Source organism: Balaenoptera borealis, assembly GCF_965194805.1.
Source record: "Balaenoptera borealis genome assembly, chromosome: 3".
NCBI classification, from domain to species: domain Eukaryota; kingdom Metazoa; phylum Chordata; class Mammalia; order Artiodactyla; family Balaenopteridae; genus Balaenoptera; species Balaenoptera borealis.
The window spans coordinates 99,817,575-99,889,663 of record NC_138866.1 but is presented as its reverse complement, the minus strand read 5'-3'; the positions used below and the strand labels follow the sequence as shown (position 1 = coordinate 99,889,663).

Genomic DNA, 72,089 nt, shown 5'->3' with positions numbered 1-72,089 from the left:
GTCAGACATTCATTTGGGGGAGATTCTCAGTCATTTTAAAAAAATATTTTCTGTTCTTTCTTATCTTTATTCTCCTCCTGCTATACCCATTACGTATAGGTCACAGCATTTTTCATTGTTCCACAATTATTGATTACTCTGTTCTGTTGATTTCTTTCCTGCCCATTTTCTCTTTTCTTTTGAGATTTAAAGGTTTCTCTTGATATGTCTTCAAACTCACAGATATTTCTCCTCAGCCACCTCTTTGACTGCTAAAACAAAATACGAGACTCGGTAATTTATAAACAACAGAATATTATTTTTCTCATAATTGCTGAGGTGGAAAAGTTCAAGAACAAGTTACCAGGGGCTTCCCTGGTGGCGCAGTGGTTAAGAATCCACCTACCAATGCAGGGAACACGGGTTCGAGCCCTGGTCTGGGAAGATCCCACATGCCATGGAACAACTAACCCTGTGCACCACAAATACTGAGCCTGTGCTCTATAGCCCACAGGCCCCAACTACTGAGCCCGTATGCCAAAACTACTGAAACCCGCACGCCTAGAGCCCATGCTCCACAACAAGAGAAGCCACCCAATGAGAAGCCCGCTCACCACAACAAAGACCCAACGGAGCCAAAAAATTAATTAATTAATTAATTAATTAATTAATTAATTAAAAAAAGAACAAGTTGCCAGCTGATTTAGTGTCTGGTGAGGGACCAATTTCTGGTTCATAATGTGGGTCTTCTCGCTCGGCAATGAAATCATGTAATGGGCATAAGATTTTCTGTGTGCTACATTCATTAGGTCACTAATCCCATGTTTGAGGTCTCTGGCCTCATGACCTAATCACCTCCCAAAAGCCCCACCTCCTAATACCATCAACATGGGAGCTGGGTTTCAAAATTTTAAAATTAGAGGTACAAAATGTTTTCACCATAACAGGGACCACAGAGTTAACTGATTTTTCCTTTCATGTTAAAGGTTTGCACATTTATATTTAGTATATAATCCCCAAACCCTTGTTTTTTTTTAAAGATTCTTTTCCCATATAGGCCAGTACAGACCATTGAGTAGAGTTCCCTGTGCTATAAAGCAGGTCCTTATCAATACTTATCTATTTTATATATAGTAGTGTGTATATGTCAGTCCCAATCTTCCAATTTATCCCTTCCCCACTTATCCCCTGGTAACCATGTTTGTTTTCTATATCCATGACTCTATTTCTGTTGTGTAAATAAGTTCATTTGTACCTATTTTTTTTAGATCCCTCATATAAGCAGTATCATATGATATCTGTCTTTCTGTGTTTGACTTGCTTCACTCAGGATAACAATCTCTAGGTCCATCCATGTTGCTACAAACCCCTTAACTGTTAAGGATAACTCTCAATTTTTTCCAGTATCATCAGCAATTCTTTCTGGCAGACATGTGATAACACTTTTTAAACAGGGATATTGAGACCAAGGCTCCTGACTTGCAAACAAACAAAACATCATTCATATAGTGAAAACTTTGGATATCAAAGGATGAAAGCACTTGGTCTAAATCCCTTTGCACCCACTGCTGACAGAGGGCAGAGGAGTTTGACTCACTAATCTTCCTTACGTGCACTTCTTCCTAATGGGGTATTCCATCTAAAACTTATAAGAAGTGGGAATGCATCATGGAACACACCAATCTCTACTACAGATTCTGAAGAAGCAAAAAACAAAAACAAAAACAAAAACAAAACACAAAACATGATGAATCCATCCAAAGGGTTCTGTCCACATTGTTACAGTAGTTTCCCTTGCACTGTGAACCCTTTTCAAACTCTATCACTTGAACCTATTTTTATTTTTTTCAACAAAAATAATGTTAATCTGCAGTCACATGCTCCAGTAATATTACACTATCCCTTGTGCAAGTATGTAGGGATTTGAGGAGCTATGGGAGGCTACCATGAGATGTTGCCTAGAGTAATTAGGACATTTCATTTAATGTTGGCTCTTCTCCCTAAGATGTCTGCTGCCCTCTTCTTTTTGTAGCTACTAGCATTGAGAAAGTGACCAAGATAAGGCTCTTCTCTTTTACTGCCCATGAATGCAGCTGTGATTAACCCCACAGACCTTGGTGCTTCCAGAATCCCCTGAACCTACTGACCCTCCATGCATGGCATCACATAGATAAGGATGGTGACGTGTATACTTGTATAAAGCATGCTATAAAATTTTGGACTCTTCCCTTCCTCATAATTCCAAAGAATAGATTTCTTTGGATTTCTGCTTAATGCTGCTGGAGTTGGTACATAAGTTGAGGGAGGTATCAGGGCACACCAAAAAAAGAGATGGTAACTGCACGGAAAATACAAGCAGGTACATTTCTGTGTAGTTTCAAGCAGCTTATTTGCTATATCAACCATGGTGAAATGTTGACCCTTCCTCTTTCTACTAGTAGTACAACAAACAAACATAAAGGATATTTAGGCTGCTTGTTTTCTCCTCACCTCTCACAGCTGATCGGCATTCACATATAGGAAAATGAAGGGCCCTTACTACCATCTTAACCAATACTTGAGAACTAGAGAATGTCCAGATTTTTCCAGGGATTATTTTCATATTCCCCAATCAGGCCTATGAAGGAATCTTACCTATTGTGTTTAATGAAGTCATATCTCTGATGGCATTCCATCATCAACAAAACTGGAAAAAAATTTGAAGGGTCTTCGATTTTACCATATTTGAAATAACAATATTTTAGCCTGACACGTTTTTGGATTTTAGAAAAAAATATTTTAAATGAGACAAAAAATCATTTTTATGACAAAAAAAAGAAAGCAAAAGTTTTATATTTTTATCTGTTCCACCTGCACACAAAAGTCTCATGGGGTTATGTAAAGCAGTCCTGTTGGGTGCTGTGCATGATGCAAGTATGGATTAAAGCTTAGGAATCTTAAGCTTCAGTCACCTGAAACTTTTAAATTGGGATGCATGCAATCTTGTCCAACATTTGAACAGAGCAAGACACTGTCTTTATTTTATTTGTCAGGTAATTAATCTGCCTTTTGCCCCAAGGAGAGAAACAACTGGCATCTTCCATCAATGTGTTGTACAAAAATCTTTGAACAGAGAGTGCAAGCAGAGGCTGATACAAGATGTGAAAAAAAAAAGAGAGACCCTTGTGGCATTTTCTCCTAACTTATTGCAATCTCCCATTTAAAATGTGGGAATAATCAATCTTCTGAGGAAAAAGGCCCAAGGAAGGTTTTTGCTTCTGTGGAATAATGGGATTGCTAAAGATTTCAGGAGGCAAGACGAATTAGTGAGAATGACCATGAGAAATCAGAGAAAAGTCAGATCCATGGATGAAGTGACGTTTACATCTGTGAATCAATGAGAAGTAGGAGCAAATGAAAAGAAAGCTGAATACAACATTTTCTGAATAAATGTAACCTTACAGCTGTCATAGAAAAATTAATACTCACTATGACACAACATATTTAGTTTAGAAAGTTAAATGTAAAGCTTAATAATTAGATTTATCAAAGAAACGAAAATATATTTGTGGTTTAGAATAAATAATGTGTTCTGCTACAGATAAGAAGACTACATAAATAGAAATAAGACTAAATAAATAAATAAAGAGGAAAAAACAAATTAGATGTTATTAACATTAAAAACTGACACTCATATAAAGAAAGAGAAGGAGAGACAGAAAGAGAGAAGAACTCATATCAAGCATATATAAAAAACTCCTAAATAAGAAGTCTTCAGATGTTAAAAAAAGAGAAGTCTTCAATAAGAAGATAATGGAATAGCAAAAATGGGAAAATATACCAAAAGATATTTCAAAAAAGAGAGTACAGATTGTTAAGTAAACATATCAAAAGATGCTTGGCTTCTTAGTAGTCAATTAAATGCAAAAAAGTGATACCTGGAATTTTCACTCACCAACCAGAAAGTTCAAATGAAAATGACAGGTATTATCAAGTTTGACAAGAATGTGTATAATCCTTGAATCTCATTCACTGCTGCTGAGGATGAAAAATCATACAAATGTTTTGAAAATATTTAGAAATATCTAAAAAGATAAACACATGAAAGCTATGGCTCGAAAATTTTACTAATACATGTACACTGAACAATAATTTATACACAAACCACCAAAGCTCAAGTTCTTGAATTTATATACCAGTGCTAGTCTCAATAAACACAAACTGATAATCACTCATATTGTAATACACCTTAGAATAAATTAATTAATAGTTAAATATTTACAGTATGGAATCCTATGCAACAGTGGCAATGCATGATCACAACAACAGGCAATCATAAAGGCATATTCACAAACAACATTAAATAAAAAAGCCCAATCCAAAAGTGATTTTACTGTGCCATAACATTTATATAAAATACAAAATACAGGTAAAGTGATCTTTTTGTTAGATACCAGAACAATATTAAACCTTAAGGGAAGTCACTAGAATGGGACCAGGGGGCCTCTGAGTATCTGGCAATTTTCTGTGTCTTTATTGAGAAGCTATGTATAGAGTGTATTCAGATTCTGAATTTTCTCATTTCCTTACAAACCATGCATGTTTTTTGTTGTTTTTTATATATAACAAAAAGTAAAAAAGATAGACTAGGGAAGGTAAGTATATTAGCACTTTAATATCCATGCTTTTCATTCAGATTTGACAGAGAAATTAAAACCTTTACAGACAAGCAAAAGTTAAGAGAATTCAGCACCACCAAACAAGCTTTACAACAAATGCAGAAGGAACTTCTCTAGGCAGGAAACACAAGAGAAGGAAAAGACCTACAATAAGGAACCCAAAACAATTAAGAAAATGGTAATAAGAACATACATATCAATAATTACCTTAAATGTAAATGGATTGAAGACTCCAAGCAAAAGATGTAGACTGGCTGGATGGATCCAAAAACACGACCAGTATATATGCGGTCTACAAGAGACCCACTTCAGACCTAGGGACACATACAGAATGAAAATGAGGGGATGAAATAAGATATTCTATGCAAATGGAAATCAAAAGAAAGCTAGAGTAACAATTCTCATATCAGACAAAAAAGACTTTAAAATAAAGACTATTACAGGAGACAAAGAAGGACACTACATAATGATCAAGGGATCAATCCAAGAAGAAGATGTAACAATTGTACATATTTATGCACCCAGTATAGGAGCACCTCAATACATAAGGCAAATGCTAACAGCCATAAAAGGGGAAATTGACAGTAACACAATCATAGTACGGGACTTTAGCCCCCTCTTTCACCAATGAACAGATCATCCAAAATGAAAATAAATAAGGAAACACAAGCTTTAAATTATACATTAAACGAGATGGACTTAATTGATATTTATAGGACATTCCATCCAAAAACAACAGAATACACTTTTTCTCAAGTGCTCGTGGAAGATTCTCCAGGATAGATCATACCTTGGGTCACAAATCAAGCCTTGGTAAATTTAAGAAAATTGAAATCGTATCAAGTATCTTTTCCGACCACAATGTTATGAAACTAGATATCAATTACAGGAAAAAATCTGTAAAAAAATACAAACACATGGACGCTAAACAATACACTACTGAATAACCAAGAGATCACTGAAAAAATCAAAGAGGAAATTAAAAAATACCTAGAAACAAATGACAATGAAAACATGACGACCCAAAACCTATGGGATGCAGCAAAAGCAGTTCTAAGATGGAAGTTTATAGCAATACAATCCTACCTCAAGAAACAAGAAACATCTCAAATAAACAAGCTAACCTTGCACCTAAAGCAATTAGAGAAAGAAAGAAAAAAAAACCCAAAGTCAGCAGAGGAAAGAAATCATAAAGATCAGATCAAAAATGAATGAAAACGAAATGAATGAAACAATAGCAAAGATCAAAAAAATTAAAAGCTGGTTCTTTGAGAAGATAAACAAAATTGATAAACCATTAGTCAGACTCATCAAGAAAAAAAGGGAGAAGACTCAAATCAATAGAATTAGAAATGAAAAAGGAGAAGTAACAACTGACACTGCAGAAATACAAAGGATCATGAGAGATTACTGCAAGCAATATGGCAATAAAATGGACAACTTGGAAGAAATGGAGAATTCTTAGAAAAGCACAACCTTCCAAGACTGAACCAGGAAGAAATAGAAACTATAAACAGACCAATCCCAAGCACTGAAATTGAGACTGTGATTAAAAATCTTCCAACAAACAAAAGCCCAGGACCAGATGGCTTCACAGGCAAATTCTATCAAACATTTAAAGAAGAGTTAACACCTATCCTTCTCAAACTCTTCCAAATAGAGCAGAGAGAGGAACTCTCCCAAAGTTATTCTATGAGACCACCATCTCCCTGATAGCAAAACCAAACAAAGGTGTCACAAAGAAAGAAAACTACAGGCCAATATCACTGATGAACATAGATGCAAAAATCCTCAACAACATACTAGCAAACAGAATCCAACAGCACATTAAAAGGATCATACACCATGATCAAATGGGGTTTACCCCAGGGATGCAAGGATTCTTCAATACATGCAAATCAATGTGATACACCACATTAAAAAACTAAAGGATAAAAATGATATGATCATCTCAGTAGATGCAGAAAATGCTTTCACAATATTAAACACCCATTTATGATAAAAACCCTCCAGAAAGTAGGCATAGAGGGAACTTTCCTCAACATAATAAAGGCCATATATGACAAACCCACAGCCAGCATCATCCTCAATGGTGAAAAAGTGAAACCGTTTCCACCAAGATCAGAAACAAGACAACGTTGCCCACTCTCACCACTATTATTCAACACACTTTTGGAATTTTTAGCTACAGCAATCAGAGAAGAAAAAGAAATAAAAGGAACCCAAATCGGAAAAGAAGAAGTTAAGCTGTCACTGTTTGCAGATGACATGATACTATTCATAAAGAATCCTAAAGATGCTAACAGAAACCTACTAGAGTTAATCAATAAATTTGGTAAGGTTGCAGGATACAAAATTAACGTACAGATATCTCTTTCATTCGTATACACTAAACATGAAAATTATGAAAGAGAAATTAAGGAAACACGCCCATTTACCACTGCAACAAAAAGAATAAAATACCTAGGAATAAACCTACCTAAGGAGAAAAAAGACTTTTATTTAGAAAACTATGAGACACTGATGAAAGAAATCAAAGATGACACAAACAGATACAGACATATGCCATGTTCTTGGATTGGAAGAATCAACATTGTGAAAATGACTATACTACCCAAAGCAATCTACAGATTCAATGCAATCCCTATCAAACTACCAACGGCATTTTTCAGAGAACTAGAACAAAAAATTTCACAATTTGTATGGAAACACAAAAGTCCTCAAACAGCCAAAGCAATCTTGAGAAGAAAAACAGAACTGGAGGAATCAGGCTCCCTGACTTCAGACTATACTACAAAGCTACAGTAATCAAGAGAGTATGGTACTGGCACAAAAACAGAAATATAGGTGAATGGAACAGGAGAGAAAGCCCAGAGATAAACCCATACACGTATGGTCACCTTATTTTTGATAAAGGAGGCAAGAATATACAATGGAGAAATCACAGCCACTTCAATAAGTGGTGCTGGGAAAACTGGACAGCTACATGTAAAGGAATGAAATTAGAAGACTCCCTAACACCATACACAAAAATAAACTCAAAATGGATTAAAGACCTAAATGTAAGGCCAGACACTGTAAAACTCTTAGAGGAAAACATAGACAGAATGCTCTATGACATCAATCACAGCAAGATCCTTTTTGACCCACCTCCTAGAGGAATGGAAATAAAAACAAAAATAAACAAATGAGACCTAAGGAGACTTAAAAGCTTTTGCACAGCAAAGGAAAACATAAACAAGAAGAAAAGACAAGCCTCGGAATGGGAGAAAATATTTGCCAATGAAGCAACTGACAAAGGATTAATCTCCAAAATTTACAAGCAGCTCATGCAGCTCAATATCAAAAAAACAAACAACCCAATCCATAAATGGGCAGAAGACATAAATAGACATTTCTCCAAAGAAGATAGACAGATTGCCAACAAACACATGAAAGAATGCTCAACATCACTGATCATTAGGGAAATGCAAATCAAAATTACAATGAGGTATCACGAAACACAGGTAAGAATGGCCATCATCAAAAAAATCTACAAACAGTAAATGCTGCAGAGGTGTGGAGAAAAGGGAACACTCTTGCACGGTTGGTGGGAATATAAATTGATACAACCACTATGGAGAACAGTATAGAGGTTCCTTAAAAAACTAAAAAGAGAACTACCATATGACACAGCGATCCCACTACTGGGGATATACCTGGAGAAAACCATAATTCAAAAAGACTCATGTTCCACAATGTTCATTGCAGCTCTGTTTGCAATAGCCAGGACATGGAAGAAACCTAAGTGTCCATCAACTGATGAATGGATAAAGAAGATGTTGCACATCTTCAATATAAAATGGAATATTACTCAGCCATAAAAAGAAATGAAATTGAGTTATTTGTAGTGAGGTGGATGGACCTAGAGTCTATCATACAGATTAAAGTCAGAAAGAGAAAAAGAAATACTGTATGCTAACAGATATATATGGAATCTAAAAAAAAAAAAGAAAAAAAATGGTTGGGAAGAACCTAGGGGCAGGACAGAAATAAAGACACAGATGTAGAGAATGGACTTGAGGACATGGGGAGGGGAAGGGTAAGCTGGGGCGAAGTAAGAGTGGCATGGACTTATATATACTACCAAATGTAAAATAGCTAGCTAGTAGGAAACAGCTGCATAGCACAGTGAGATCAGCTCAGTGCTTTGTGACCACTTAGAGGGGTGGGATAGGGAGGGTGGGAGGGAGACGCAAGAGGGAGGAGATATGGGGATATATGTATATGTATAGCTGATTCACTTTCTTATAAAGCAGAAACTAACACACCATTGTAAAGCAATTATAGTCCAATAAAGATGTTAAAAATAAATAAATAAATAATTTATGCCCCCCACAAATTAAATCATTTTTTTTTTAGAAATTTCATATAATGTCTGAAACTTTTATATTAACATATTTCCATACAAATAACCCAAAGAGAGTTAAGTATTAGTTGTTTTTTTGTTTCTTTGTTTGTTTATACTGCAGGTTCTTATTAGTCATCAATTTTATACACATCAGTGTATACATGTCAATCCCAATAGCCCAATGCAACACACCACCATCCCGACTCCAGCGCGGTTTTCCCCCCTTGGTGTCCATACGTTTGTTCTCTACATCTGTGTCTCAACTTCTGCCCTGCAAATCAGTTCATATGTACCATTTTTCTAGGTTCCACATACATGTGTTAATATACGATATTTGTTTTTCTCTTTCTCACTTACTTCACTCTGTATGACAGTCTCTAGATCCATCCACGTCCCAACAAATGACTCAATTTCATCCCTTTTTATGGCTGAGTAATATTCCATTGTATATATGTACCACATCTTCTTTATCCATTCGTCTATCGATTGGCATTTAGGTTGCTTCCATGACCTGGCTATTGTGAATAGTGCTGCAATGAACATTGGGGTGCATATGTCTTTTTGAATTATGGTTTTCTCTGGGTATATGCCCAGTAGTGGGATTGCTGGATCATATGGTAATTCTATTTTTAGGTTTTTAAGGAACCTCCATACTGTTCTCCATAGTGGCTGTATCAACTTAGATTCCCACCAACAGTGCAAGAGGGTTCCCTTTTCTCTGCACCCTCTCCAGCATTTGTTGTTTGTAGATTTTCTGATGATGCCCATTCTAACTGGTGTGAGGTGATACCTCATTGTAGTTTTGATTTGCATTTCTCTAATAATTAGTGATGTTGAACAGCTTTTCATGTACTTCTTGGCCATCTGTATGTCTTCTTTGGAGAAATGTCTATTTAGGTCTTCTGCCCATTTTTGGATTGGGTTGTTTGTATCTTTAATATTGAGCTGCATAAGCTGTTTATATATTTTGGAGATTAATCCTTTGTCCATTGATTCATTTGCAAATATTTTCTCCCATTCTGAGGGTTGTCTCTTCTTTTGCTTATGGTTTCCTTTGCTGTGCAAAAGCTTTGAAGTTTCATTAGGTCCCATTTGTTTATTTTTGTTTTTATTTCCATTACTCTAGGAGGCGGATCAAAAAAGATCTTGCTGTGATTGATGTCAAAGAGTGTTCTTCCTATGTTTTCCTCTAAGAGTTTTATAGTGTCAAGTCTTACATTTAGGTCTCGAATACATTTTGAGTTTATTTTTGTGTATCATGTTAGGGAGTGTTCTAATTTCATTCTTTTACATGTAGCTGTCCAGTTTTCCCAGCACCACTTATTGAAGAGACTGTCTTTTCTCCATTGTATATCTTTGCCTCCTTTGTCATAGATTAGTTGACCATAGGTGTGTGGGTTTATCTCTGGGCTTTCTATCTTGTTCCATTGATCTATGTTTCTGTTTTTGTGCCAGTACCATATTGTCTTGATTACTCTAGCTTTGTAGTATAGTCTGAAGTCAGGGAGTCTGATTCCTCCAGGTCCGTTTTTTTCCCTCAAGACTGCTTTGGCTATTCGGGGTCTTTTCTGTTTCCATACAAATTTTAAGATATTTTGTTCTAGTTCTGTAAAAAATGCCATTGTTAATTTCATAGGGATTACACTGAATCTGTAGATTGCTTTGGGTAGTACAGTCATTTTCACAATATTTATTCTTCCAGTCCAAGGACATGGTATATCTCTCCACCTGTTGGTATCATTTTTAATTTCTTTCATCAGTGTCTTATAGTTTTCTGCATAGAGGTCTTTTGTCTCCCTAGGTAGGTTTATTCCAAGGTATTTTATTCTTTTTGTTGCAATGGTAAATGGGAGTGTTTCCTTAATTTCTCTTTCAGATTTTTCATCATTAGTGTATAGGAATGCAAGAGATTTCTGTGCATTAATTTTGTATCCTGCAACTTCACCAAATTCATTGATTAGCTCTAATAGTTTTCTTGTAGCATCTTTAGGATTCTCTATGTATAGTATCATGTCATCTGCAAACAGTGACAGTTTTACTTCTTCTTTTCCAATTTGTATTCCTTTTATTTCTTTTTCTTCTCTGATTGCCATGGCTAGGACTTCCAAAACTATGTTGACTAATAGTGGTTAGAATGGACATCCTTGTCTCGTTCCTGATCTTAGAGGAAATGCTTTCAATTTTTCAGTATTGAGAATGATGTTTGCTGTGGGTTTGTCATATATGGCCTTTATTATGTTGAGGTAGGTTCCCTCTATTTCCCCTTTCTGGAGAGTTTTTATCATAAATGGTGTTGAATTTTGTCAAAAGCGTTTTCTGCATCTATTGAGATGATCATATTGTCTTTATTCTGCAATTTGTTAATATGGTGTATCACATTGATTGATTTGCGTATATTGAAGAATCCTTGCATCCCTGGGATAAATCCCACTTGATTGTGGTGTATGATCCTTTTAATGTGTTGTTGGATTCTGTTTGCTAGTATTTTGTTGAGGATTTTTGCATCTATATTCAGCAGTGGTATTGGTCTGTAATTTTCTATTTTTGTAGTATCTTTGTCTGGTTTTGGTATCAGGGTGATGGTGACCTCATAGAATGAGTTTGTGAGTGTTCCCTCCTCTGCAATGTTTTGGAAGAGTTTGAGAAGGATGGGTGTTAGCTCTTCTCTAAATGTTTGATAGAATTCACCTGTGAAGCCATCTGGTCCTGGACTTTTGTTTGTTGGAAGATTTTTAATCACAGTTTCAATTTCAGTACTTATGATTGGTCTGCTCATATTTTCTGTTTCTTCCTGGTTGAGTCTTGGAAGGTTATATCTTTCTAAGAATTTGTCAGTTTCTTCCAGGTTGTCCATTTTATTGGCATAGAGTTGCTTGTAGTAGTCTCTTAGCATGCTTTGTATTTCTGCAGTGTCTGTTGTAACTTCTCCTGTTTCTTTTTTTTTTAATTAATTTATTTATTTTTGGCTGTGTTGGGTCTTCGTTTCTGTGCGAGGGCTTTCTCTCTAGTTGCGGCGAGCGGGGGCCACTCTTCATCGCGGTGCATGGGCCTCTCACTATCACGGCCTCTCTTGTTGCGAAGCACAGGCTCCAGACGCGCAGGCTCAGTAGTTGTGGATCACGGGCCTAGTTGCTCCGTGGCATGTGGGATCTTCCCAGATCAGGGCTCGAACCCGTGTCCCCTGCATTGGCAGGCAGATTCTCAACCTCTGTGCCACCAGGGAAGCCCTCCTGTTTCATTTTTAACTTTATTGATTTGAGTCCTCTCCCTCATTTTCTTGATGAGTCTGGCTAATGGTATATCAATTTTGTTTATCTTCTCAAAGAAGCAGCTTTTAGTTTTATTGACCTTTGTTATTGTTTTCTTTGTTTCTATTTCATTTATTTCTGTTCTGATTTTTATGATTTCTTTCCTTCTGCTAAATTTGGGGTTTTTAAAATTTTGTTCTTTTTTCTCTAGTTCCTTTAGGTGTAAGGTTAGATTATTTATTTGAGATTTTTCTTGTTTCTTGAGGTAGGCTTGTAGAGCTATAAACTTCCCTCTTAGAACTGCTTTTGCTCCATCCCATAGGTTTTGGATCATCAGGTTTTCATTGCCATTTGTCTCTAGGTATTTTTTGTTTTCCTCTTTGATTTCTTCAGTGATTTCTTGGTTATTTAATAACTTGTTTTTTACCCTGCATGTGTTTGTATTTTTTACCTTTTTTCCCTGTAATTCATTTCTAATCTCATAGTGTGTTGGTCAGAAAATATGTTTGATATGATTTCAATTTTCTTAAATTTACTGAGGCTTGATTTGTGACCAAGGATGTGATCTATCCTGGAGAATGTTCTGTGCACCCTTGAGAAGAAAGTGTAATCTACTGTTTTTGGATGGAATGTCCTATAAATATAAATTAAATCTATCCCGTCTATTGTGTCAGTTAAAGCTTCTGTTTCCTTATTTATTTTCATTTTGGATGCTCTGTCCATTGGTGTAAGTGAGGTGTTAAAGTCCCCCACTATTATTGTGTTACTGTCGATTTCCTCTTTTATAGCTGTTAGCAGTTGCCTTATGTATTGAGGTGCTTCTATGTTGGGTGCATATATATTTATAATTGTTATATCTTCTTCTTGGATTGATCCCTTGATCATTATGTAGTGTACTTCCTTGTCTCTTGTAACATTCTTTATTTTAAAGTCTATTTTATCTGATATGAGTATTAAAAGACCCAGAGCTTGATGCCTCTCATGGGCACACCAAAGTCACAACTGTTTACAGAACAGCAATTGATGAAAAAGGCTGGGACCTACCATAAAAGATGTTTTACAGCTAAAGACATAAGGAAGGCATCTCGACAAGACAGAAAGGAAGGGAAAAATCTCAATAGAGTCAAGACCCATACCACCAAGTGGGTGGCCCACAAATGGGAGAATAATTACAATTGCAGAGGTGCTCCCAGGTAGCAAGGGGTATGAAGCCAACATCAGGCTCCCAAGCCCAGGGATCCTGTTCTGGAAAGAAGAGTTCCTAGAAAGTTGGGCTTTGAAGACCAGTAGTGCTTATTTTCCAGAGAGCCAGAGGGTTGTGGGAAATTGAGATTCTTAAAAGATGCTCACAAAGTCCCACATGATCTGAGAATCAGAACAGAAGCAGTCATTTGAAAGGATCCAGGGTCACACCTACCTCCTGATCTTGGAGAGTCTCCCAGAGAGGCAAGAGGCAACTACAGCACAGCCTCAGGGACAGAGACACTGGCAGCAGCCATTTGGGGGAGCTCCTTCTACCTCGTGGACGCTGGTACCAGCAAGCATAATTTCAGAATCCTCCCTCTAGCTTATCAGCCTCAGGACCGAGCCCCACCCATTTCCACCAGACTATAGACACAAGTACTAGGATGCTGCAGGCCAAGCAACTAACTGAGCAGGGGCATAGCCCCATCCACCAGCAAACGGGCTGCCTTCAGATCCTCTCAGTGCACAGCTGTCCCTGGACATGGGTCCAGCCACCAAAAGCCCCAGGACCAGCCTCCACACCTCAGTGGACAGGCACCAGCCCCAGAGTCCCTGGCGCCTCTGACAAGTGAGCCTGTTCTGACCTTGGAGTCAGCCTCACCATCGGCAGGTGATAACTGCACAGGGACTGGATGGAGCTTGGACCTACCCAACAGCAAACCTGCTCTAGCATTGGGATCAGCCTCATACACCAACAGTCACACACCAGCTCCAGGAATACCACAGCCCAGCTGCCTGTGTGACCAGAACACTCACTTGCAGGCCAGAAGCAGCCATGGACTCAGCTGGGTCCTGACCCTGCCCATCAGAATGCCAACACAAGATTAGGGATACCCCAGACCCTGCAGATAGCTGTGTCAGGAACAGTGATCCAACACCAACTCGGTGACTCCTGGGCCCTGCAGCCAGAACTCAGGACCTGTCTCTTCCTCCCAGTAGCCAGCATAACCCCAGGATCAGTGACTGGGCACTAGCCCTGATTATCACCTGGACTGCAGTTCTACCCATAAGTGAACCAGCACCAGATTTGGTGTCCCCCAGAGTTGTGCAGCCAGCTGCCTTATGATTTAGTCTCACCAAGCAGCACAGACAGCCTCCATACAAGGCAGAGCCTGGCAAACAAGCAGTCTGGGGGCAGCCAAGCCTACCAGACCACCCACAGTAGTCAGCCCACCACAGCAGAAGAGCCCAAGCAGCCCACATAGGGGGTACACCTAGAACATATAGTTCTAGTGACCAGGGGACACTGGGCTGCTGGGACACATAGGACCTCTCCTACAAAAGGCCACTTCTCCAAGGTCAGGAAATGTAAAGAACCTACTACACACATAGCAATAAAAACAGCAAGTTAAGAAAAATGAGGTGACACAGAAACATGATCCAAATGAAGGAACAAGATAAGAACTCAGAAGAAGATCTAAGTGAAGTGGAGATAGCCAGTCTACTCAACAAAGGGTTCAAGGTAATGACGGTAAAGATGATCAAAGAACTCAGGAGAAGAATGGACGACCAGAGCAAGAAGTTAGAAGTTTTTTAAAAGAGTTAGACCATTAAAGAACAACAAAACAGAGATGAGGAATACAATAACTGAAATGAAAAATACACTAAAAGGAAACTACTGTAGATTAAATGATACAGAGGAATGAATCAGAAAACTGAAGGACAGAGTACTGGCAATCACTGAAGATGAATGGTAAAACAATAGATTAAAATGAAATGAGGAAAGTTGAACAGACTTGTGAAACAACATCAAGTGTACTAATATTTGCATTATACTGGTCCCAGAAGCAAAAAGGGAAGAGAAAGCAGTGTAGAACATACCTGAAGACATAAGAGTTGAAAACTTCCCTAACCTGGGAAAGAAAACAGACATCCAAGTCCAGTAAACACAGTAAGGCCAAAACAGGATCAACCCAAAGAGGACCACACCAAGACTCATTGTAATTAAAATGGGAAAAAAATAAAGATAAAAAGACACTATTAAAAGGAGCAAAGGAAAAGCAACAAGTTACAAATATGGGAAATTGCATAAAGTTATCTGCTGACTTTTCAGGATAACCTCTGCATGCCAGAAGGGAGTGGCATGGTATATTTAAAGTCATGAAAGGGAAAAGCCTATAAGCAAAAATACTCTACCCAGCAAGGCTCTCCTTCAGATTTGATGGTGAGATCTAAAGTTTTACAGAGAAGCAAAACTAAAAGAGCTCAGCATCGCCAAACCAGCTTTATGAGAAATCTTTAAGGGGCTTTTCTAAGTGAAAAAGAAAAGGTCACGATTGAAACATAAAAATTAGGAAAGGAAACTTACTAAAGGAAAAACCTCATTGGTTAAGGCAAATATTCAACAAAGGTAGTAAATCAACCATGTACACAGCTAATAGGAAGGATGAAAAAAAACGGTAATAAAATCATCTATATTCACAATAAGAAGTTAAGGGACACACAAACAAGTAGATGTAAAATATAAGGTCAAATTCAGTAACTGTGGGGGAGCAGAGTAACAATGCAGGGTTGTTAGTGTCCATGTGAAATTAAGAGCTCAGCAACTTAAATAATCACACACATACACTCACACAAAACTGAAAGAAATCCAAACATAATATTAAAGATAGTCCTCACATCACAGATGAAGGGAATAAAAGGGGAAGAAAGGAACACTGAAGAAATTAAAGAGGGATTCTAAAAATACCCAAGACAAATGAAAATGAACACACAATGATCCAAAATCTATGGGACACGGCCAACGCAGTTCACGGGGGAAGTTATAGTGACACAAGCTTATTCTTAGGAAACAAGAAAAATATCAAATAAACAACCTAACATTACACCTGAAGGAATTAGGAAAAGAAGAAAAAACAAAACCCAAAGCTGTCAGAAAGAAAAATTAAGAAAACTATACCATATGCAATCACATCAAAAAGAATAAGATACCTAGGAATAAACACACCTAAGCAGGTAAAAGACATGTGCTCAGAAATCTATCAGCCATTGGTGAAAGAAGTTGAAGGCAACACAAAAAGATGGAAAAACATAGCATGTGCATAGACTGGAAGAATTAATACTCTTAAAATAACCATACTACCAAAGACAATCTACAGATTTAATGCAATCCCTATCAGAATACCAAAGCATTTGCACAGAACTTGAAAAAGTAATTTTAAAATTTGTATAGAAACACAAAGACCCCAAATAGCCAAACAATCTTGAGAAAGAACACAGCTGGAGGCATCACGCACCTTGACTTCAGACTATACTGCAAAGCGACAGTAATCAGAGAGAATTGTACCAGAGCAAAAACAGACGCAAAGATCACTGGAAGAGAACAGAGATCCCAGAAATAAGCCCACACACTTATATTTAATTGATTTATGACAAAGCAGGCAATATGGAGAAAAAACTGTCTCTTCAATAAGTGGTACTGGGAAAACTGGTCAGCTCCATGGAAAAGAATAAAATTAGATTATTTTAGCACACCATATATAAAATAAATGCAAAACTGAATAAAGACCTAAATGTAGGACCAGAAACCATAAAACCCCTAGAGGAAAGTATACAACATTCTTCAACATAAATGATAGCAACAGTTTTAGGTTCAGTCTACTAAGGCAAATGAAACAAAAGCAAAAATAAACAAATGGGACTTCACTAAACTTAAAAGATTTTGCACAGCAAAGGAAACCAAAGACAAAATGAAAAGACAACCTGCTGAAGGAGAGAAATATTTGCACATGATAAGAAGTTAACACCAAAAAGATGACTAAGCAAGGGTTCATATCTAAACTACAGAAACAGCACATACAACTCAATATCAAAAAAACACCCAAAATCTTTTTTTTTTTTAAATGAGAAGACCTAAATAGACATTTTTCCAAGGAAAAAATACAGATAGACAGCCAGAACTCACAAAGATGCTAAACATAGCTAATCGGCAGTAAAATGCAAATCAAAACTATGAGATATATCACCTCAGTCTTGTCAGAATGGCTGTCATCAAAAAGATCACAAATAACAAAGGTTAGTGAGGATGTGGAGAAAGGGAAACTCTTGTACACTCTTGATGTGAATGTGAAGTAGTGCAGCTACTGTGGAAAGCAGAATGGAGGTTCCACAAAAAACTAAAACTAGAACTACCATAATATCCAGCAGTTTCACTCTTGGGTATATCAGAAGAAAACAAAAACACTATTTCAAAAAAATAACTGCACCCCAATGTTCATAACAGTGTTATTTGCCATAGCCAAGATATAGAGTCAAACTAAGTGTTCATCAATAGCTTAGTGGATAAAAAAGATTTTTTTATGATGACTTCAGCAAAAAATGAAATTTTGCCATTTGCAAGAACATGGATGGACTTGGAGGGTATTATGCTTAGTAAAATAAGCCGCAGAGAAAACAAGCATGGTATGTTATGAGAAACCAAGCATGGTATGTTATCACTTACACATGGCATCTGAAAAATTCAATACAACAACAACAACAAAAAAACAGACTCACAGATTAAAAATCAGACTAGTGGTTACCAGCAGGGAGAGATAGGGTGGAGGAGCAAAATAGTAGTAGGAAATTTTGAGGTACAATCCACTATGTATAAAATCAATAAACTACAGTGGTGTACCGTATAGCATGGGGAATATAGCCACTCTTTTATAATAACTATAAATGGAGAAGAACCTAAACATTTATGAATCACTGTTGTACCTCTGAAATAAATATAATAATGTAAATTAACTATAGATCAATAAAATATAAAGTAAGAAACAATAAAGGGGAGACACAGATTATTAGATAGAAAGCAATTAAATAAACACAAGTTTTGGAAATCAAGGAATTAAAACACAACATGTAAGACACAACATTGACATTTAAAGTGTACAATCTATTCATTTAAAAGAAATCATTTAAGTGGTAAAAAATGGTACCCATTCTCACAATTTTGTACATCTAGGATAAATTATTATCTACAAAAATATGTTAGAAATATTCACTCAAAAAGAAAGAGAAAATTTGGATTAACTCATTTTAGTATACAAATTTAATATCAAAGTCTCTATGTAAAATTGATTTGAATAAGTTCTGTTAGCCACTTCTAGTTTCTTTGTGATGTAAAATCTTTTAAAGCATAAAAATCAGCCTTTCTACATTATTCCATTAGACACACATGGAAGTTCAAAGAAATGAGAAGAGAGAACAATCAACCAGGAAGGTGAATTTACTGAGAAACAGTCATTCTTTCTCCCTCCTCCTTTTCTTTTCCTCCTTTTCCAGGTCTCTTTCGGTTCCAATCAAGAGAAATTTTGAGAGTTCTGAGAATATTTCTTTGACGGCTTCAAATCACCATACCTACATCCTCTGACACAACTACACACACGGGAACAAAAATAAACCTCTGCTATCTACTCATGTAGGAGGGATTCATGCAAAATTAACTCCTACATGGAGACCAACAGGTGAGTTTTCTACCTGTTCTTTATAATGTCCTTCCATTATAGTAAATCCCACACATTATGAGGCAGAAGTGGTTACGTGAGCTTTTCCTTGAAGTCAAAAATCTTGCCTTCATTTCAAGCACCTGGTGATCATAGGGTACAGCCAGGGAAGGTGCCATCCCCCCTGGGGGTGGGGGGTGGCGGTGAATGGGCTGCCACACCCATGCACCTCCTGATGTACAGATTCTGGAGAAACGAAGGGTGATCACACCGCAGTCAGCCTGTCAGGCTGTCGGGCCACTGGGCAACCCGACGAGCCTGGAAGTGCCCCGTCAGTTGCTGAAAGCAAAACTCTGTCCCCCCTGTGACGTCAGGCAATTTGGGCCAGAGAGTCAGAGGATAATCAAATCAGAGAGTCAGAGGATAATCAGAGGTAATCAACTCCTCCTCTCTGCTCACCTCCTTGGGGTTACAGCAACCCCATCTCCAAACCCAAATCTGATCCTGGAGTGCCAAACTGGGAGTGGCAGGTGGGCTCTGCCGGTGCTTCAGCGCCCTCTGGAGGTTGTCTGCTCTAATGGCAACTCTCAGCCCTTCCTTCTCCTTCCCTAGTCCTGGGGGCTGCCTTGGCCTCCTGCAGCTGCTGGCCTGATTTCATTCTTCTTTTTTCTCCAATTACAATGAAGTGTCTTACAGAGGTTTGGAATCTCTTGAAGAAGGAAGATCTTTTAGTCAATACACCTTAACTGTGAGAAGTTGGTATCAAGAATGAACCTGAAATACTGTATTTTTCTCCTGATGATTCCAAGGAGAGACAGCACAAGTTTTCTAAATCATAAGAAGAACCAAGGTAAATATGATATTCTGAGCCAGAGATGAAAAAGCAGTTTCTAGCACCCCTTCCTCATGTCATGTAACTGGGATTTAAATCAATCAACTGCCACTGGTTTTTAAATCACATGACCCAACTTTAAATCAATCAGCTGCTTCCCTGTAACTCACGTGACTTGGCTTTGAATAGTAAGAAATGCAGAGGTATAAAAAGGATGTTCTGAACAATAAATGGAAAAACAACATTTTAGAAGGTTTTTTTCTTTTCGAATGGACCATTCATTGCCTACAGAATAAAGGATTCTCTCGTGGATTTCTTGAACTGTAAACACATACAATGTCTCCGTTGGCTTGATTGACTTAGATTTTGGTATTTTTGTTGTTGTTATTGTTAACATATTTCTTGGAGTATACTTACTTTACCTTGTTGTGTTAGCTTCTGCTGTATAACAAAGCGAATCAACTATTCGTATACATATATTCCCATATCCCCTCCCTCTTGTGTCTCCCTCCCACCTTCCCTAACCCACCCCTCTAGGTGGTCACAAAGCACTGAGCTGATCTCCCTGTGCTATATGCAGCTGCTTCCCAATAGCTATCTATTTCACCTTTGGTAGTGTATATATGTCCATGCCACTCTCTCACTTCATCCCAGCTTACCCTTCCCGCTCCCTGTGTCCTCAGGTCCGTTCTCTACATCTACGTCTTTATTCCTCTGCAGCGACTCCTGCTAGGGACGGATACTTCCTTTTATGCTCAGGGAAATCCCCTAGTTTGAATATGATTTGAGTTTGATCCTGTGAAACCGTCAGAACTTCCCACCAGAGATAAATGAGGAGATTCTGGCCTTTATTAGTATGCACGATGAACACGGGTGTCCTGGCTGTACTTGCCAACCCTCCTATTTTACCCACCTATTTTTATCCACCTTCCTCCCTGTGAGTACCTTTGACCAACCCTGAGCTCAGACTCCTGACCTATTCCAGTGACTTTGTCAGTCTTTCTTTAAAAATGGACAGGTAATGAAATGAATTTAACCTAGAAGCAGCAGCTCAGTAAGGGAAATAAAATCATCAGAAGTTATCTAATCACAGCCACAGCCATCCAGGGCTCTGTCTTACCTGCTGGGTCATAAGAATGGGACCGTCCTAAACTTGAAGGGCATCCGATCAAATAAGTAAAGGTCTGCTCACCTCTGGCTCTTGGAGGGATTGCTAGGCACTCTACCCAGTGTATACTAACTGCAAAACACTGTCATGGTTGTGAAACACCTATGTTCCAGGAAAGCTTTTTGGGGTGCATGGGGAAGGTTTCTTTTTGACATCAAGCAAAAAATAAATCACCAAGCTCTTTGAGTACAGGGGTTCTTAAGAGGGCAGTAGAAGGAAGGAATGGGCAGAAAAGACGATCTCCAGTGAAGTGAAGGCCGTTTTACCAAAAGAGTAGGATTTAGTCTCAGTTTAAGGAGAACACTTTTAAATAGCTGGGACAGCTCCAAACTGCAGTTTAGGGAACGAGTGCTTCAAAAGAACAGTGCTTTAAAAGTCCTGGCAAGGCAGCAAGAGGATGAAGAGTTGGTTTTGCATAGTTTTGAACACAGGAGTAAAGAAGCAGAGGCATCTCTGACTAAAAGGCCCTGAGATCCTATGGCATCAATGGGTCAGTTGCAGGGGCAGGGGCTGTGGGGGGCGATATTTCTCTCTCAACGTCTCCCAGGGCAGCCACCCCTCCCGACCCCACCCCCCCACTCCCTTCACCCTTCCTCCCTCCACTGTTGGGTCCCCAGGGACAGCACTTTTCAAGCTGGAGCCCTCAGGCACCATCTCTGCTGTCTGGATTCTTCCTGGAGCCTGGCAAGTTCTGGGACAGGAAGGCGGGTCTGCAAGGCCGCTGCGGTGCAGTCGGACCTGGAGGCCTGGAGGGGAACTGGAGCCCTGAAGCCCACCCACGTCCTTGAAGCCGAGGGAGGAACACATCCTCCTAACAGTACTTCTCAGGGGTCAGCGTGCTCCCCACCCGACGGTGATCCATACTCACTTGAGGCAGCAAGGACTGCCTCTCACTGGCCCCCTCGATTCCGCCTTAAGGGTCCTCGCACATGTGTGATAGCGCAGGCCCCGGATCTCTTTAGTCAGCTGAGGCCAGTGCTGCCGGCATCCCTCCAGTCCCATCCCCCAGCCCCTCCCTCTGGGACTGTATCTAATAGAAGAAAGAGCACAGAGGAATTGGCTGAATCAAGGGACCTGGGAGCCTGGGTATGAGTTTGAAGACCGAGAACCTCAGGCGCAATTACATATTATTGGAAACTCTTGTGGAGTGTGTGTGGGGGGCGGAGGTTAGGAGGCTGAGAGGCTGAGTCGACCTGGTGAGTCCAGCCCCAGGACACCACACAGCCCCGTCCCCCTTTCCCTGCCATCAGACAAGGGGTGCCGCAACTCCAGCCGGGACTCTGCACTTCCCCCTCCCTGATTCTCCAGAAGAGCAGGTGGCCCCCCTCTGAGGGCAGGGGCAAGACAACGGACCAAGTCCCCCTGCACTAAGACACTACTGGAAGCTCTTCCTGAACAGCAGTGCTGGCTTGGAGCGAACCCGTGCACCGCCAAAGTTGGTCTCGTCCTGCAGCTGAGGGACGCAGGCTTTAAGTCAGCTGCCTTGGCTTTAAATCAATCAGTCCCCCCTTTAAGTCAGGTGACCCGACTTTAAATCACTGTGTGCCCCTCAAGCCTGCAACTTCAAAAGTTGGGAACTTCACTTTGATCCCAGCACCTCACACAGCTGAATGCACACTGTAGTCACCCCCAAGCCTGGCTTACAGGCAGGATATAAGGTAAGGGGATGGGCTGCACACATGGTGAGGAGGGTGCACTTCATGTACCAGAAGGGTCCAGGTACTCTGGGTACAGCAAGCAGTGCACGATACAGCAGCTCCCTGGCAAAGCTGGTGATGCACAGGGGGAGCAGGCACACCCAGGCACGCAGAGGTTCCAGGCCGGGAGCTGGGGCACAGCCAGCCGGGAGGGTGTGAAAGCCGAGGATCTGAGCCTTCTTGAGAAAGGCAGACACAGAGGATGGATGAGAAACAAAGACCAGATGAAACATGGATTTGAAAAACACACCCTGCTCTTGAAATTGGGGTGGGGGGCACCCCAGATTTGAGTCTTCTTACTCCCCAGTACCTAGTGCTTTGGCATTTGCCCAATTACATATAAAATGTGACTGATAATATCTAACCCATAGAATACTGCATTTGGAGTGGTTTTGCGTGTTTATGTTTCTATAGTGGAATAATCTTTTCTACAAGAAAAATGTACACAATCTGAAATAAATTCAAACCCCTCTTTAAAAAGTACTATATCGGACTTCCCTGGTGGCGCAGTGGTTAAGAATCTGCCTGCCAAGGCAGGGAACATGGGTTCGAGTCCTGGTCAGGGAAGATCCCACATGCCGCGGAGCAGCTAAGCCCATGCGCCACAACTACTGAGTCTGCAGGCCACAACTACTGGAGCCCGCGCGCCTAGAACCGGTGCTCCACAAGAAGCGCAGCAAGAGAAGCCACCGCAATGAGAAGCCCGCGCACCGCAACAAAGAGTAGCCCCCGCTTGCCGCAACTAGAGAAAGCCTGCGCATAGCAACGAAGACCCAACGCAGCCAAAAACAAATTAATTAATTAATTAGTTAACTATTTTAAAAAAGTACTATATCCTTCTGTACAGCTTCTCTGGGAAGAACAGAGAGATGGCGTAGGAGAGTGAGAAAGACCAATATTTAGTGCACATCTCTCATGCAGGTGCTCTGCTGGCTCAGATAGATTTATCCCCACTTTACAAAGGAGGAAATAATCTCAGAGAGGTTTAGTAATTTTCCCAAAGCCAAACAGCTATGGAGTGGCAGAACCAAGATCTGAACCAAGTCTGTTACCTTCAAAGCCTAAGTCCTCATCACAACAAAACTCAATTCATATTTACATTTATCGAATTACATTGCAACCTGGGGAGTTCTTGGCACAATCCTGAATAAGAGTGAGAAAGAAAGAAATAGCATTGTTCCTACAGTCAACCCAAATTTTTGGAGCAGCTCCTAGATGCCTGGCCCTTTTTGGGGTTCAGCAGTGATCAAGACAGGAAGAGTCCTGCTTTCATGAACCACGTAGTGGGGAGGAGAGACGGGTGCAACTTGGGTGAGGGATTTCACCTTGCTGGACCTCTGTTTTGTCATCTGGAAAGCGGGATGGGTGTTCCTCATTTTCTGGGATTGTCCAGCCCTCACATTCTCTGATTCCATAAGAAGCATTTGTTTTCCTGTTTCTTTAAAATTCATTCAGGCCGTGAGCTGTGATGAATGTTGTTAGCTGCTCCCCAAAGCACTCTATTCCCACCCTTTCCCTGTGATCAGGTCTTTCCCGAAACATGACTCACAGTCAGTCAGTCAAGTCACAGAACCTAAGGGGCACCCAGCAGAAAAATTCCAACCCTTGCTTCCCAGGAGCTCTGCGGTCTACCTGCCAGGTAAACTTAACTCACCTGGCACAAGGTGGCCATCCCTGGTTTCACATCAACATGATCTCAGGCACAAACCTCCTTGTTTTTCCATTTTGTCTTTAAGTTACTTGTTGAAACAACTGCACAAATATGACAAAGATATAAAATCAGGCATCTTCTGCCCCCAGTGCCTACTAATAAATGATTTTCTGCCACTTTAATGATAAAGATAGAACATTTCAACATTCTGCTACCCTTATTATGTCATTTTTGTTGATATTTCTATTGAATACATCTTTCAATATTTTAACAATGGAACATTTATTTAGGTTGTTCCAGACCCAGCCTTTAGTGGTAAAGGTTTTGTTGTTATATTTCTATTATGTTTCCTTTAAAAATCATTATCCTATTTAAATGGATTAAGTCAATTCTATAGGCATTTATCTTATGATATTGATGAAATTGATACATAGAGGGCAGTAGTACAAGTTGATTGGACTTGAGAACCTCTATTAGCACAGTTAAGTATAAATATTATCTATATGTAAACCAAAGTACATGACGAGTGAGATTCTCCGACTTTTTTTCACTGTCTGCCCCTCAAGCCTGTGAGAAATGGAATATTTCTTGCCATATCAGTAAACAAAGGATGTCACAGTCTTCAGCACTTGCAGCCCTCCAATGTGAGCCGGCGGGCCCTGAGGCACTCAGGATATGCAAATACAGAATGCAGGCCCCAGAGAGCTGAGGTGCATATCAAAGGAAGGATTTCAGTGGGCCCAGGCAAAGAAAAGCGCTGCATTCCTCGCCTTGGGAGAGCTGGTTTTCCTTAGTTAACAATCACCTTTTGATGTTCCCCATTACCTGCGCCAGTCCCCTGCCCTGTCCCCTCCCCCCGGTACTTTAGCTCAGGGAGGAAGGAGCGCAGAGGGACTCGGCTGAATAAGGGGCCTGCGCGCCTCGGGAGGAGTTTTCAGCCGCTTTCCCCGCAGTCGGGAGGAGGGGCGCTGACGCTGCAGCCGGACCCTGCGCCTCCCTTGCCCCGTTTCCCCTCAGGACGCTCAGGCCGACCCCCTCCCACGCCCACCAGGCCTCGCGAGCCAGGCCGAGGGCAGGGGCGGGAGGGGGGACCGAAGTTCCCCGGGACCAGACGCTGGAGGCCGCTCTTTCTGCACAGCAGCGGCGGGTGGCAGCGAACCCCTGCCCCTCAGAAGCTGGTCTTGTGCTGCCGCCCGGGCACCGGACCAGGCGGAGGGTCGGCGCCCACTTACCCGGCCCGCCGTCCCCGCGACTGTCACGGCTTCGGCCGCCGGGGCACCTCCAGAGCCGGCAGCCTCAGTGAGGTCGCCCTCCCCTCGGGCTCCGGGGCAGTTCCGTGACAGCGGAGGGAAGAGACCCCGAGCCGGGAGTTCCAGCTCTGAGGAAACGCGGGCTCGGTTCAGCGCGCAGTGGGTGGGACCGCTCTGCCCCGAGGCCTTCCGGGAGGGAGCGGGGCGGCGGGGGAGGGAGCCGCCAGGAGCGCAGGGCCCCGTCGGGGGTCCTGGAGGGGCGGCCCGGCCTGCGGGCCACGCCCACTGTGGCCGCAGCCCAGGTCTTTTTCCTGGAATCCTACACGAAAAAGTTAGAAAGATACACAGTCTATAGTAAATATTCACAAATGATTGTTGCTGCTGTGCTCACTATTCTATTAAAGGTGTAAAATCCATAAAACACTTTAAGTTCAAAATTAAATATGAATTTTTACCTTTCTAATTGTGTCTCTGATAGTCACAGTTGTGGTTAATGAATCAGAGACTGTGGCATCACTAGTTAAAAATGAGCTTGTTAAAAAAATAGAACTCAGGCCCACCGGACCTACTGAATCACAATCTGCACTTTTACAATCTCCCCAGTGTACTTGTGTACCCATGAATAGTTGAAAGGTACATTTCTACCTCGACATGTCTTTTCTGTATGAGAAATACACACATTTTATCCAGTTTGATATAAATAAAACACTCAAAAATGCATATGCCTGTGTTGAAACCATCATTTTATCATTTCTTTTCCAGACAAGTATAGTCTCTATACTGGTTTTGTGGATCACATGCCATACTCTTTTCTTGTAGTTAGAAATAAGGTAGAGAAAGTTACTTTGTAAAAAAAAATATATATATATATATTAGTGGATAATTGAAGACACTCTTCTAAATTAAAAGCAGTTTTCTTAACTTGCTGTTTTCTTCTTGGGTCACATTATGAACTCTTCCCGTGGCCACATGGCATGTGTACTTTTAATTTCAGGGACTGCTGACATTCCAGGATGTGGCCATAGATTTCTCTCAAGAGGAGTGAGAATGCCTGGACCAAGATCAATGGGAATTGTACAGGGATGTGATGTTAGAGAAGTATAGGAACCTGCTCTCCTTGGGTGAGGATACCTTCCTTCCAGAATTCCTTATCCAACCACAGGGTTTGGAGTCCTTCATTTGTAGAATGTCTCCTGAAATCTTCTGCTTCCGACAATAGGGTTTCAGATTGCAACGTTTCAGGAAAGATTGGGAGTTTGTGGGTATAATTTTTCTTATTCTTTTAAAATTGCAGCCTCCCTTTTAATATACGTTGTAACTGCTTGGGATGTGTCTATATGAACTGTGTACTATATGCTTCTGTTATAGTCCTTACAATATTTTATTGTCTTATTTTCTGTAACCATTTTCCATGGATTCTTTGGGCTTAAGGTATATTAAAAGGGAGACTGCGATTCTCCCTTTAAAAGGGGACTTATTAAAAGGGGACTTCCCTGGTGATGCAGTGATTAAGAATTCGCCTGCCAATGCAGGGGACCCGGTTCGATCCCCGGCCCGGGAAGATCTCACGTGCCACGGAACAACTAAGCCAGTGGGCCACAACTACTGAGTCTGCACGCCACAACTACTGAAGCCGGTGTGTCTTGAGCCCGTGCGCCATTTATTTTTTGGAGAATAAAACCACTTCTGAGTGATTAAAATTTAGGCCAGCTAGTCAAAATGCTTTATCACCTGTTCTTCTAAAACACTGATCAATGGAACAAGTTTTACTAGGGATAACAGTGTAATTGTATTCTGGAGTTCATATGGGCAATATGGTTTATGACCTTGATGCTGGATCACGACATTTCAATGGTATAACTGCTATTAATTGTCTGTTTGTTCAACGATTAAAGTCTCACGTGATCTGAGCTCAGACTGGAGTCATCCTGGTTGGTTTCTGTCTATTGCAGATTTCTTCCAGTATGAAAGGACAAGAGCAATTCGGCTTACTTTACAAAATGTCTTCAAACTAAATGATGATATAATCTACATTCAATTAATTTATACATACCCTACTGTAGAACAGGGTTCGTTACGCTGGCAGAGCCCGGTAATTCTGTAAAACTGAAACTTTTTCTGCACTGGTTCAAGTCCTCTTCCTAAGAATATGTTTATAATCAACATTCTTTCACAAATTACCCAATTTAATTCACCATAGCATTCCTCTTATTAACTAAATGGAAAATCCTAGGCTATATACAAATCCAGAAAGGGCCAAAAATCATCAGCCCCCATGGATTATTACAACCCATTGCTGAGGCATTCAAATTACTTATTAAAGAACCACTATGTCCATCAACATCATCAATTTATATATTATTGCCCCAATGCTAGCCTTAACCCTGGCTCTCACAACATGAATTCCTCTTCCCATATCTTATCCACTAATTAATACAAATGTAGGCATATTATTTATATTAGCCATATCACACCTAGCCATTTATTCCATCCTCAGATCTGGATGAACTTCACATTCAAAATACTCACTCACTGGAGCTCTAGGAACAATAGCACAGACAATCATCTCATATGAAGTAATGTAGCAGTTATTCTATTCTCAGTCTTACTGATAAATGGATCATTTACTCTTTCAACAGTAATTATTACACAAGAACACCTATGACTAATTTTCTCCTGACCCCTACCCAGAATTTGATTATCTCCGCAGTAGCAGAAATCCAATGAAGCCCCACTTGATTTAACAGAAGTAGCATCAAAACCTGTATATGTCTTCAATGTAGAAAATGTAGCAGGCCCATTCACCCCGTCCCTCCTAGAGAATATGTCAATTTCCCTATAATACACATTTCCACAGCAATCTATTTTTAGGAGCATTCGACAATCCCTAGGTGCCAGAATTATAGATTCTTTAATCTTGTAAATATAGTTTTTTTAAAAAAATAATTTTTATAGTTTTACTACCTTTAAACAAAATGTACTCCATTGCTGTGGAATATTCCTTCATAGGAGCGTGCATGGTTCATTTCTGCATCCGCCTGTGATGGCCTTCAGGTTCTTTCAGGTTTGGCTCCTGTGGCTGCGAGTCCATGTCCGTGTGTCCTGGTGCAGGGCTGGTGGGTTTGTGTTCAACTGGGAGGAGCACTGTGGGTCTCTGTGCCGGGACTTCGCTATCTGAGGCTCCATTATTTCAGAAGTGGTTGCATCCCCCCGTTGCGTACCAGGCTTTCCATTGCTCCACATCCTGCTGATATTTGATACTATGTCTTTCATGTCTGCCATTCTGGTAGGTGTATGCACAGTATTTTTCTTATGGCTTTAATCCCTCTGTTGTTAGTGAAGTTGTGCATCTTGTGGTATTCATGGACTATGTCCTGTTGTTTTTTAAAAAGTTTTAAAAATTGTGGTCAGATATACATAACATAAAATTTACTATCTTAACCATTTTTAAGTGCACATTTCAGGGTCAAGAAGTAATTCACATTGTTGTGCAAACCTGACCACCATCATCCTCCAGAACTTTTTCATCTTGCAAAATTGAAACAGTCCCCTTTAAACACTCACTCCCCATTGTCCCTCCCTCAGCCCCTGGCACTCAACATCCTACTTTATGTCTCTATGTTTCCGACTGCTCTAGGGGCCTTGTATGAGTGGATCAAGCACTGTTTGTTTTTTTGTGTCTAGCTTACATCACTGAGCATAATGCCCTCAAGGTTCATCCCTGCTGCAGCCTGTGTCAGAATGGCCTTCATTTTTAGGCTGAATAGCATTCCCTTGTATTGATGGACCGTGTTTTTCTTCTCCATTCATCCATTAGTGGACACATGTAATATCTACATTCATTTCTCCTGTCATAATATTTGTGGAATAACATCAGAAAGTCCTATGAATCAAAAGTCATTTGCCATTAACTTTTTTCTTAAACTTTTTGTTGTGAAAAACATCAAGGCTAAGAAAAGGGAAAAATACATGTCAGCTTCACTTGTGTTCAGGAATTAATGCTTTACGGATTCACTTTATTCCCTGTGTGTGTGCTATGCGTGTGCATGTGCCTGTTTGCATACCTATGCTGTGCATGTGCATAGGTATGTGCACTTGAATACATTAGTGTGTGCATGGGCATATGCGTGCATGTGTGTTCACATGCTAGTGTGTGACTCTATTTGTGCTGTGCACATGCATATGTTTGTGTGTGTGCTGTGCCTGCCTGTGCGCACACCTGTGTGTTTGCTGGAACCACTTGCAAGTTGGTTGCAGACTGAATTGTGCCCCAGATATATCCGCACGCAGCTGCTCTAACAATCCTGCGTAGCCACGTAAAGGTCACAGATCTCAGGGATTTAAATGGATGGAGCAGGATATCCTGACACAGAGTTTGTCTTCCAATGACTGTCACTGTCTCAGTAACATCCTTCACACCTTCTTTAAGCCCCATTCAGGGTCCAGTTTAGACTCCCATTACATTCAGTCGCCTGCCCCAGGTCCCCTAAAGCAACAATGTCACCGTTGGAGAGCCCGGCCAAGGCTGGGGGTGCCCCTCCTGTTGGCCTGGCCTCCAGGCCCTGCACTTGGCTCCTGTGTTCCCATCTCTCAGCCAGGCCCCGACTTGGATGGGGCCGCCACCTCTTTCCACACAGGGTCCCATCGCCCAGTCAAGGGGGTTCATTCTCCCCAAACACAGCATCAGGAGTGGGGGGGGGTGGTGACAGTCCCCACTGGGTCTCCTTCATGTGAGACCCTGTGCTGTTGAAAGAGCAGGCACCCTGCCCTCGGGGGTGTGGGGTTGGGGGGTGACATGCGGCCCACGATGGGCAGGCGGGTCTCCGGGTGGGGCGAGCCAGTGTGCAAGGAGTTCCACGGTGGGTTCTCCTCTCCAACGGCTTCTGTGCCCCTACCTCTCCCCGTGCCTCCCCTCGAAGACAGCGCGGTGCCCGGGACGGGAGCCATGGGAGCCGTCAGCCACCGCCCCCTCTACACACACACACACACACACACACACACACGCACACGCACACGCACACGCTGCAGGGAAGCAGGACCTGAGTGCAGGGCTCTCAGCGGCCCTGAGCGCCCCGCCCGGAATCGGCCAGCCGAATGGACAGACCGGATCTCCCGGCCCGGACCATGCAGGACTCTCCTGCCTGGGCTTCCAGTGTGGCCGCCTCCTTCTGGAAGCCTGGGAGGCTGGAATCAGGCCACTTCTTGTCTGTCCTGGCAGCAGACTGGGCTGCACTCTAAGAAGTTCGTGGCTCGCCCGTGGATCCTGACCATCAGGTGGCCAGAGAAATTGAGAACATTTCTGTTTTGCCTGTTGAAATGTTTAATGACAAAGATTTTGTTCAGTTTCCTGATGTGGGTGTCCAAAGATGAGAGACCCATGTGTGTGATCTGTACCTCCTATGAGATCAACCCTAAGCTAGTTTAAACATGATCAAGTTGTGTCTACATGGTAGATTTAGACCTCTGCATGTCCTGTCTACTGCTTATGTTTAGAGCTGACCATGTGTTGTCTATAATAAGAAGATTTAGACCTGACCATGTTCTGTGTACGCTAGGACTATGGGGACCTGGGTAAAGACCCGGCCTGGCCTCAGTACTGGGAAGCTCCGTGCCTGCATCTGAATGTCAGTGCTTAGATGTCTGGGGTCTGGAGCTGAGGTGGGCTTGTCTACGTAACAGCCTCTCTTCTGAGTGTGGTGACCTGGTCCTCCCAAGGGTCAGTGCTATGGTCGGGGCCTTAGTCTTAATCCCTGCAAGGTTCACCTTCCCTGGGGCTCATGGAGAATCCTCAGGAGGACTACCTGGCAATAATTCCAATTTACCAGCACGTGCATGGTGCATAGGGAAGCAGGTTTAGCTGGTGAATTGATTGCAGGGCACGCAGATTGGGCAAAAGGCCGATGGGTGACAGCTGAGGCTGCTGCTGAGCTCTCCCTCCAGTCTACCGTCCCTACTCAGCAGAGTCCAGAGCTGCCCCTCGGCTTTCAGCCCTGCTGTCCTGTGAGTTTTCTCAACATGTAAGTGAGACGAGAAAGGACTGAGCATGCCAGCACCAGGGTCGTGTGTTCAACTCTAGTATGAAAGCTTTAAAAACAGTTAAAATCACACAGAACCAAAGTGAGAAGAGGAGGACTCCTCTGGGACAAGTGTGGGGAAAGGAGACCCACCTGACACTTTTTCCCATCCCAGGAGGTCCCAGGGACCCAGCTTGTTTCCACATTGGGGGAGCCCCCTGCAGAGCCATGGTGTCCTGACCAAGGGGACGTGTAACCCCAGGTGCAGGGTCTGGGGAGGTGAGGTCACCCTGGGACTGTGGACATGTGACCCAGGTGGAGGGGTCTGGGGAGGTGGGTCACCCTGGTGAGTGTGGATGTGTGGCCCCAGGTATAGGGTGCGGGGACTGTGTGGGTCTCACCATACCTGCATGGGTCAGGATCACATGTATGGGGAGACCGCATATGCGCTCTTTGCCTGCAGTGTGTCCTGTCCCTTTGAGATTTCCAACCTCTGCATTAAGGGTGTTGTCCTGATTAAACTGTGGTTCCTTTTCTTCTCTTAATCTTGTCACAATCATATGAGGTCAGGCATGTTTGAGTGGGTTGCTGCTCTGTGTTCCGGTGAGTGACAACACTTGGTGGTATCATATTAATACTATAGCATATCATATGTCTAATCTATGGGGGTCACCACTGCCTGGGTCCCCCTGGACAGAGGTCAGGTGAGCACAGACTAGCCCCCCCCTAAGAATGGTCTCCCACGTGCTCTGTGAGGGTACCGTGATGGCCCCTAAGGTAGGGGACTGTGTCTGGGCCTCCGACATTTGTGATGAAGGGGAGTCGAAATGGAATCTCAATTAACAAGACATTATTTTAAGAATTTATTTTAAGTGAAATAAAACACACGTCACATACCCTTTACCATCATCACCATTTTAAGTGCACGTTTCTGAGGCCTCAGATATATTCACTTTCTCGTGGAGCCATCACCACCATCCCTAGAACTTTTCATCTTGCAAAACCAAAATTCCACAACCATGAAAGTCTCATTCCCCATTCCCTCCCACTGCCCCTGGCACCGATATCCACTTCAGTCCCTGAGTTGTCGACTCCAGGGCACCCACTGGAGTGGAATCCTGCAGTGTTTGCTGACGGGTCATTTTGGAAGAGCTGACTTTCAGTCTGAAGCTCTGCCTGTTTGCATCTGAAGAATCTGCATTTAAGGAGAGGGTGTATGAGGAAGGGGGTGTATGCAGGACAAAGGTGTCCGGGGTGCAGGTGAGCCAGGACCTGACCAGCTGCCTTTTGGGTCCTCTGGTCCCATCTCTTGGTCTGTGCCTCATCTGCATCATCACTGTCCCCGCTGGCACCGCTGGGGTGTTGTTGTCTGAGTGAGATTCCCCTGGTGCCCCTGCTCTCCTCCCCTCCTCCTGCTGGTTGGGGAGGGAACTGCTTGCTGTGTGGTCTCTACTCCTGAGGCATGAAGGACCCTGTAGCATGGACCTGCAGAGTGTGGGGTGTGGTCCCAAGAGCATGGGGCCCACATAGGACACGACACCGGGGCGTGACAAGTGCTAGGGCTGCCTCATCACTGACAGGGAATGTTGCCCAGATCCTGCTCGAGAGGGCGTGGTGGGTGGCCTGGGACCCTAGAGGCCCCATTCCTATACTGGAGCTTGGAGAGTGCATCCCCATGGGCTCCAGATTCACCCCATATCTCAGCCATATCCCTCTGTCCTGTCTTTGAACTCAGGAAAACGAGCTCTCTTGTCCACAACATAGGCCTGGTCCTGTTGATATTAGGATTCTTTCAGTTAGGCGTCCTGGGATAGCAGCTCTTTTTAGGCCTGAGAAGGAACAACTCCGGAGTGTACAACAATTTCAGATGAAACTAATATTCAATGACTATCCCTAACTACTCGGTTGTTGACTTCTATTAGTCATTATTCTCCTGGTTTTAGCTCTGATGTGGGGATTACAGAGGAGTCAACATTTAAATCTTCATAATCTGTGTATTTGTAGCTTCAGTATCATTACTGACCCATAGTTTTTTATGATTTGGGAAGAGTTATTGATTTCATGTATCATGTAAAGGATTCACAATGATGATAGGGCAATTAAGATTACAATAATAGCTAGTAAATTGTTCACATTTTCTCTACCTATGCATCTATTGTATGCATATGAGTTTAGATGTCAATATTAGTGAAATGATATAGAGAACTTATTTTAAAAATCACTATTAATGTGTGATGATGAAAATGTAAAAGTTCTTCCATAATCGGTGATGTTGTATCTTGAGAACCTGGATGAAATTGATATGCCTTAGTGATATACAGGATTTTAGCCTATCATTTAACTTTGACAAAGCTACATCACTTTTTACTTTTATCTCATTTATTGAGGAAGACATAATTGTTATGGTGTTGGCTTGAAACTGGTTGAAAAGGACTTGAGTCCTTCCTTATTTTACATTTACATAGGTAGGATCTTGAAACATAGGATATGGTGGAGGACATCCGTGTAACCATTCTAGGTTAGGAGTAGCAATTTCCACTGCTAAGACTTCTTGTTTAGACACAAATGCTTTTCAAAGTATGAAGATTATTAGCATTACTGCTGCTACTGAGATGAATGAGCCTAAAGACAAAATATTTCATGTTGTGTGTGCCTCAGGGTACTCAAACTAACGTAGTGACATCCCTGAGAGGCCACGAAAGTGCTGCAGGAAGTCATATTTACTACTACAAATATACTTGTGAAGTGAATTTTTGCTCATGCTGAGTTAACTGTATAACCTGAGAATAGTGGGAATCAGTGTAGGAAGCCTCCTATAATAGTGAAGACTGCTCCCATGGACATTAGGTCATGGAAGTGTGCTACTACATAGTATGTATCCTGGAGGACAATGTCTGGGGATGAGTTGGCTAAGATGATTCCTGTCAAACCACCTACTGTAAAAAGAAAAACTAAAGCCTAAAACTCATAATATAGTGGGAGGTCATATAGTATTACCTCCGTGAACAGTTGCTAACCAGGAACTTCCCTGGTGACGCAGTGGTTAAGAATTCGCCTGCCAATGCAGGGGACACGGGTTCGAGCCCTTGTCTGGGAAGATTCCACATGCCGCGGAGCAAAAAGCCCGTGTGCCACAACTACTGAGCCTGCCCTCTAGAGCCCGCAAGCCACAACTACTGAAGCCCACGCGCCTAGAGGCCGTACTCTGCAACAAGAGAAGCCACTGCAATGAAAGGGCCGCACACCGCAAGGAAGAGTAGCTGCCGCTCACCGCAACCAGAGAAAGCCCATGCGCAGCAACCAAGACCAACTCAGCAAAAAAAAAAAATGAAAAGAAAAAGAAAAATTAAATAAAGAGTTGCTAATCAGCTAGATACTTTTACTCCTGTAGGGATAGAAGTAATTACGGTAGCTGATGCAAAGTATGCTCCTGAGTCCACAGCTATCCCTATGGTAAACATATGATGGGCCCACAAGAGAACTCCTAAAACGCCAGTGGACATGACTCATACTATTCCCAGATAGCTGAAAGGCAATTTTTGTCCTAAATAGTATGTAATGATATGTGAGTTTATAACAAACCCTGTTAGGCCATGAATACAGACTTCAGGGTGAGCAAAGTATCAACATAGGTGTTGGTATAGGATTCGGTCTCCTCCTGCAGGGTCAAAGAAAGTAGTGTTTAGATTTCTATCTCTTAACAGCATGGCAATTCTGGCTGCTTGGACTGAGATTGGTAATTATAGTAATATGGCTATAGTTGGGGAAGATTAAACAAATAATGGTGTTTGGTATTGGGATATGACTGCTGGTTTTGTATTAAAGACTATAGTAATAAAAGTAATAATACCAAGAATTGAGGAGACACCTGCTAAATGTAAGGAGAAAACAGTTAGGTCGACAGAGGCTCCTGCATGGGCCAGATTGCAGGCTAGAGCTGAATACACGGTTCCACTGGTACCAGAACCAGCTTCTACTATTGGTGATATGCGTAGGAGTAAGAATGATGGGGGAAGTAGTCAAAAGTTTATATGATTTATTGGGGGAAATGCTACTTCAGGTGTCCGAGTTATTAGTGGCCCAAGTCAGTTTTCAAAGCCTGCAATCATAACGGGTACAGCTATAAAGAAAATTATTACAAGTGCAGGGACTGTTATGACTACCTTACAGATTTGGGCATCTCCAAGTAGCGGTCCAGGTCAGCATAGCTCAACCTGGATTAATATAATTAAGGTGCTGCCTGCTACTCCAGCTCAAGCACCAAATAGTAAATATAAAATGCCGATATCTTTGTGATTTGTTGAAAATAATCATCAGTGTATGAACAGAGGTAAAATGACTGAGTTAGCATTAGACTGTAAATCTAAAGACAGAGATTGAGCCCTCTTTCTGGCAAACCCTGTGGTGAATCAACAAATTGAATTGTAACTTCAGAGAAGCAGCTTCAATTCTGCCAGTGATTTTCCTGCCTTTTTTTTTCTTTTTTTCTTTCTCAAATGAAGGAGAAGTAGACTGAAGCCAGTTGACTAGAGGATTTGCTTGTTAACTAAAGTTTCCTGGGGTTAAAACTCATCAATCTCGTAAAGATTTGGCTTAAATACAGTGTTTGCTTTACATTCAATTGATGTCGAATAAAGTCTTGCAATCCTTATTTTCAGGAATTAAGTAAATTTCACTTGTTTAGGGTTTTGAAAGCTCTTGGTCTGAACTAACCTAAATTCCTAGTCCAGCACCGATAGAATGGGTGTTGTGTGTAGTAATCGTGTGGGTATTATGATTGGTAATGATAGGAAGGTTATTTCTTTGTATGTTCAAATTGTTTTGTGTTTGTGTTGTTTAATGAAGAGAATATAGTCAGTGATGCGGAGTATGTTAGCTGCAAGTAGAAATATATGCTGAGGACTGCTATGATGGCTATTAGTGTTGGTAGAATGATGTTGTCATTTTTGTTATCTCTTGGATAATTATTCATTTGGGTAAAAACCCTGATAGTGATGGGCGATGTCCTAATGATACTATAATGGTGAGGAAAATGATTGTGATGGGAGGTGTTTTATCTCATGTGTGTGATAATGATACTCTTGTAGTACATGATCTGGGCATAAATAAGAAGATAGTGTTGTTATGATATAAATTAATATGTTTAGGATTGTTATAATCTGAATATACATTATAATAGCTGTTATTCATCCTATATGGGCAATTGATGAGGAGGGTGTAATATTTTCCAGGTGAGTATGGCGAAGTCTGCCTCAGCCTCCAGCTATGATTTATAATATCACTATGATTAATAGTATATTTAGGTTGATGGATGGTGACATGTGGTATACAACTGATAGGGGTGCAATTTTGTCATGTTGATAGCATCAGGTCTGCTGTTCATGGGATGCCTTGTGTGACTTCAGGCACTCAGAAGTGAAATGGGGAAAGTCTTACTTTTGTGACAAGGGCGATTGTCATGAGGGTGGATGCTGTTGGATTAAAGATTTTTGTTATTCATTGTGCTCTTTGACCAGAGTATATTAGATTAATGATAATAGCCATTATAAGTAGTATTGATGTGGTGGACTGTTTTAGGAAATATTTGTTGGATGCTTCTGTAGCTTATGGGTTCATGTTTTTTATTAGAATGGGGATACCATTAACCAGTGTGAGCTTGTTATACAATTATATTTCCTGAGAAAATGGTCAGTAGAATGATGGTAAAAACAATGAGAGTTTATTAGCACAGGAAGGATATACAAAAATATTTTGGGGGTATGGGCCTGAAGCTTACTTAGAGAACTTTACTATATAGCATGTGGTGTAATGTGGTAGGTAGCATGGAGAATGTAAAAATATTAGGAAGAATTCAATTCCAGGAATAAGAGCATTGAAACCTCTATGATTTACTCTATCAAAGTAACTCTTTTGTCAGACATATTTCTTAAATTTGTGGTGGGTTGCCTGGTATGATGACAAGTAGTGAAAACTCTCGTATACATAGGGTTAATGTTACTCGTAAAAAAACTTTTTATAAGAGATGTATGCGTTGATCATATCAAAATTGTAGGTAAGAGGCTCAAATTCATAGAAAGGAGATTGTTAGATGTGTTTTAATGATGACTTCGGCTGTATATAATTCTGGCACCTAGGGATTGTCGAATGCTCCTAAAAATAGATTGCTGTGGAAATGTGTATTATAGGGAAATTGACATATTCTCTAGGAGGGACGGGGTGAATGGGCCTGCTACATTTTCTACATTGAAGACATATACAGGTTTTGATGCTACTTCTGTTAAATCAAGTGGGGCTTCATTGGATTTCTGCTACTGCGGAGATAATCAAATTCTGGGTAGGGGTCAGGAGAAAATTAGTCATAGGTGTTCTTGTGTAATAATTACTGTTGAAAGAGTAAATGATCCATTTATCAGTAAGACTGAGAATAGAATAACTGCTACATTACTTCATATGAGATGATTGTCTGTGCTATTGTTCCTAGAGCTCCAGTGAGTGAGTATTTTGAATGTGAAGTTCATCCAGATCTGAGGATGGAATAAATGGCTAGGTGTGATATGGCTAATATAAATAATATGCCTACATTTGTATTAATTAGTGGATAAGATATGGGAAGAGGAATTCATGTTGTGAGAGCCAGGGTTAAGGCTAGCATTGGGGCAATAATATATAAATTGATGATGTTGATGGACATAGTGGTTCTTTAATAAGTAATTTGAATGCCTCAGCAATGGGTTGTAATAATCCATGGGGGCTGATGATTTTTGGCCCTTTCTGGATTTGTATATAGCCTAGGATTTTCCATTTAGTTAATAAGAGGAATGCTATGGTGAATTAAATTGGGTAATTTGTGAAAGAATGTTGATTATAAACATATTCTTAGGAAGAGGACTTGAACCAGTGCAGAAAAAGTTTCAGTTTTACAGAATTACCGGGCTCTGCCAGCGTAACGAACCCTGTTCTACAGTAGGGTATGTATAAATTAATTGAATGTAGATTATATCATCATTTAGTTTGAAGACATTTTGTAAAGTAAGCCGAATTGCTCTTGTCCTTTCATACTGGAAGAAATCTGCAATAGACAGAAACCAACCAGGATGACTCCAGTCTGAGCTCAGATCACGTGAGACTTTAATCGTTGAACAAACAGACAATTAATAGCAGTTATACCATTGAAATGTCGTGATCCAGCATCAAGGTCATAAACCATATTGCCCATATGAACTCCAGAATACAATTACACTGTTATCCCTAGTAAAACTTGTTCCATTGATCAGTGTTTTAGAAGAACAGGTGATAAAGCATTTTGACTAGCTGGCCTAAATTTTAATCACTCAGAAGTGGTTTTATTCTCCAAAAAATAAATGGCGCACGGGCTCAAGACACACCGGCTTCAGTAGTTGTGGCGTGCAGACTCAGTAGTTGTGGCCCACTGGCTTAGTTGTTCCGTGGCACGTGAGATCTTCCCGGGCCGGGGATCGAACCGGGTCCCCTGCATTGGCAGGCGAATTCTTAATCACTGCATCACCAGGGAAGTCCCCTTTTAATAAGTCCCCTTTTAAAGGGAGAATCGCAGTCTCCCTTTTAATATACCTTAAGCCCAAAGAATCCATGGAAAATGGTTACAGAAAATAAGACAATAAAATATTGTAAGGACTATAACAGAAGCATATAGTACACAGTTCATATAGACACATCCCAAGCAGTTACAACGTATATTAAAAGGGAGGCTGCAATTTTAAAAGAATAAGAAAAATTATACCCACAAACTCCCAATCTTTCCTGAAACGTTGCAATCTGAAACCCTATTGTCGGAAGCAGAAGATTTCAGGAGACATTCTACAAATGAAGGACTCCAAACCCTGTGGTTGGATAAGGAATTCTGGAAGGAAGGTATCCTCACCCAAGGAGAGCAGGTTCCTATACTTCTCTAACATCACATCCCTGTACAATTCCCATTGATCTTGGTCCAGGCATTCTCACTCCTCTTGAGAGAAATCTATGGCCACATCCTGGAATGTCAGCAGTCCCTGAAATTAAAAGTACACATGCCATGTGGCCACGGGAAGAGTTCATAATGTGACCCAAGAAGAAAACAGCAAGTTAAGAAAACTGCTTTTAATTTAGAAGAGTGTCTTCAATTATCCACTAATATATATATATATATTTTTTTTTACAAAGTAACTTTCTCTACCTTATTTCTAACTACAAGAAAAGAGTATGGCATGTGATCCACAAAACCAGTATAGAGACTATACTTGTCTGGAAAAGAAATGATAAAATGATGGTTTCAACACAGGCATATGCATTTTTGAGTGTTTTATTTATATCAAACTGGATAAAATGTGTGTATTTCTCATACAGAAAAGACATGTCGAGGTAGAAATGTACCTTTCAACTATTCATGGGTACACAAGTACACTGGGGAGATTGTAAAAGTGCAGATTGTGATTCAGTAGGTCCGGTGGGCCTGAGTTCTATTTTTTTAACAAGCTCATTTTTAACTAGTGATGCCACAGTCTCTGATTCATTAACCACAACTGTGACTATCAGAGACACAATTAGAAAGGTAAAAATTCATATTTAATTTTGAACTTAAAGTGTTTTATGGATTTTACACCTTTAATAGAATAGTGAGCACAGCAGCAACAATCATTTGTGAATATTTACTATAGACTGTGTATCTTTCTAACTTTTTCGTGTAGGATTCCAGGAAAAAGACCTGGGCTGCGGCCACAGTGGGCGTGGCCCGCAGGCCGGGCCGCCCCTCCAGGACCCCCGACGGGGCCCTGCGCTCCTGGCGGCTCCCTCCCCCGCCGCCCCGCTCCCTCCCGGAAGGCCTCGGGGCAGAGCGGTCCCACCCACTGCGCGCTGAACCGAGCCCGCGTTTCCTCAGAGCTGGAACTCCCGGCTCGGGGTCTCTTCCCTCCGCTGTCACGGAACTGCCCCGGAGCCCGAGGGGAGGGCGACCTCACTGAGGCTGCCGGCTCTGGAGGTGCCCCGGCGGCCGAAGCCGTGACAGTCGCGGGGACGGCGGGCCGGGTAAGTGGGCGCCGACCCTCCGCCTGGTCCGGTGCCCGGGCGGCAGCACAAGACCAGCTTCTGAGGGGCAGGGGTTCGCTGCCACCCGCCGCTGCTGTGCAGAAAGAGCGGCCTCCAGCGTCTGGTCCCGGGGAACTTCGGTCCCCCCTCCCGCCCCTGCCCTCGGCCTGGCTCGCGAGGCCTGGTGGGCGTGGGAGGGGGTCGGCCTGAGCGTCCTGAGGGGAAACGGGGCAAGGGAGGCGCAGGGTCCGGCTGCAGCGTCAGCGCCCCTCCTCCCGACTGCGGGGAAAGCGGCTGAAAACTCCTCCCGAGGCGCGCAGGCCCCTTATTCAGCCGAGTCCCTCTGCGCTCCTTCCTCCCTGAGCTAAAGTACCGGGGGGAGGGGACAGGGCAGGGGACTGGCGCAGGTAATGGGGAACATCAAAAGGTGATTGTTAACTAAGGAAAACCAGCTCTCCCAAGGCGAGGAATGCAGCGCTTTTCTTTGCCTGGGCCCACTGAAATCCTTCCTTTGATATGCACCTCAGCTCTCTGGGGCCTGCATTCCGTATTTGCATATCCTGAGTGCCTCAGGGCCCGCCGCCTCACATTGGAGGGCTGCAAGTGCTGAAGACTGTGACATCCTTTGTTTACTGATATGGCAAGAAATATTCCATTTCTCACAGGCTTGAGGGGCAGACAGTGAAAAAAAGTCGGAGAATCTCACTCGTCATGTACTTTGGTTTACATATAGATAATATTTATACTTAACTGTGCTAATAGAGGTTCTCAAGTCCAATCAACTTGTACTACTGCCCTCTATGTATCAATTTCATCAATATCATAAGATAAATGCCTATAGAATTGACTTAATCCATTTAAATAGGATAATGATTTTTAAAGGAAACATAATAGAAATATAACAACAAAACCTTTACCACTAAAGGCTGGGTCTGGAACAACCTAAATAAATGTTCCATTGTTAAAATATTGAAAGATGTATTCAATAGAAATATCAACAAAAATGACATAATAAGGGTAGCAGAATGTTGAAATGTTCTATCTTTATCATTAAAGTGGCAGAAAATCATTTATTAGTAGGCACTGGGGGCAGAAGATGCCTGATTTTATATCTTTGTCATATTTGTGCAGTTGTTTCAACAAGTAACTTAAAGACAAAATGGAAAAACAAGGAGGTTTGTGCCTGAGATCATGTTGATGTGAAACCAGGGATGGCCACCTTGTGCCAGGTGAGTTAAGTTTACCTGGCAGGTAGACCGCAGAGCTCCTGGGAAGCAAGGGTTGGAATTTTTCTGCTGGGTGCCCCTTAGGTTCTGTGACTTGACTGACTGACTGTGAGTCATGTTTCGGGAAAGACCTGATCACAGGGAAAGGGTGGGAATAGAGTGCTTTGGGGAGCAGCTAACAACATTCATCACAGCTCACGGCCTGAATGAATTTTAAAGAAACAGGAAAACAAATGCTTCTTATGGAATCAGAGAATGTGAGGGCTGGACAATCCCAGAAAATGAGGAACACCCATCCCGCTTTCCAGATGACAAAACAGAGGTCCAGCAAGGTGAAATCCCTCACCCAAGTTGCACCCGTCTCTCCTCCCCACTACGTGGTTCATGAAAGCAGGACTCTTCCTGTCTTGATCACTGCTGAACCCCAAAAAGGGCCAGGCATCTAGGAGCTGCTCCAAAAATTTGGGTTGACTGTAGGAACAATGCTATTTCTTTCTTTCTCACTCTTATTCAGGATTGTGCCAAGAACTCCCCAGGTTGCAATGTAATTCGATAAATGTAAATATGAATTGAGTTTTGTTGTGATGAGGACTTAGGCTTTGAAGGTAACAGACTTGGTTCAGATCTTGGTTCTGCCACTCCATAGCTGTTTGGCTTTGGGAAAATTACTAAACCTCTCTGAGATTATTTCCTCCTTTGTAAAGTGGGGATAAATCTATCTGAGCCAGCAGAGCACCTGCATGAGAGATGTGCACTAAATATTGGTCTTTCTCACTCTCCTACGCCATCTCTCTGTTCTTCCCAGAGAAGCTGTACAGAAGGATATAGTACTTTTTTAAAATAGTTAACTAATTAATTAATTAATTTGTTTTTGGCTGCGTTGGGTCTTCGTTGCTATGCGCAGGCTTTCTCTAGTTGCGGCAAGCGGGGGCTACTCTTTGTTGCGGTGCGCGGGCTTCTCATTGCGGTGGCTTCTCTTGCTGCGCTTCTTGTGGAGCACCGGTTCTAGGCGCGCGGGCTCCAGTAGTTGTGGCCTGCAGACTCAGTAGTTGTGGCGCATGGGCTTAGCTGCTCCGCGGCATGTGGGATCTTCCCTGACCAGGACTCGAACCCATGTTCCCTGCCTTGGCAGGCAGATTCTTAACCACTGCGCCACCAGGGAAGTCCGATATAGTACTTTTTAAAGAGGGGTTTGAATTTATTTCAGATTGTGTACATTTTTCTTGTAGAAAAGATTATTCCACTATAGAAACATAAACACGCAAAACCACTCCAAATGCAGTATTCTATGGGTTAGATATTATCAGTCACATTTTATATGTAATTGGGCAAATGCCAAAGCACTAGGTACTGGGGAGTAAGAAGACTCAAATCTGGGGTGCCCCCCACCCCAATTTCAAGAGCAGGGTGTGTTTTTCAAATCCATGTTTCATCTGGTCTTTGTTTCTCATCCATCCTCTGTGTCTGCCTTTCTCAAGAAGGCTCAGATCCTCGGCTTTCACACCCTCCCGGCTGGCTGTGCCCCAGCTCCCGGCCTGGAACCTCTGCGTGCCTGGGTGTGCCTGCTCCCCCTGTGCATCACCAGCTTTGCCAGGGAGCTGCTGTATCGTGCACTGCTTGCTGTACCCAGAGTACCTGGACCCTTCTGGTACATGAAGTGCACCCTCCTCACCATGTGTGCAGCCCATCCCCTTACCTTATATCCTGCCTGTAAGCCAGGCTTGGGGGTGACTACAGTGTGCATTCAGCTGTGTGAGGTGCTGGGATCAAAGTGAAGTTCCCAACTTTTGAAGTTGCAGGCTTGAGGGGCACACAGTGATTTAAAGTCGGGTCACCTGACTTAAAGGGGGGACTGATTGATTTAAAGCCAAGGCAGCTGACTTAAAGCCTGCGTCCCTCAGCTGCAGGACGAGACCAACTTTGGCGGTGCACGGGTTCGCTCCAAGCCAGCACTGCTGTTCAGGAAGAGCTTCCAGTAGTGTCTTAGTGCAGGGGGACTTGGTCCGTTGTCTTGCCCCTGCCCTCAGAGGGGGGCCACCTGCTCTTCTGGAGAATCAGGGAGGGGGAAGTGCAGAGTCCCGGCTGGAGTTGCGGCACCCCTTGTCTGATGGCAGGGAAAGGGGGACGGGGCTGTGTGGTGTCCTGGGGCTGGACTCACCAGGTCGACTCAGCCTCTCAGCCTCCTAACCTCCGCCCCCCACACACACTCCACAAGAGTTTCCAATAATATGTAATTGCGCCTGAGGTTCTCGGTCTTCAAACTCATACCCAGGCTCCCAGGTCCCTTGATTCAGCCAATTCCTCTGTGCTCTTTCTTCTATTAGATACAGTCCCAGAGGGAGGGGCTGGGGGATGGGACTGGAGGGATGCCGGCAGCACTGGCCTCAGCTGACTAAAGAGATCCGGGGCCTGCGCTATCACACATGTGCGAGGACCCTTAAGGCGGAATCGAGGGGGCCAGTGAGAGGCAGTCCTTGCTGCCTCAAGTGAGTATGGATCACCGTCGGGTGGGGAGCACGCTGACCCCTGAGAAGTACTGTTAGGAGGATGTGTTCCTCCCTCGGCTTCAAGGACGTGGGTGGGCTTCAGGGCTCCAGTTCCCCTCCAGGCCTCCAGGTCCGACTGCACCGCAGCGGCCTTGCAGACCCGCCTTCCTGTCCCAGAACTTGCCAGGCTCCAGGAAGAATCCAGACAGCAGAGATGGTGCCTGAGGGCTCCAGCTTGAAAAGTGCTGTCCCTGGGGACCCAACAGTGGAGGGAGGAAGGGTGAAGGGAGTGGGGGGGTGGGGTCGGGAGGGGTGGCTGCCCTGGGAGACGTTGAGAGAGAAATATCGCCCCCCACAGCCCCTGCCCCTGCAACTGACCCATTGATGCCATAGGATCTCAGGGCCTTTTAGTCAGAGATGCCTCTGCTTCTTTACTCCTGTGTTCAAAACTATGCAAAACCAACTCTTCATCCTCTTGCTGCCTTGCCAGGACTTTTAAAGCACTGTTCTTTTGAAGCACTCGTTCCCTAAACTGCAGTTTGGAGCTGTCCCAGCTATTTAAAAGTGTTCTCCTTAAACTGAGACTAAATCCTACTCTTTTGGTAAAACGGCCTTCACTTCACTGGAGATCGTCTTTTCTGCCCATTCCTTCCTTCTACTGCCCTCTTAAGAACCCCTGTACTCAAAGAGCTTGGTGATTTATTTTTTGCTTGATGTCAAAAAGAAACCTTCCCCATGCACCCCAAAAAGCTTTCCTGGAACATAGGTGTTTCACAACCATGACAGTGTTTTGCAGTTAGTATACACTGGGTAGAGTGCCTAGCAATCCCTCCAAGAGCCAGAGGTGAGCAGACCTTTACTTATTTGATCGGATGCCCTTCAAGTTTAGGACGGTCCCATTCTTATGACCCAGCAGGTAAGACAGAGCCCTGGATGGCTGTGGCTGTGATTAGATAACTTCTGATGATTTTATTTCCCTTACTGAGCTGCTGCTTCTAGGTTAAATTCATTTCATTACCTGTCCATTTTTAAAGAAAGACTGACAAAGTCACTGGAATAGGTCAGGAGTCTGAGCTCAGGGTTGGTCAAAGGTACTCACAGGGAGGAAGGTGGATAAAAATAGGTGGGTAAAATAGGAGGGTTGGCAAGTACAGCCAGGACACCCGTGTTCATCGTGCATACTAATAAAGGCCAGAATCTCCTCATTTATCTCTGGTGGGAAGTTCTGACGGTTTCACAGGATCAAACTCAAATCATATTCAAACTAGGGGATTTCCCTGAGCATAAAAGGAAGTATCCGTCCCTAGCAGGAGTCGCTGCAGAGGAATAAAGACGTAGATGTAGAGAACGGACCTGAGGACACAGGGAGCGGGAAGGGTAAGCTGGGATGAAGTGAGAGAGTGGCATGGACATATATACACTACCAAAGGTGAAATAGATAGCTATTGGGAAGCAGCTGCATATAGCACAGGGAGATCAGCTCAGTGCTTTGTGACCACCTAGAGGGGTGGGTTAGGGAAGGTGGGAGGGAGACACAAGAGGGAGGGGATATGGGAATATATGTATACGAATAGTTGATTCGCTTTGTTATACAGCAGAAGCTAACACAACAAGGTAAAGTAAGTATACTCCAAGAAATATGTTAACAATAACAACAACAAAAATACCAAAATCTAAGTCAATCAAGCCAACGGAGACATTGTATGTGTTTACAGTTCAAGAAATCCACGAGAGAATCCTTTATTCTGTAGGCAATGAATGGTCCATTCGAAAAGAAAAAAACCTTCTAAAATGTTGTTTTTCCATTTATTGTTCAGAACATCCTTTTTATACCTCTGCATTTCTTACTATTCAAAGCCAAGTCACGTGAGTTACAGGGAAGCAGCTGATTGATTTAAAGTTGGGTCATGTGATTTAAAAACCAGTGGCAGTTGATTGATTTAAATCCCAGTTACATGACATGAGGAAGGGGTGCTAGAAACTGCTTTTTCATCTCTGGCTCAGAATATCATATTTACCTTGGTTCTTCTTATGATTTAGAAAACTTGTGCTGTCTCTCCTTGGAATCATCAGGAGAAAAATACAGTATTTCAGGTTCATTCTTGATACCAACTTCTCACAGTTAAGGTGTATTGACTAAAAGATCTTCCTTCTTCAAGAGATTCCAAACCTCTGTAAGACACTTCATTGTAATTGGAGAAAAAAGAAGAATGAAATCAGGCCAGCAGCTGCAGGAGGCCAAGGCAGCCCCCAGGACTAGGGAAGGAGAAGGAAGGGCTGAGAGTTGCCATTAGAGCAGACAACCTCCAGAGGGCGCTGAAGCACCGGCAGAGCCCACCTGCCACTCCCAGTTTGGCACTCCAGGATCAGATTTGGGTTTGGAGATGGGGTTGCTGTAACCCCAAGGAGGTGAGCAGAGAGGAGGAGTTGATTACCTCTGATTATCCTCTGACTCTCTGATTTGATTATCCTCTGACTCTCTGGCCCAAATTGCCTGACGTCACAGGGGGGACAGAGTTTTGCTTTCAGCAACTGACGGGGCACTTCCAGGCTCGTCGGGTTGCCCAGTGGCCCGACAGCCTGACAGGCTGACTGCGGTGTGATCACCCTTCGTTTCTCCAGAATCTGTACATCAGGAGGTGCATGGGTGTGGCAGCCCATTCACCGCCACCCCCCACCCCCAGGGGGGATGGCACCTTCCCTGGCTGTACCCTATGATCACCAGGTGCTTGAAATGAAGGCAAGATTTTTGACTTCAAGGAAAAGCTCACGTAACCACTTCTGCCTCATAATGTGTGGGATTTACTATAATGGAAGGACATTATAAAGAACAGGTAGAAAACTCACCTGTTGGTCTCCATGTAGGAGTTAATTTTGCATGAATCCCTCCTACATGAGTAGATAGCAGAGGTTTATTTTTGTTCCCGTGTGTGTAGTTGTGTCAGAGGATGTAGGTATGGTGATTTGAAGCCGTCAAAGAAATATTCTCAGAACTCTCAAAATTTCTCTTGATTGGAACCGAAAGAGACCTGGAAAAGGAGGAAAAGAAAAGGAGGAGGGAGAAAGAATGACTGTTTCTCAGTAAATTCACCTTCCTGGTTGATTGTTCTCTCTTCTCATTTCTTTGAACTTCCATGTGTGTCTAATGGAATAATGTAGAAAGGCTGATTTTTATGCTTTAAAAGATTTTACATCACAAAGAAACTAGAAGTGGCTAACAGAACTTATTCAAATCAATTTTACATAGAGACTTTGATATTAAATTTGTATACTAAAATGAGTTAATCCAAATTTTCTCTTTCTTTTTGAGTGAATATTTCTAACATATTTTTGTAGATAATAATTTATCCTAGATGTACAAAATTGTGAGAATGGGTACCATTTTTTACCACTTAAATGATTTCTTTTAAATGAATAGATTGTACACTTTAAATGTCAATGTTGTGTCTTACATGTTGTGTTTTAATTCCTTGATTTCCAAAACTTGTGTTTATTTAATTGCTTTCTATCTAATAATCTGTGTCTCCCCTTTATTGTTTCTTACTTTATATTTTATTGATCTATAGTTAATTTACATTATTATATTTATTTCAGAGGTACAACAGTGATTCATAAATGTTTAGGTTCTTCTCCATTTATAGTTATTATAAAAGAGTGGCTATATTCCCCATGCTATACGGTACACCACTGTAGTTTATTGATTTTATACATAGTGGATTGTACCTCAAAATTTCCTACTACTATTTTGCTCCTCCACCCTATCTCTCCCTGCTGGTAACCACTAGTCTGATTTTTAATCTGTGAGTCTGTTTTTTTGTTGTTGTTGTTGTATTGAATTTTTCAGATGCCATGTGTAAGTGATAACATACCATGCTTGGTTTCTCATAACATACCATGCTTGTTTTCTCTGCGGCTTATTTTACTAAGCATAATACCCTCCAAGTCCATCCATGTTCTTGCAAATGGCAAAATTTCATTTTTTGCTGAAGTCATCATAAAAAAATCTTTTTTATCCACTAAGCTATTGATGAACACTTAGTTTGACTCTATATCTTGGCTATGGCAAATAACACTGTTATGAACATTGGGGTGCAGTTATTTTTTTGAAATAGTGTTTTTGTTTTCTTCTGATATACCCAAGAGTGAAACTGCTGGATATTATGGTAGTTCTAGTTTTAGTTTTTTGTGGAACCTCCATTCTGCTTTCCACAGTAGCTGCACTACTTCACATTCACATCAAGAGTGTACAAGAGTTTCCCTTTCTCCACATCCTCACTAACCTTTGTTATTTGTGATCTTTTTGATGACAGCCATTCTGACAAGACTGAGGTGATATATCTCATAGTTTTGATTTGCATTTTACTGCCGATTAGCTATGTTTAGCATCTTTGTGAGTTCTGGCTGTCTATCTGTATTTTTTCCTTGGAAAAATGTCTATTTAGGTCTTCTCATTTAAAAAAAAAAAAGATTTTGGGTGTTTTTTTGATATTGAGTTGTATGTGCTGTTTCTGTAGTTTAGATATGAACCCTTGCTTAGTCATCTTTTTGGTGTTAACTTCTTATCATGTGCAAATATTTCTCTCCTTCAGCAGGTTGTCTTTTCATTTTGTCTTTGGTTTCCTTTGCTGTGCAAAATCTTTTAAGTTTAGTGAAGTCCCATTTGTTTATTTTTGCTTTTGTTTCATTTGCCTTAGTAGACTGAACCTAAAACTGTTGCTATCATTTATGTTGAAGAATGTTGTATACTTTCCTCTAGGGGTTTTATGGTTTCTGGTCCTACATTTAGGTCTTTATTCAGTTTTGCATTTATTTTATATATGGTGTGCTAAAATAATCTAATTTTATTCTTTTCCATGGAGCTGACCAGTTTTCCCAGTACCACTTATTGAAGAGACAGTTTTTTCTCCATATTGCCTGCTTTGTCATAAATCAATTAAATATAAGTGTGTGGGCTTATTTCTGGGATCTCTGTTCTCTTCCAGTGATCTTTGCGTCTGTTTTTGCTCTGGTACAATTCTCTCTGATTACTGTCGCTTTGCAGTATAGTCTGAAGTCAAGGTGCGTGATGCCTCCAGCTGTGTTCTTTCTCAAGATTGTTTGGCTATTTGGGGTCTTTGTGTTTCTATACAAATTTTAAAATTACTTTTTCAAGTTCTGTGCAAATGCTTTGGTATTCTGATAGGGATTGCATTAAATCTGTAGATTGTCTTTGGTAGTATGGTTATTTTAAGAGTATTAATTCTTCCAGTCTATGCACATGCTATGTTTTTCCATCTTTTTGTGTTGCCTTCAACTTCTTTCACCAATGGCTGATAGATTTCTGAGCACATGTCTTTTACCTGCTTAGGTGTGTTTATTCCTAGGTATCTTATTCTTTTTGATGTGATTGCATATGGTATAGTTTTCTTAATTTTTCTTTCTGACAGCTTTGGGTTTTGTTTTTTCTTCTTTTCCTAATTCCTTCAGGTGTAATGTTAGGTTGTTTATTTGATATTTTTCTTGTTTCCTAAGAATAAGCTTGTGTCACTATAACTTCCCCCGTGAACTGCGTTGGCCGTGTCCCATAGATTTTGGATCATTGTGTGTTCATTTTCATTTGTCTTGGGTATTTTTAGAATCCCTCTTTAATTTCTTCAGTGTTCCTTTCTTCCCCTTTTATTCCCTTCATCTGTGATGTGAGGACTATCTTTAATATTATGTTTGGATTTCTTTCAGTTTTGTGTGAGTGTATGTGTGTGATTATTTAAGTTGCTGAGCTCTTAATTTCACATGGACACTAACAACCCTGCATTGTTACTCTGCTCCCCCACAGTTACTGAATTTGACCTTATATTTTACATCTACTTGTTTGTGTGTCCCTTAACTTCTTATTGTGAATATAGATGATTTTATTACCGTTTTTTTTCATCCTTCCTATTAGCTGTGTACATGGTTGATTTACTACCTTTGTTGAATATTTGCCTTAACCAATGAGGTTTTTCCTTTAGTAAGTTTCCTTTCCTAATTTTTATGTTTCAATCGTGACCTTTTCTTTTTCACTTAGAAAAGCCCCTTAAAGATTTCTCATAAAGCTGGTTTGGCGATGCTGAGCTCTTTTAGTTTTGCTTCTCTGTAAAACTTTAGATCTCACCATCAAATCTGAAGGAGAGCCTTGCTGGGTAGAGTATTTTTGCTTATAGGCTTTTCCCTTTCATGACTTTAAATATACCATGCCACTCCCTTCTGGCATGCAGAGGTTATCCTGAAAAGTCAGCAGATAACTTTATGCAATTTCCCATATTTGTAACTTGTTGCTTTTCCTTTGCTCCTTTTAATAGTGTCTTTTTATCTTTATTTTTTTCCCATTTTAATTACAATGAGTCTTGGTGTGGTCCTCTTTGGGTTGATCCTGTTTTGGCCTTACTGTGTTTACTGGACTTGGATGTCTGTTTTCTTTCCCAGGTTAGGGAAGTTTTCAACTCTTATGTCTTCAGGTATGTTCTACACTGCTTTCTCTTCCCTTTTTGCTTCTGGGACCAGTATAATGCAAATATTAGTACACTTGATGTTGTTTCACAAGTCTGTTCAACTTTCCTCATTTCATTTTAATCTATTGTTTTACCATTCATCTTCAGTGATTGCCAGTACTCTGTCCTTCAGTTTTCTGATTCATTCCTCTGTATCATTTAATCTACAGTAGTTTCCTTTTAGTGTATTTTTCATTTCAGTTATTGTATTCCTCATCTCTGTTTTGTTGTTCTTTAATGGTCTAACTCTTTTAAAAAACTTCTAACTTCTTGCTCTGGTCGTCCATTCTTCTCCTGAGTTCTTTGATCATCTTTACCGTCATTACCTTGAACCCTTTGTTGAGTAGACTGGCTATCTCCACTTCACTTAGATCTTCTTCTGAGTTCTTATCTTGTTCCTTCATTTGGATCATGTTTCTGTGTCACCTCATTTTTCTTAACTTGCTGTTTTTATTGCTATGTGTGTAGTAGGTTCTTTACATTTCCTGACCTTGGAGAAGTGGCCTTTTGTAGGAGAGGTCCTATGTGTCCCAGCAGCCCAGTGTCCCCTGGTCACTAGAACTATATGTTCTAGGTGTACCCCCTATGTGGGCTGCTTGGGCTCTTCTGCTGTGGTGGGCTGACTACTGTGGGTGGTCTGGTAGGCTTGGCTGCCCCCAGACTGCTTGTTTGCCAGGCTCTGCCTTGTATGGAGGCTGTCTGTGCTGCTTGGTGAGACTAAATCATAAGGCAGCTGGCTGCACAACTCTGGGGGACACCAAATCTGGTGCTGGTTCACTTATGGGTAGAACTGCAGTCCAGGTGATAATCAGGGCTAGTGCCCAGTCACTGATCCTGGGGTTATGCTGGCTACTGGGAGGAAGAGACAGGTCCTGAGTTCTGGCTGCAGGGCCCAGGAGTCACCGAGTTGGTGTTGGATCACTGTTCCTGACACAGCTATCTGCAGGGTCTGGGGTATCCCTAATCTTGTGTTGGCATTCTGATGGGCAGGGTCAGGACCCAGCTGAGTCCATGGCTGCTTCTGGCCTGCAAGTGAGTGTTCTGGTCACACAGGCAGCTGGGCTGTGGTATTCCTGGAGCTGGTGTGTGACTGTTGGTGTATGAGGCTGATCCCAATGCTAGAGCAGGTTTGCTGTTGGGTAGGTCCAAGCTCCATCCAGTCCCTGTGCAGTTATCACCTGCCGATGGTGAGGCTGACTCCAAGGTCAGAACAGGCTCACTTGTCAGAGGCGCCAGGGACTCTGGGGCTGGTGCCTGTCCACTGAGGTGTGGAGGCTGGTCCTGGGGCTTTTGGTGGCTGGACCCATGTCCAGGGACAGCTGTGCACTGAGAGGATCTGAAGGCAGCCCGTTTGCTGGTGGATGGGGCTATGCCCCTGCTCAGTTAGTTGCTTGGCCTGCAGCATCCTAGTACTTGTGTCTATAGTCTGGTGGAAATGGGTGGGGCTCGGTCCTGAGGCTGATAAGCTAGAGGGAGGATTCTGAAATTATGCTTGCTGGTACCAGCGTCCACGAGGTAGAAGGAGCTCCCCCAAATGGCTGCTGCCAGTGTCTCTGTCCCTGAGGCTGTGCTGTAGTTGCCTCTTGCCTCTCTGGGAGACTCTCCAAGATCAGGAGGTAGGTGTGACCCGGGATCCTTTCAAATGACTGCTTCTGTTCTGATTCTCAGATCATGTGGGACTTTGTGAGCATCTTTTAAGAGTGGAATCTCAATTTCCCACAACCCTCTGGCTCTCTGGAAAATAAGCACTACTGGTCTTCAAAGCCCAACTTTCTAGGAACTCTTCTTTCCAGAACAGGATCCCTGGGCTTGGGAGCCTGATGTTGGCTTCATACCCCTTGCTACCTGGGAGCACCTCTGCAATTGTAATTATTCTCCCATTTGTGGGCCACCCACTTGGTGGTATGGGTCTTGACTCTATTGAGATTTTTCCCTTCCTTTCTGTCTTGTCGAGATGCCTTCCTTATGTCTTTAGCTGTAAAACATCTTTTATGGTAGGTCCCAGCCTTTTTCATCAATTGCTGTTCTGTAAACAGTTGTGACTTTGGTGTGCCCATGAGAGGCATCAAGCTCTGGGTCTTTGAATGCTACCATGTTGGACAATCTCTCTACTTCATTCTTTTTTTTTTTAAAAGAAATTCACGTTCTTTTATTTATTTATTTATTTATTTATTTATTTATGACTGTGTTGAGTCTTCGTTTCTGTACGAGGGCTTTCTCTAGTTGCGGCAAGTGGGGACCACTCTTCATCGCGGTGCGCGGGCCTCTCACCATCGCGGCCTCTCTTGTTGCGGTGCACAGGCTCCAGATGCGCAGGCTCAGTAATTGTGGCTCACGGGCCCAGTTGCTCCGTGGCATGTGGGATCTTCCCAGACCAGGGCTCGAACCCGTGTCCCCTGCATTGGCAGGCAGATTCTCAACCACTGCGCCACCAGGGAAGCCCCTCTACTTCATTCTTAAATCATATTATTTAAGTTTTCTTAGTGTTTTATTTGATTAGCGACAGTTTGAAATTTATTATCACTGATGTTTACTTCACCTGTTTAAAACAATTGAATAGTGCATTCATTCAGTTTGAAATGAAGGTAGTGACCTGTGAATTTCCATACCTCAAAAGTCAAGGATAGGACAAAAGCCTTTTCTACTTGTGTTACCCTCAAACTCTGCACCCCACCCCAGCCTGGGGATTAACCTCTTGCACCCATGCTCACCTTCTGTTTTCGGACCGTTAACCATCATTGCATCTGTATGTGTGTTGACAAAGTGAACTCTAGTCTTTGCAGTTTTTGTGTTTTGTTTCTTGGTTTAGGGAACAGTCCTACTATGAATGTACATTTACTGCTCTACTGAAGTTCATATATAAACCTGTCAAGCACATTACCAGAATTGGAATTGCTTGTATATACACTTTGATAAATTTTAGAGACAATGGTAGAACAGAAGTAAATTGTATTTCAAATGCCACAATATTCTCACACCATGAAAACCCTTCCCTTTTTAATATATTTGTGTGTAGTTTATCTTTATGCCCATACTATATTTCCCAGAGATGGGTAAGTGTTATGTTTCTTGCTGGCACATTTACCGTATTGTTCAAAGTCAGGCGTTTAGTGGTTTTAGCATGATCCTATTTCCATGAACTCGCAAATGCAAGATCTTCTCTCACACTGTCTTTTACTCCCTGCTGTTTTATATTGCCCTCCTAATTCTCAGTCCTGGTCTTTCTTTATGTTCTTCATCAACCTGGATAGGTTATACTATTTTCTCCCTTTTTCAAGACCAATAGAATAGAATAGAACACCCAGAAATAAACCCTGATATATGGCCAAATGATTTTTGACAAGTTGCCAAGATTTTTCGAAGTAGAAAGGATAGTATTTTCAACAAATGGTGCTGAGAAGTCTTGTGGTCAACATGCAAAAGAAGGAAGATGGACTCTTACCTAACATCATATGCAAAGATTAATGAAAACGTATCAAGAAACTAAATGTAAGACCTAATAAAATAAAAAGTCTTAGAAGAAGATACAGGACAAGAGCTTCATGATATTGGATTTGGCAGTGTTTTCCTCAATATGAAACGAAGGAACAACAAAGGTTCAGCTAACAAAAAAATAAACAATTTGCAGTACATAAGTTAAAAAAAATGTGTATCAAAGAAATGTAACCAGAATAAAATGGCAACCCACAAGATGGGAGAAAATATTTCAGAGCCATCTATCTGACAAGAGATTTCTATTCAGAATATATAGAGAACTCCTACAACTGAACAAAAAGCAAACACTCTGATTCAAAAATGGATAAAAGACTTGAATAGGCCTCCTGGTGCTTACCACAGGCTGTGTTCTTACACTGACTGTATAGAAAGAGGAGGCAGAGTAAACGCACCCCATATACACCTCAGCCCAGGCCAAAAAAAAAAAAAAGACTTGAATAGATGGTTCTTCAAAAAGATGTACAAATGACTAAGCACTTGAATAGATGCTCCATATCACTAAATGCATGTTTATATATTTGTGTGCATGCATACACACACAAGCACACACACACATACACAAGCAGAAAACAACTATTGGTGAGGATGTGAGGGAGTTGGAACCATTGTGCTATGTCAGAGGGAATGCAGAATGATACAGCTGCTTTGCAAAAGAGTATGGCAATTTTTCAGATATTGAAAAATAGAATTACTACATGATCCAGGAATTTTACTACGAGGTATACCCAAAGGTATTGAAATCAGGGTCTTAAAGAAATATTTGTACTCCAGTGTTTAGAGCAGTAATAATCACAGTAGCTAAAATATGAAAGCAACCTAAGTGTTCATCCACTAGTTCCTGGATAAGCAAAGTGTGGTATACCTATATAATACAATATTATTCAGTGTTAAGAAGGAAAAGATCTAGGAATATGCTACAACATGGATGAATCTTGAGGAAATTTAGCTACCAAAAATGCCATTTTTGTGACTTTTAGTGAGTCATAACAATACAACTACTTATTTCAATTATATGGGGTACTTAGTGTAGTCAAAACCATAGAAATTGGGAGGGTAATGATGCTTTTCAGGTGGTTATGGAACAAAAAGGAAAGTTATGTTTAAAGGATATAGAGTTACAGTTTTAAAACGTAGAAAAGAATTAGAAAGATAAATGGTGATGTTGATCGCCCAATAATATGAATGCATTTAATATCACTGAACGGTGCACTTTATAATAACTAACATGTTATATTTTATGTTATTTGATTTTACCAACATACACAATTGCGGAAGAATGTAATATCAGGAAAGGGAGTGGACCTGGGATAGAGCAGAGAGTAATCAGATGGGTGAGACACTGCATATGTTGAAGAAGAAGAGCTGAGAGTCTTCATTGGCCAGAAGAAACTTTATAAAAAAGAAAAAAAATATTACTCTGAGGGTGTATTAGATAGATATCTGTGGGTGTGCTGCTATCTCCCATGGGTTATCTTAAAGAGTCTTTAATAAAGTCCATAAGGCTTGCTGAGGCTTTTTAAAAAACTGGATTCCCTAGGAGGTAATTAGAGGGTGGTACTTAAGTCTATGTCTAGGTTGACAGATTTTGCAGGGAAGACGAACCTGAGAACAGTGGAGGTCTTAAGAGTGTAAGTACATGGAAATTAGAAAAAAATAATAATAAAGGGAATTAGGAAAACTTTGGACTTTGAAGGTCATGTATTATTACTGAGTCAGACCTGAGGTTTCTAAGGAGTTATATACACAGTTGCTATTTGGATTACTTGTTGATAAAGATAAGTGGAAAAACTAGAGTCGTTCCCAAGTGTAGGTAAGATATAATGAGAGGATGGAGGTGGAAAGTAGGGAGACCCAGAGAAAAGTGGGAAGGTCATATTGGGCCAAGATGGTGGTAATATCCAACAGAACAGACGGTAGGACAGACTATGGATTCATCTTTCTTATTTCGCCTCCCCCCCTCATCCTTAATAATTCTTTGGGAATATTTCACTGCTCTGTGATGCAGGTACAGAATTCGAGTGAGGAGGCTACACCATCAGTGTCCAGCTGTCTGAGTCCTCAGTGTGCTTCAAATGATGGAGAACTATTGCTTCTTTATGAGAAGGGTTAGTACCTCGTAGCTAAGCTTAAGCTGGAGCTTATGCAATATTGATTCCATTTTATATATACTGTTGGCATGGAGGTTCCTCCTCCTCTTTTCTTAAACATTATGAAATGAATCTATATTTCTCAGTATTTGGGTATATCAGATAAATACGTTAAGTAAAGGAATCTTATATATTGCTCCCTGCATAGTTTGCTCTTTCTTGTTTCTCTTTTACCTTTACTAAATTAGCACAGGGAGAGACCTTGAAATGTTCTAATCAGGAGAGATTAGAACATCATATTTCTAGAGAGGTTGGTTGGACAGAGCAGGGGTCCCAGTGAGAATCCAAACTTCTGTTTCTACTTGGAAGTGTACCTGTGTAGAATAGAGGGCTCCAGGAAATATCCTAGAATATTCCAATGTCCCTGTGGGAGATCATTAAGAGAGGCAGGATCTGGTACCAGATCAGTGTCCTATGACATGTTTGTCAGTCATCTGATGTGAGATTCTCAGAGCCAATCCCATATGGTAGGGCTGAGTGCAGAGTGATGAAGAACCTGTGAAAGCCTTTGATTGCATGTTAAAGATGAAGCTCTGATTTCGGGGAGAATTTTCTTACCTGACTGAATGTCACCCTTCTGTGGGGATGAGATTCTGTGCTTTTCCTCTGTTGATGACCACTGACTGAAAATCATTAGAGGATCATGTCTAGAAAACATTCTTTATTTAATTTCTTAAAGAAGAAAGCATAGAAAACATTTTTATCCACTTTCGAATTGAGCATCAAGGGGAATGACATCAGTGAAAATGTCAGAGTAGGGAGCTCTGGCTTGTGTCCATCCCCAGAAACACTGACATACGTGGTAAAACCTGTCAAAATGACCTTATCAACACATGTAAGTTCTTTTCTTTTCACGCTGTAGATTTATCTTTCATTGAAACTTGACTTACTACAGGATGTGGAGAATAAACAGGGAAGTAGAAACTGTATTTCCTGATGAGAGAATCACTAAGTCACATTAGCTGTTCTGAACTCTGCCTTACTCACCGTGACTCTAATTAAAACAAACAAACAAACAAAACAGTTTTTTTTGGTAAGTCAGTTCTGACATTTCCTCGTTAAGACAAGGTAACAGATACAGACTTAGATCTACCAGAATTGAGCAAACTTTTGATTGTACCTGTGTTGAACATATGAGCATGACCTGCTACAAATCTTCATTATACTTATTGCCACAACGGACAAATTCCCTTTTTCCACTCCTGATATGTTGCATGTAAGGAATGCATAGGTCACTAACCCCAGCTGGTCACAGGTAAACTCTGCCACATGGATTACTGCATGTTTTCCTGCTGGAAGACCACACATTCTCGAGGATCATGCCTGCAGAGTATCTGGGCTCTTCTTTTTTTCTGGATAAAGGTTAGATAATCACCTAATTTTATGAGAAATATATAAATTGTATTTGCATATTCTTCAGGTTTTTATTTATCCATTCTCTTTCAAGTCCTAAGTGCAAATATTAAAGTGATTTCCAAGAGGGTGGTAAATAAGACAGCTCCAAAAATAGCAATAAATCATAATACAATTGTGAATGCATTAATGTGTGATTAATATGTAGATACATATGTAAATGCAAGTTTAGTAATGCTTTGTGGAGAGCTTCAGAATCTAGGTATTAAAAAAAAAAAAGAAGAAGGAGTTCTTGAAACTCTCAGGGAATTATAGGGAAGTCTTTGTGTCTATAAATATCATTCTGAAATAATGCATATTCTCAGAAATCAACTAGGCATAACATTGTAGGAAAAAACTTCATGAAATGAAAGAGCATGTGAGATGGCCATACAAGAAAAAGAATATTCTTAGAGAATAATGAACAGTGTGGAGTTCAGCAGAAGGGTCATACACATTCAGAGAGCAAAACTTTGTAGAGCCTAATTGTGAGTTCCTCATATTTCATCTTTGGAGACACGGTAGTCATTTGAAATATGATGTTATAAGATGAGGTTAACATATTTAAATACTTTCGTTTAGAAATGACCACTTAGAACCAGAGTAAATGAAAGAGAACACAAAATTATGTTTATGTTGATTTTTAAAGACCTCAGGTGAGTGCTGATTATTTAAAAATACATGATGTCTTTCACTGCAAAGTAAAGGAGCTGTTACAGTGGAGGATTACTGGACTGAATGTCAATATTATGACATAGTATGAGTGTGTTTCGTGTTTGGTAATTGCAATCATTGTTGCTATTGTTGTGGTCATCCATTTACAGTGCTTGGTGTCAGTTGATTTATCTCTTGTAAAAATAAAATACAGTCTGTGTGTGTGTGAAAAAAAACATACATGATGTCTTGACTAAAGTTGTATGGAATTTGAGATCTGGAAAAAAGCATTTCTTTTCTGTAATGCTAGGATGATAATTGGACATTTTTGCAAGAAAGAGATTTCAGGATGCAAATCTCGTGTCTCTAAGGTGGGAAGTCAGTTCATGGCGGAACATTCTATCAAACTTGTGTGAGTGGAGAAATATTTCTTTGGAAGGAAGAGGTCACGAATCCCTTTTTAATAGTTAATGGTTTATAGCATACCGAATGAGCAAAATGGCTATTTCTGAACTTTAGAAAAAAATAATATAGTTTTTCTGCATTTATGACATGAAGCTGATGTAAAATATCAAAAATTCTTTATTTTGAAAAGCAATGTAATCAATTTGACATAATTCATATATATTAAACCTGTGGTACACACACACAGTAAAACTTACATTCAGAAAATTTTTTGCACTTAAGAAATATTTTCAAGTGTAGTTGATTTACAATGTTGTGGGTTTTTAAAATACATGTTTATTGGAGTATACTTACCTTATAACACTGTATTAGTTTCTGCTTTACAATAAAGTGACTCAGCTATATGTATACATATATTCCCCATATCCCCGCCTCTTGAGCCTCCCTCCCACACTCCCTATCCCACCCCTCTGGGGGACATAAAGCACCGAGCTGATCTCCCTGTGCTATGCGGCAGCTTACCACTAGCTATTTTACATTTGGTAGTGTATATATTCAGTGCTACTCTCTCACTACGTCCCTGTCTCCCCTTCCCCCACTGTGTCCTTAAGTCCATTCTCTACATCTGTGTCTTTATTCCTGCCCTGTCACTAGGTTCGTCAGTACCATTTTTCTAGATTCCATATATATGTGTTAGCGTACGGTATTGGTTTTTCTCTTTCTGACTTACCTCACTCTGTATGACAGACTCTAGGTCCAACCACCTCACTGCAAATAACTCAATTTTGTTCCTTTTTATGGCTGAGTAATACTCCATTGTATAGATGTGCCACATCTTCTTTATATATTCATCTGTCGATGGACATTTAGGTTGCTTCTATGTCCTGGCTATTGTAAATAGTGCTACAGTGAACATTGTGGTACATGTATTTTTTTGAATTATGGTTTTCTCCGGGTATATGCCCAGTAATGGGATTGCTGGGTCATATGGTAGTTCTATTTTTTAGCTTTTAAGGAATCTCCATACTGTTCTCCATAGTGGCTGTATCAGTTTACATTCCCACCAACAGTTCAGGAGGGTTCCCTTTTCTCCACACCCTCTGCAGCCTTTATACATTGTTGTATTAATTTCTGCTGTGCAGCAAAGTGATTCAGTTTTATATCTATCTATCTATATATCTATCTATATCTATATATCTATATCTATATATCTATATATATTCTTTTCCATTATGGTTTATCACAGGATATTGAATATAGTTTCCTGTGCTATACAGTAGGTCTTTGTGGGTTGTCCATCCTATGTAGAATAGTTTGCTTCTGCTATTCCAAAACTCCCAATCTTTCCTTCACTCTCTCCTCGGCAACCACAACTCTCTTTTCTATATCTGTGTGTTTGTTTCTGTTTCGCTGACATGCTCATTTGTGTCCTGTTTTCGATTCCACATATAAGTGATATTATATGGTATTTGTCTTTCTCTCTTTGACTTACTTCACTTAGTATCATTATCTCTAGGTCCATCCATGTTGCTGCAAATGGCATTATTTCATTCTTTTTTATGTCTGAGTAATATCTATTGTATACGTATACCACACCTTCTTTATACACTCATTTTTCAATGAACATTTAGGTTGTTTCCATGTCTTGGCTGTTATAAATAGTGCTGCTATGAACATATGGTTTCATGTATCTTTTTGAATTATAGTTTTGTCTAGATATATGTCCACAAGTGGGATTGCTGGATCATATGGCAACTCTCTTTTATAGTTTTTTTTTGAGGAACCTCCATACTGTTTTCCATAGTGGCTGCACCAACTTACATGGCCACCGACAGTGTAGAAGGGTTCCCTTTTCTCCATACCCCCTCCAGCATTTGTTAATTGTAGATTTTTTTTTAATGATGGCCATTCTGATCAGGGTGAAGTGATACCTCATTGTAATTTGGATTTGCGTTTATCTAATAATTAGTGATGATGAGCATCTTTTCATGTGCCTATTGGCTCTCTGTATGTCTTCTTTGGAGAAATGTTTATTTAGGTCTTCTACCCATTTTTCCATTGAGTTATTTGTTATTTTGTTATTGAGTTGTATGAGCTGTTTGTATAGTTTGGAAATTAAGCCCTTGTCAGTCTCATCATTTGCTAATATTTTCTCCCAGTCCATAGGTTGTATTTTCATTTTGATTATGGTTTCCTTTGCTGTGCAAAAGCTTATAAGTTTGATTAGTTCCTGTTTCTTTTTTGCTTTTACAGTAAGTCCCCTACATATGAACAAGTTCTGTTCCAAGAGTGCGTTTGTAAGTCCAATTTGTTTGTAAGTCCAACAAAGTTCGCCTAGGTACCCAACTTACACAGTCGGCTATATGGTATTGTACCGTAATAGGTTTATAATACTTTTCACGCAAACAATACATAAAAAACAAGCACAAAAACAAAGAAAGCATTTTTAATCTTACAGTACAGTAACTTGAAAAGTACAGTAATACAGTACAACAGCTGGGATACTCGGGCTGGCATCGAGGGAACAGGCAAGCAGAGTTACTGATTGGAGGAGGGAGAGGAGGTGGGAGATGGTAGAGGTGAAGGATTATCAGCAGTAGGAGACAGAGGGCAAGCTGCAATTTCACTCATACCTGACGTTGATGGCAAAGGTTCTGGTTCCTTGCTGGATTTAATTCTATCTACCCTCTTGAAAGAATGATCCATTGATGTCTGGGTAGTAGCTCTTTTTTTCTCATCATGGATGACAAGGTAGCACTGGATTGCATTCTGAATGGCTGCTGCCACCTTTGGGTCCCATTCTAGGTTCGGGTCCTGTGCCTCAAAAACTAACAGTGCTTCCTCAAATAACGAAGATTCCCTTGCCATTTGCTGCGTCGTGAATCTCTTCAGTTCTTCAGTTACTTTTTCTTCCTCCTGTCCCTCTTCATCCTTTCTCTGGGCCTCCAATTCCATCAGTAAGCTCCTCATGTTGCACAGCAAGGAGTTCAGCGAAATCGTCCTCTTGCAGATTTAGCTCCAGCTTCTCGCTGAGGGTCACTACGTTGCTGAAGACCTCTTTGGACTTCTGATCTACCTTCTCAAATCCACAAAAATCATGAACAAACTGTGGGCAAAGGTTCTTCCAAACCCCATTCATGGTGACCGCCTTACCCTCACACCATGCAAAGTCAATGTTTTTTATGGTCTTGTAGCTGTCATAGTCCTTCCAAAGTTGTCCCTAGGTTGTTCCTGATTTGTCACTTACCTTTACTGCCTGACAAAAAGTGTGACATAAATAATATTTCTTGAAAGTCGCTATAACGCCCTGGTCCATAGGTTGGATGAGCAACGTAGTATTTGGTGACAGATGCAGTACTTTGACGTTGGGATGAAAGTCATCCATGAATGGGAGGTGGCCCAGAGCATAGTCGAGCAGCAAAAGAATGTTTTGCTGGAACGTCCTTCTCCAGGCAATATTTCTCTACATCTGGGATAAAGTGGTGGCAAAACCAGTCCTGGAACGTGGCCTGTGTAATTCGGGATTTGGGGTTACGCTTCCACACAACAGGAAGAGAGCCCTTGGCTATGTTTTTAAGGGTTCTTGGGTGCTGTGAATGATAAACTAAGAGAGGTTTCAGCTTCAATTCACCGGAAGCATTGCCACCAAACAACAGTTAGCCTATCCTTTGCTGCTTTACAGCCCAGCATCAACTTTTCCTCCTTACTGATGTAACTTCGGTCTGGCATCCTCTTCCAGTACAGTTGTGTCTCATCCACATTAAAAACCTGTTTGGGTAAATACACGCCATCATCAATGATTTCTCAAAGTGTTTCTGGAAGTTCCTGGACAGCTACCCTATCTGCACTTGCTGTCTCTCCACTTACTTTTACATTGTGAAGGCTGGCTCTAGCCTTGAACCAATGAAACCAGCCATGGCTGGCATTAAAAGATGTGCCCTCTGATTCTTTGTCGTGTTTCTTCTTCAAGTCTTCATAAAGGCTTTTAGCTTTCTCTTGAATCAGCGTTAAGTTGAGCAGGACTCAGCGCTGATGTTGATCCTGCATCCGCACACTGAGAAGTTTCTCCATCTCCTCCATCACTTTTCCATGCTTCTTGGATATTTTGTCAACATCGTCGGCACAGCAGACTTCACATGTTTCATGATCTTGTCCTTGTTCTTTAGATTTGTGCCAATGATTGAATGATTCATGTTATAAGAATGAGCGATGTCTAACATCTTTTTGCCTCGCTCCACTCTCTCAATTACTTTCACTTTTGTTTCCGTCATTATCGCTTGGCCCTTCTTAACAGTGCCAGCTACATCACCTCTGCTTTTACGCTTGCTTCCAGACATCTTGGGCTTGAAATAAAGGTACTGTACTACTGTACTCTATACAGCACTGTAAAGTACACAAAAGCACAACCACATATAGAGGAAGCACGCACGTGACAATGTATGCCAGACACGTGAACTAACTTACATGATTGGACACGCGAATGGACGTTTGCATCTTTGAAAATTTGAAACTTGAAGGTTCGTATGTAGGTGACTTACTGTATTTGTACTGCCTAAGGAGAACTACCTAGGAAAATTTTGGTATGACTTATGTCAGAGAATGTTTTGCGTATGTTCTCTTCTAGGAGTTATAAGGTGTCCTATCTTATATTTAAGCATATAAGCCGTTTTGAGTTTATTTTTGTGTATGGTGTGAGGGTCTGTTCTGACTTCACTGATTTGCATACGGCTCTCCAACTTTCAAAACACCACTTGCTGAAGAGACTATCTTTTCCCCATTGTATATTCTTGCCTCCTTTGTCAAAGGTTAATTGACCATAGGTGTGTGGGTTTATTTCTTAGCTCTCTATTCTATTCCATTGATCCATGTGTCTCTTTCTGTGCCAATACCATGCGGCTTTGATTACTGTAACTTTGTAGTATTGTCTGAAGTTTAGGAGGGTTATGCCTCCTGATTTGTTCTTTTTCCTGGGGATTGTGTTCACATTTCTGACTTTTTATGGTTCCAGATACATTTTAGGATTATTTGTTCTAGTTCTGGGGAAAATGTCATGGGTAATTTGATAGGGATCACATTAAATCTGTAGATTGCTTTGGGTAGTATAGCCATTTTAACAGTATTAATTCTTGCCATCCAAGAGCGTGGGATGTCTTTCCATTTCTTTGAATCATCTTCAGTTTCCTTTACTAATGTTTTGTAGTTCTCAGTATATAAGTCTTTCACCTGTTTGGTGAGGTTTATTCCTAAGCATTTTATTTTTTTGATGCCATTAAAAAAAGGATTGCTTGTTTACATTTCCTTTCTGATATTTCATTGTTAGTGTAAAGAAATGCAACCAGGGACTTCCCTGGTGGCTCCGTGGTTGAGAATCCGCCTGCCAATACAGGGGACACGGGTTTGAGCCCTGATGCAGGAAGATCTCACATGCCGTGGAGCAACTAAACCTGTGTGCCACAACTACTTAGCCTGCACTCTAGAGCCAGTGAGCCACAAATACTGAGCCCATGTGCCACAACTACTTAAGCCTGCGTGCCTAGAGCCCGTGCTCCACAACAAGAGAAGCCACTGCAATGAGAAGCCTGCGCACCACAAGAAAGTCTAGTCCCCACTGGCCACAACTAGAGAAAGCCCGTGCACAACAATGAAGACCCAATGCAGCCAAAATAAATTTAAAAAAAAAGAAAGAAAAACCAGGAAATGCAACCAATTTATATATGTTAATCTTGTATCCTGCTACTGTGCTGAATTTGTTTATCAGTTCTAGTAGTGTTTGTGTGGAATTTTTAGGGTTTCCTTTATATATATTATCATGTCATCTGCATATAATGACAACTTTACCTCTTCCCTTCCAATTTGGTTAGATTTTATTTCTTTTTCTTGTCTGATTGTTGTGGCTAGGACTTCCAATACTATGTTGAAGAGAAGACGTGAGAGTGGGCATCCTTGTCTTGTTCCAGATTTTAGCGGGAAGGCTTTCAGCTTATGAACGTTGAGTATTATATTGGCTGTGGGTTTGTCATAAATAGCTTTTATTATGTTGAGATATGTTTCCTCTGTACCCACGTTGGTAAGTGTTTTTACCATGAATGGATGTTGAAGCTTTTCAAATGCTTTTTCGCCATCTATTGAGATGATCGTTTGTTTCTTGTTTTTCCTTTGTCGATGGGGTGTATCATGTTGATTGATTTGCATATGTTGAAACAGCTTTGTGAAACTGGGGTGAATCAAATTTGGTCATGGTGTATGATCCTCTTATGTGTTGTCGGATTCGGTTTTCTAATATTCAGTTGAGAATTTTTGCATCTATATTTATCAACGATATTGGCCTGCAGTTTTCTTTTTTGGTAGTGTCTTTCTCTGTGTTTTTTTTTTTAAAGTCTTTACTGAATTTGTTCCAATATTGCTTCTGTTTTATGTTTTGGTTTCTTGTTTGTGAGGCATGTGGGATCTTAGCTCCAAAACCAGGGATCGAACCTGCACCCCCTGCACTGGAAGGCGAAATCTTAACTGCTGGACCACCAGAAAAGTCCCCATCTATTTTATTTGTTTTTTTTTAAGTAAATTTCTTTCTTTATTTATTTTTGGATGCATTGGGCATTCGTTGCTGTGCTCAGGCTCTCTCTAGTTGCGGCGAGCGGGGGCTACTCTTCGTTGTGGTGTGCAGGCTGTTCATTGTGGTGGCTTCTTTTGTTGCAGATCATGGGCTCTAGGTGCGTGGGCTTCAGCAGTTGTGGCTATCAGGCTCAGTAGTTGTGGCTCGTGGGCTGTAGAGCGCAGGCTCAGTAGTTGTGGCACACAGGCTTAGTTGCTCCGTGGCATGTGGGATCTTTCCAGACCAGGTCTCGAACCTATGTCCCTTGCAGTGGCAGACAGATTCTTAACCACTGTGCCACCAGGGAAGTCCCCCCCCCATCTGTTTTTGATATCAGCGTGATAGTGGCTTCATAGAATGTCTTTGGAAGTATTCCTTACTCTTCAATCTTTTCGAAGAGTTTGAGAAGAATCAGTGTAAGTTCTGCTTTTTATATTTGGTAGAATTTGCCTGTGAAACCATCTGATCCTGGACTTCTGTTGGTAGGGAGTTTTTTAAAATTACAGATTCTATTTTTTAAAAAATTCTATTTATTTATTTATTTATTTTGGCTGTGTTGGGTCTTCGTTTCTGTGCGAGGGCTTTCTCTAGTTGCAGCGAGAGGGGGCCACTCTTCATCACGGTGCATGGGCCTCTCACTATCGCGACCTCTCTTGTTGCAGAGCACGGGCTTCAGACGCTCAGGCTCAGTAGTTGTGGCTCACGGGCCCAGTTGCTCCGCGGCACGTGGGATCTTCCCAGACCAGGGCTCGAACCCGTGTCCCCTGCATTGGCAGGCAGATTCTCAACCACTGCGCCACCAGGGAAGCCCTCTATTTTGCTTTTAGTGATCAGTATGTTCAAGTTATCTATTTCTTCTTGATTCAGTTTTGTTCGGCTGTGAAAAAAACAAAATATATTTTTAAGTTATGTTAGCACCTAAATACTTACCATGTATTAGACCACAAAAGAGCAAAGAAAAAATATTAAAATATTTTTTCAAGTACAAAAAGTATTAAAATGTTTTAAAGAAATTGGTATAATAATACTAATTACAATAATGACAAATTGTTCTGAACTTAAAGACTACTTATATCTAAGATGCATATTATATGCTTATTGTTTTATTGTTTTTAAATACATGGAATGTTTTCTCCTTTCTAATGTAATTCTTTTATTTTACCTGTATATTGTGAAAAAAATTTAGTTGCACATAATATAAAAAAATTACACTTTAATAGGAGATATTAATCCATTTATATTTACTATAGTACTGAAAATACTTAGGTTTAGCATTCCATGTCATTGAGTGCTCTTTTTTATTTATTTATTTTTAAAAAAGATTTAATTTGGTGGGGGCATAAATTATTTATTATTTATTTATGTATTTAATTTTAACATCTTTATTGGACTATAATTGCTTTACAATGGTGTGTTAGTCTCTGCTTTATAACAAAGTGAATCAGCTATACATATCCATATATCCCCATATCTCCTCCCTGTTGCGTCTCCCTCCCGCTCTCCCTATCCCACCCCTCTAAGTGGTCATAAAGCACTGAGCTGATCTCCCTGTTCTATGCAGCTGTTTCCTACTAGCTAGCTATTATACATTTGGTAGGATATATAAGTCCATGCCACTCTCTCACTTCATCCCAGCTTACCCTTCCCCCTCCCCATGTCCTCAAGTCCATTCTCTATGTCTGCGTCTTTATTCCTGTCCTGTCCCTAGGTTCTTCCCAACCGTTTTTTTCCCTTTTCTTTTTAGATTCCACATATATGTGTTAGCATACAGTATTTGTTTTTCTCTTTCTGACTTACTTCATTCTGTATGACAGACTCTAGGTCCATCCATCTCACTACCAATAACTCAATTTCATTTATTTTTATGACTGAGTAATATTCCATTTTATATTGAAGATGTGCAACATCTTTTTTACCCATTCATCAGTTGATGGACACTTAGGTTGCTTCCATGTCCTGGCTATTGCAGATAGAGCTGCAATGAACATTGTGGAACATGACTCTTTTTGAATTATGGTTTTCTCCAGGTATATGCCCAGTAGTGGGATTGCTGTGTCATATGGTAGTTCTATTTTTAGTTTTTTAAGGAACCTCCATACTGTTCTCGATAGTGGCTGTATCAATTTACACTCCCACCAATGGTGCAAGAGGGTTCCCTTTTTTCCACACCTCTGCAGCATTTATTGTTTGTAGATTTTTTTGATGATGGCCATTCTTACCTGTGTGTGGTGCTACCTCATTGTAATTTCGAGTTGCATTTCTCTAATGATCAGTGATGTTGAGCATTCTTTCATGTGTTTGTTGGCAATCTGTATATCTTCTTTGGAGAAATGTCTATTTAGGTCTTCTGCCCATTTATGGATTGGGTTGTTTGTTTTTTTTTTGATATTGAGCTGCATGGGCTGCTTGTAAAGTTTGGAGATTAATCCTTTGTCAGCTGCTTCGTTGGCAAATATTTTCTCCCATTCTGAGGGTGGCCTTTTCGTCTTGTTTACGTTTTCCTTTGCTGTGCAAAAGCTTTTAAGTCTCCTTAGGTCTCATTTGTTTATGTTTCTTTTTAATTTCCGTTTTCTAGGAGGTGGGTCAAAAAGGATCTTGCTGTGATTGATGTCATAGAGTGTTCTGCCTATGTTTTCCTCTAAGAGTTTGATAGTGTCTGGCCTTACATTTAGGTCTTTAATCCATTTTGAGTTTATTTTTGTGTATGGTGTTAGGGAGTCTTCTAATTTCATTCTTTTACCAGTAGCTGTCCATTTTTCCCAGCACCACTTATTGAAGAGGCTGTGATTTCTCCATTGTATATTCTTGCCTCCTTTATCAAAAATAAGGTGACCATATGTGTATGGGTTTATGTCTGGGCTTTCTCTCCTGTTCCATTGCTCTATATTTCTGTTTTTGTGCCAGTACCATACTGTCTTGACTACTGTAGCTTTGTAGTACTGTCTGAAGTCAGGGAGCCTGATTCCTCCAGCTCTGTTTTTCTTCTCAAGATTGCTTTGGCTGTTGGGGGTCTTTTGTGTTTCTATACAAATTGTGAAAATTTTTTGTTCTAGTTCTCTGAAAAATTCCATTGGTAGTTTGATAGGGATTGCATTGAATCTGTAGATTGCTTTGGGTAGTAGAGTCATTTTCACAATGTTGATTCTTCCAATCCAAGAACATGGTATATCTCTGTATCTGTTTGTGTCATCTTTGATTTCTTTCATCAGTGTCTTATAGTTTTTTGAGTAAACGTCTTTTGTCTCCTTAGGTAGGTTTACTCCTAGGTATTTTATTCTTTGTGTTGCAGTGGTAAATGGGAGTGTTTCCCTAATTTCTCTTTCAGAATTTTCATCTTTAGTGTATAGGAATGAAAGAGATATCTGTACATTAATTTTGTATCCTGCAACCTTACCAGTTCATTGATTAACTCTAGTAGGTTTTTGGTAGCATCTTTAGGATTCTCTATGTATAGTATCATGTCATCTGCAAACAGTGAGAGATTAACTTCTTCTTTTCCGATTTGGATTCCTTTTATTTCTTTTTCTTTTCTGATTGCTGTAGCTAAAAATTCCAAAAGTGTGTGGAATAATAGTGGTGAGAGTGGGCAACCTTGTCTTGTTCCTGATCGTGGTGGAAATGGTTTCACTTTTTCACCAACACAGCCCTTGAACGAATTTTGTCAGAATTTCTCTCTCTTTCACTGTCTTTGTTTCACGGGTTTTTAAAAGTAATTGATTTTTATAATGGGGTTTAGCTGCTTGTCACTGCTGTGTTTATGCCGCTTTACACCCACTTGACTCACTTACAGAGAGATATCAATATATAGGTTTTAACATTCTTACTAGTCAGATATATTCTTGTGCGGTGAATAGGGGGTATTGAGTCTAGTTCACTGAGCAAGGAGTAGGTCTTGTCTATTACATATAGGGTTTATGGAATGGTATCTGAGCTAAGCTGAAACCCTTGTTTTATGCATCACCCCACCTCACCTTTCCCGTTAAGCAGCCATAGTGTGTTTTCTAAACGTGTGACTGTTCTGTTTTGTAATTCAGTTCAAGTGTAGCGGTTTTTACATTCCCTCTATAAGTGATATCTTAGGATAAGTGTCTTTTTCTGTGTGACTTATTTCACTTAGAATCGTCGCACCTAAATCCACTCATCATGCTGCTACTAGCCTTATGAGGTTGATTTCATGGCTGAGTGATATTCCATTGTACATAAGGACCACAACTTCTTTATCCATTTTTCTCTTTCCTGGGATATTTAAGGTGTAATGAAGTGGAGGTTCTTGTCAACAGAGCAGCCCTAAACTTTGGGGTGCCTGTGTCTTGCTGATTTTTAGTTTTCCCAATTTATATGCCCATGAGTGGAAGTGCCCTATGCTCTCTAAGCTGGGTTTTTTAGATGTTTCAGGACACACCGTGCACTTCTCCAGAGTGGCTGTTGGCAATTTACATCCCGCCCATCAGTGTAGCAAAGCTCCCATTTGTCCATGGACTGTCCTGCATTTCTGGTTTTGACACTTTTTTCAGCATGGCCCTTTTGACCGATGGGAAGCGAGACTTCTTTGTAGCGCTGATTTGCCTTTCCAGGTTGCTTGGTTGGCCAAAAAGGGCGTATGCGTTTTTTCCTGAATATATTCAGGAAAAAACGCATACGCCCTTTTTGGCCAAGGGCATCATTGTTGACGTTTTGCCGCTTTTCATGTGCTTTAAAGGCGATTCGAATCTACCTCCTGAAATCTGTTTCTTGAAATTCTGGCTTGCTTTCAAATCCTCTTCGTTGCCTTCGCTCAATATATTTTTGGACGAGAGTTATCATTTATAACTCTGCAGGTTTGTGAATTGCAGTGCCCCTGAGCTCCATTTTTCAATTCGGTGTTATGGGAGCTGGCTGCAAAAGCGCAGGATTGCTTCAGGCCCTATTCTGGTTCCGGGGGGAGGCTGAGCCTGTGGTTAATTCTTCTTCCTGATGGGAAATTAGAGTGACCTGTGCCTGTCCCAACACCTAGAGCTAGTCTCTCATTGGTTCCCCGTCTTCCCGTTCATCCTCAGGACAAATTGCAACCTGTACGGAATAGGAGGTTAAAGGTGCTGATTCTCCAAGTAGGGAGATTGCTGGTAAAGCGGCTGGAATGGCGAACCCGAGCACAAGGAGATGAGAAATGAGGTGCGTTTTAGAAAACTTTCCCGATCACAAGGTGTACCATCTTCTGGGTTTCTCACGCATGTTTTCGATGTAGGAAGATGCCCTTGAACCTGGAGATATGGGACCCATGGGATGGGTACCACGCAGTATTACTTTAAAGGGTCTGCGTTTGCTCAACCAACCTCACCAAACCTCTCAGCCCCAAGAGTGTCCACCCTTATGTCTCAATCAGCTGTGCGACTAGATATGGTCAATCCAGGTTGCATCACAGCCCCTGAACGAATTTTGTCAGAATTTCTCTCTCTTTCACTGTCTTTGTTTCACGGGTTTTTAAAAGTAATTGATTTTTATAATGGGGTTTAGCTGCTTTTCACTGCTGTGTTTATGCCGCTTTACACCCACTTGACTCACTTACAGAGAGATATCAATACATAGGTTTTAACATTCTTACTAGTCAGATATATTCTTGGGCGGTGAATAGGGCGTGTTGAGTCCAATTCACTGAGGAAGGAGTAGGTCTTGTCTATTACATATTGGGTTTATGGAACGGTGTCTGAGCTAATTTGAAACCCTTGTTTTATGCATCACCCCACCTCACCTTTCCCGTTAAGCAGCCATAGTGTGTTTTCTAAACGTGTGACTCTGCTCTGTTTTGTAAATCAGTTCAAGTGTAGCGGTTTTTACATTCCCTCTATAAGTGATATCTTATGATAAGTGTCTTTTTCTGTGTGACTTATTTCACTTAGAATCGTCGTACCTAAATCCACTCATCATGCTGCTACTAGCCTTATGAGGTTGATTTCATGGCTGAGTGATATTCCATTGTACATAAGGACCACAACTTCTTTATCCATTCTTCTCTTTCCTGGGATATTTAATGTGTAACGAAGCGGAGGTTCTTGACAACAGAGCCGTCCTGATCTTTGGGGTGCCTGTGTCTTGCTGATTTTTAGTTTTCCCACTTTATACGCCCATGAGTGGAAGTGCCCTATGCTCTCTAAGCTGAGTTTTTTAGATGTTTCAGGACACACCGTACACTTCTCCAGAGTGGCTGTTGGCAAATTACATCCCGCCCATCAGCGTAGCAAGGATCCCATTTCTCCATGGCCTGTCCTGCATTTCTGGTTTTGACACTTTATTCAGCATGGCCCTTTTGACCGATGGGAAGCGAGACTTCTTTGTAGCGCTGATTTGCCTTTCCAGGTTGTTTGGTTGGCCAAAAAGGGCGTATGCGTTTTTTCCTGAATATATTCAGAAAGAATATATTCAGGAAAAAACGCATACGCCCTTTTTGGCCAAGGGCATCATTGTCGAGGTTTTGCCGCTTTTCCTGTGCTTTAAAGGCGATTCGAATCTACCTCCTGAAATCTGTTTCCTGCAATTCTGCCTTGCTTTCAAATCCTCTTCGTTGCCTTCCCTCAATATATTTGTGGATGAGAGTTATCATTTCTAAGTCTGC

At 41.3% G+C, this 72,089-nt stretch overlaps 1 long non-coding RNA gene across 1 annotated transcript; it reads left to right on the top strand.

The window, feature by feature from the left end:
- Nucleotides 1–37,633: 37,633 nt before the first annotated feature.
- On the top strand, nt 37,634–42,396 carry LOC309625897. Its single transcript, XR_014242785.1, has 2 exons — nt 37,634–40,597; nt 41,729–42,396. It is a non-coding gene; the product is annotated as an uncharacterized lncRNA (long non-coding RNA).
- The last annotated feature ends 29,693 nt before the right edge of the window (nt 42,397–72,089 follow it).